Raw genomic sequence first — 72,089 nt, 5'->3', positions numbered from 1 at the left:
GTAAAATTAATTGAGACTGTACTTTGATTAAATTTACTATGGACAATCTAACAATTCTCACTTTTAATTGAGACTGTACTTTGATTAAAAGTGAGGATGCCAACAAATGAATTGAGTCTTTACATTGATTTATTTGTAAATCAACAATAATAATTAATTTAACAATAATCTCTACATAACCAATGAAGAATTTGATTTAGAAAAAGCAGTGGAATTGACCTATTTACTATTACTGTGTTTACAATCTTCCGTGTCATTTTCTTTGCATATCAAAACCCCCCTATTTTTATAGTTGCTAGTTTTAATTGCATTTTTAAGAATCAAATATTTGAGATCAATTCCGTATTCGTTGTGAGACGACTCAGGGTTATCTTAACCCTAACTATTTTGTTCACTACAAACTGGCAATACTGAAGTTGCTAAAGTAGTGGTAATTTGATCGCCTAACGACAGCGATATCAGGGGCACCTGTAAGACCCGGGAAAATTAAAGAGTTAATGAGGAATTTATTTAATAAATGCGGGTAATGGAAGCCTTTAAGGCATTTAATGCAGAAGGACATGACGTGAAAAAGTGCTAGCTCATGTGGTTGACAATACTTTGTTTGTGTGAGAGGACTTGGGTTCGAGTCCTGTGTATGCCAATTGTGTGATTTTATTGATTATTAATTTTATTAAATTGCATGGTTATGTGGGATACTAACATAATTATTTAATTAGAGGATTTAATACAAACATGCCTTGGTTGAATTGGTTGTGTCCTAACTTTGGAAATTCAAGGGTGTGTGTTCAAATCCCGTTCATAACGAAATTGCTCTCTGTTTTGATTTTTAATCTTCACGAATAAACTGTGTGAAATGTTGCTGGTGTGCCTGAATTTTCGTGCTCTATGTGTTTGGGTTTGGAATCTTGTGGTTTTTGTGCACTGTATGATTAACCCCTTGAATGGAGTATGTTTAAGGTAAGGGTTTCTTTTTAATGTATGATTGGGTATGGTCTCATCTCAGGTTTGAGAGTCGGATTGGGGAATTATAATCTGTTCTAGTGAATGAGTTGTAAATAATGTAACATTGGGTGAATTGGTAATGAGCAAATTGTGTATTGGCATGGTTTTATGGTTAGGAATTGCGTTCTGTGTGTGTAACAGTGAAAATGTCTGGTTTTCTCGCCCAAGCGAGATAGGCTCGCTCAGGCTAGAAAACCAGGGACGTGAGAATATTGGTACGTCGACCTCTCGCCCAGGCGAGGGCTTAGAGTTTTGGGTGACAGTTTATCTCGCTCAAGCGAGTGCATCTCGCCTAAGCGAGAAATCGAGCGTTGTGGTGTTCGAGTTGGTGCATCTCGCCCAGGTGAGGGGTTTCCGCCTAAGCGAGAACTCGCGTTTGTTTTTGGTGGAGTGTTTAACTCGCCGCCTAGGCGAGGGCGTTGATGTTAGGCGAATGGGGGGCGGGGGACTCGCCTAAGCGAGTAAGGTCTCGCCTAAGCGAGTAAGGTCTCGCCTAAGCGAGTTCGCGTATTCTGTTGTTGTCACAGGCTCGCCCAGGCGAGGGAGGCTAGCTTAAGCGAGTCAGGCATGATCGCTTAAGCTAGAGCTTCTTGCCTAAGCGAGATGTATGGTTTGTGTGTGTGTGTTGTTTGGATGTAATTGAGGCGAAACTTGGATCAGGGGATGCTGTGCCATGAGCGGGTAGGTTCATGGATTGATGTAACACGTGATGATATGAGTGAGGAGGTTCATATTCAGTTACTCATGTGTGAGGATATGGGCGAGGTAGGTTCATATGGTTCGGCTCACATTCGAGAGATGCTGTGTGCGGGGAGGTACGTAACTAATGGATCACGTGTGTTGGACTACGGGCAGGCAGGTCCGTAGAGTAGGACTACGAGTGGGGAGGTTCGTAGAAGTAGGACCATGAACGGGCAGGTTCGTGCGAGCATCATAAACCCTGAGTCCAAGGCTAACAATGTTAAGTGAATTGAAGGTTGTAAATCCTTAAGAAGTTAGGGAGAGGTCTAAGAATTAATTGGAATAGAATAAAAGGGTGTGCTATTGTTATTTTTGTGTTATTATATGTTATTTAATCTTTTATAAGCTCACCCTTTCTGTACGTGAGTTTCCGGTTTTGGTCGAGCAGGCCAAAAGTGTGGAACAACTAGAGATGAGGCCCAATTGGGTCAGCCGCACACAGAGGAGCAGCACTGAGGGTAGACAACAGAAGAATCCCTACAATAGACCAGCAACATCCTCATAGAAACTAAGGTGTTATAACTGTGGAGGAGAGCAGCTTAGGAGAGACTACACTAGACCAGCTAGCAGTGGAGGTAGTAGCATGAGCACTCGCAAGTTCTATGCTTGTGATCAGCCAGGACATTTTGCTAACAAATGTCCTAATAAGAAGACCACACCCGGAGCACGGTCTCAGCCACCTTTGACTGATAGGCCGAGAGTAGCAGACCGGGTTTTTGCCATGACCACCACTGAGGTCACCCGGTCAGGTAATCTTATCTTGGACTATTTGTTGTTATTTGGTAACAGTGTTTTGGTGCTTTTTGATTCAGGATCTTCACACTCCTTTATATCCCTTGAGTGTGTGAAGAGACTAGGACTGTCTCCTCATGACATGGGATGCGAGTTGATAGTTTCGACACCATCGTCTGATGGAGGTAGAGGGCAGACGCTTCAAGGTGAACCTCGTTTGCTTGCCCTTGGAGGGATTGGAAGTTATACTGGGAATTGACTGACTGTCTATTAACCATGTGGTGATTGATTGTGGACGGCGCAGAATTGTATTTCCAGAAACTGAGGGGTTAGAATTGGTGACCTCACATGAGGCCAAAAAAGAGATGAAGAAAAGATCTACTTGTTTTGTGTTAGTGGCCCAAGAGAAGAAGATAAGCACTAAAGAGCAGATCAGTCGGATACTAGTGGTAGATGAATATGCCGACGTATTTCCAGATGAGATACCTGAGTTGCCACCCAGCAGGGATGTAGACTTTTCCATTGATATAATCCCTGAAGCGGGTCTAGTGTCAACAGCTCCATACAGAATGGCACCGGCAGAATTAGCAGAGTTGAAAAAGTAAATCGAGGATTTGCTAGAGAAGAAATTCATCTGACCCAGTGCATCACCGTGGGGAGCTCCAGTATTGTTAGTGAAAAAGAAGGATGGAAGTTCTCGGCTTTGTGTGGATTACCGGCAGTTGAACAAACTAACAATAAAGAAGACGTATCCATTGTCGAGGATCGATGACTTGCTCGATCAGCTGAGAGGGGCAGGTGTGTTCTCTAAGATTGACTTAAGGTCTGGATATCATCAGATTTTGGTCAAGCCAGAGGATGTGCAGAAGACAGCTTTCCGATCGAGGTATGGGCATTATGAATATGTTGTGATGCCCTTCGGAGTGACTAATGCCCCAGCTATCTTTATGGATTATATGAATCGAATCTTTCGCCCCTATCTGGATAAATTTGTGGTGGTGTTTATAGATGACATCCTCATTACTCTCAGACTAAGGAGGAGCATGCAGGTCACTTGAGGATTGTACTGGAAGTGTTGAGGGGACATCAACTCTACGACAAACTGTCCAAATGTGAATTCTGGTTAGAAGAGGTACAGTTTTTGGGGCACGTTATCTCTTCACAGGGCATTGTAGTAGACCTGAGTAAGATCGAGGCTATGTTGAAGTGGGAGAGGCCTCACACAGTGACAGAAGTCATAAGCTTCTTGGGGCTGGCTGGGTATTACAGGAGATTTGTGGAGGGGTTTTCTAAGATGGTGAGTCCATTAACTCAGCTCACTAGAAAAGACCAACCCTTTTCTTGGACTAAAAAATGCGAAGAGTGCTTCGAAGAGATGAAGAGGAGGTTGACCACAGCCCAGTACTCGCCATACCAGATACCAGTAAAAAGTTTGAAGTATACTGCGATACATCTTATCAGGGTTTGGGTTGTGTATTGATGCAAGACAAGAGGTCAGTGGCCTATGCCTCTAGGCAATTAAAGGTGCATGAGAAGAACTACCCTACCCACGATTTGGAGTTGGCCGTTGTAGTGTTTGCTCTTAAGAAATGGAGACACTACTTGTATGGCTCCCAGTTTTAGGTTTTCAGTGATCATAAAAGCCTGAAATACCTATTTGATCAGAAGGAGCTGAATATGAGGCAGCGGCGATGGATGGAGTATCTCAAGGACTATGATTTTGAGTTGCTTTATCACCCTGGTAAAGCAAATGTGGTTGCGGACGCCTTGAGTCGGAAAAGCATGCATATCTCGGGAATGATGGTGAAGGAGCTAGAATTTATTGAGAAGCTCAGGGATATGAACCTAGGTATGCAGTTGAGTGAAGATTCTATCAGGTGTAGTGTTCTGACACTAACCAGTGATGTGTTGGAGACTATATGCGATCAGCAAAAGAATGATGCCGAGCTGCAACAGTTCGTGAGCTAGATAGGGATTGAGAAAGGGAAGGAATACAGGATGGGATCAGATGGTATCCTGAGATTTCGCGACAGAATTTGTGTACCTGGAAATTGAAGGCTGAGGAAACAAATTATGGAAGAAGGACATAAAAGCCGTCTTAGCATACACCTAGGTATGACTAAGATGTATCAAGACTTGAAGCAATCCTTTTGGTGGAATGGGATGAAAACTGATGTGGCCGATTTCGTGGCATCATGTTTGGTATGTTAGAAAGCCAAGATTGAACACCAACGACCGAGGGGTACACTAGAACCGTTAGATATTCTGCAGTGGAAGTGGGATAGTATTGTCATGGATTTTGTGACTCATTTACCGAGATCTGCGAAAGGGTATGACTCAATCTGGGTAATAGTGGACAAGTTGACGAAATGTGCCCATTTTCTCGCCATTAATCAGAAGTGGTCCTTGGATAAGCTGGCAGAGTTGTATGTTCGAGAAGTGGTCCGGTTGCATGGTGTGCCAACTAACATAGTATCAGATAGAGATCTGAGATTCACATCTCGTTTTCTGCAGTCCTTGCAGGCAGCGTTGGGGACCTAGTTGAGGATGAGTTCTGCATACCATCCACAGGCTGACGGGCAGTCAGAGCGGACGACCCAGTCATTGGAGGATTTACTGAGAGCTTGTGTGTTGGATCATATGGGGGGCCGGAGTGAAGTGCTTCCGTTGGTAGAATTCACTACAATAACAACTACCACTCTAGTATAGGTATGGCACCATATGAGGCCTTGTATGGGCGACGATGCAGTACACCGCTATGTTAGAACCAGGATGGTGAATCCCTGGTATTGGGTCCAGAATTTCTGCAACAGACTTCTGAGAAAGTCAAGACAATTCAGGAGAGAATGAGGGCTACTCAGAGCAAACAGAAGTCATACGCAGATAAAAGGAGGCGGCCACTAGAGTTTGAAGTTGGGGACCATGTATTCCTCAGAGTGACACCGATGGCAGGTATTGGTAGGGCCATCAAATCAAGGAAGTTAACTCCGAGGTTTGTTGGGCCTTATCAGATTTTGAGGAGAATTGGCGCTACAGCTAATGAGATCGCCCTGCCGCCGCACTTGGCGAATCTGCACAATATGTTTCATGTCTCTCAGCTGAGGAAATACATAGCAGATCCATCTCACGTGCTAGAGTCAAACGATATTTAGATCCGGGAAGACTTGACGGTGAACACTGCACCAGTGCGGATCCTTGACTCGCAAGTGAAAAAGCTGCTGGGGAAGGAGATCAAAATCGTAAAAGTGCTTTGGGACGAGGATACTCAGGAGATGACCTGGGAAATGGAGGATCTCATGAGGCAATCCTATCCTCACTTGTTTCCTAGTAAGTCTTATTTTCGGGGACAAAAATCTTTAAAGGTGGGGGTAATGTAAGACCCGGGAAAATTAAAGAGTTAATTAGGAAGTTATTTAATAAATGCGGGTAATGGAAGCCTTTAAGGCATTTAATGCAGAGGGACATGACGTGGAAAAGTGCTAGCTTATGTGGTTGAGAGTACTTTCTTTGTGTGACAGGACTTGGGTTCAAGTCCTATGTATGCCAATTGTGTGATTTGATTGATTATTAATTTCATTAAATTGCATGGTTATGTGGGATACTAACATAATTATATAACTAGAGGATTTAACACAAACATGCCTTGGTTGAATTGGTTGTGTCTTAACTTTGGAAATTCAAGGGTGTGTGTTCAAAAACGAAATTGCTCTCTTTATTTTTGCTAATGAAATGGTGGTCTGAAATTTAGAGACACTTAAAAGAATCAGAATTTCGTTTTTACTAATTACCATAATTGAATGACCATATAAAAGGGCAAATTCAAGCAAGTGGGAGGGTTTTTGGAGTCTAAAACCTAGAAGGTAGTGAGGAGCACGGGTTTGGGAGTGAAGAGTGCAAAAAGGGAACCAAGAGGGCTGGAATTAAAGGGCACCAAGAGAAGTCAATTTTGGGGCAAGAAGAACCATCATCCTTTCTTGTTTAAAGTCTAATGAACCAGGTTAGGGGAGCAAATTGTGATGAGTTGTAAATAATGTAACATTGGGTGAATTGGTAATGAGCAAATTGTGTATTGGCATGGTTTTATGGTTAGGAATTGCGTTCTGTGTGTGTAACAGTGAAAATGTCTGGTTTTCTCACCCAAGCGAGATAGGCTCGCTCAGGCTAGAAAACCAGGGACGTGAGAATATTGGTACGTCGACCTCTCACCCAGGCGAGGGCTCAGAGTTTTGGGCGACAATTTATCTCGCTCAAGCGAGTGCATCTCGCCTAAGCGAGAAATCGAGCGTTGTGGTGTTCGAGTTAGTGCATCTCGCCCAGGCGAGGGGTTTCCGCCTAAGCGAGAACTCGCGTTTGTTTTTGGTGGAGTGTTTAACTCGCCGCCTAGGCGAGGGAGTTGATGTTAGGCGAATGGGGGGGACTCGCCTAAGCGAGTAAGGTCTCGCCTAAGCGAGTTCGCGTATTTTGTTGCTGTCACAGGCTCGCCCAGGCGAGGGAGCCTAGCTTAAGCGAGTCAGGCCTGATCGCTTGAGCTAGAGCTTCTTGCCTAAGCGAGATGTATGGTTTGTGTGTGTGTTGTTTGGATGCAATTGAGGCAAAACTTAGATCAGGGGATGCTGTGCCTTGAGCGGGTAGGTTCATGGATGGAGGTAACACGTGATGATATGAGCGGGGAGGTTCATATTCAGTTACTGTCGTGTGAGGATACAGGCGAGGTAGGTTCGTATGGTTCGACCACTAGTGTATTTTAGAGCTTTTACAGCGCTGTATATGCCTCGGTTCATGCGGACCCGCTGCATAAAAGCACGCGGTGGCAGTTTTGTAATTAAATTGAACTTTTATGCCTCGGTTGTCATAATAACCGAGGCATATAGTGCTAAAAAAATTTGACCACTGCGTTGACCCCTAATTTGAATTTTTTATTTTTTTTTACTGAAGGAATATGCCTCGGTTCTGTAATAACCGAGGCATATAGTGCTAAAAAAATTTGACCACTGCGTTGACCCCTAATTTGAATTTTTTATTTTTTTTTTTACTTAAGGAATATGCCTCGGTTCTGTAATAACCGAGGCAGTAAGTGTAATATATGCCTCGGTTCAGCACCTACCCGAGGCAGTAAGTGTAGAATATGCCTCGGTTTCGAATAACCGAGGCAGTATCCCTTCGTAGGGTTAAAAAACCCCAATTCCTTCGTTGTTCTGCGATTTCATCTTCTCCGTTTTTCTGCGAATTCGTCTTCTCCGGCCAACCTTCAGTTCTCCGACGACCAGCACCACCTTCACGCACAGGTCCCATCGTCCGGCGCACCTCCGGCGCACCTCCGACGCTCCAGCGCAGCTCTGCGCACCGTCCCGCACACCTCCGACGTTCCAGGGCATCGTTTCGTCGCAGCACCGCACCGCCGCGGCTTCTTCTTCTTCTTCGACCCACCACCACCGTCGCTGCACCTTTGAGGAGTCGTGCACTGCGTGGAGGAAAGTGAGCGTCGTTGGAGGAAACATGAAGACGGGGAAGGGAACGGAGTGTGTGTGAAACTTCGACGAAGTTGAATTCCGTTTTCTTGAAGTAAGGTTTGGGAAAGTGGACCGCCGCCACTCTAGCTCGGCGCGTTTGTGGCAACGAGAAGGGTTTGGCGACGGAAGCAATGACGGAGGACAGCGCAGCCATGGCCGCGGACGGTGGAAGGTTTCAGTGTGTAACAGGAGGTTCTTCCGGTGCCGCTGCGTGTTTTTTTTTTGAATTTCTGATGCTCATTAGGCGTCGGTTCTGCGAGAACCGAGGCAGTAAAAATTAAATATGCCTCGGGTTGTAACCGAGGCATAAAATACTAGTTTTTTACCTCGGTCGTATATGCAGCGGTTGCGGACCCGAAGCCAAAAGCTGAAAATAACCGCTGTCATTTCCCTTCCCTGCACTAGTGGACTCACACTCGAGAGATGCTGCGTGCGGGGAGGTACGTAGCTGGTGGATCACGTGTGTTGGACTACGGGCAGGCAGGTCCGTAGAGTAGGACTACGAGCGGGGAGGTTCGTAGAAGCAGGACCACGAACGGGCAGGTTCGTGCGAGCATCATAAACCCTGAGTCCAAGGCTAACAATGTTAAGTGAATTGAAGGTTGTAAATCCTTAAGAAGTTAGGGATTGGTCTAAGAATTAATTGGAATAGAATAAAAGGGTGTGCTATTGTTATTTCTGTGTTATTATATGTTATTTAATCTTTTATAAGCTCACCCTTTCTGTTTGTGCATGGCGATGATCGTGTAATTCTTTACACGGGAGCAGATGGTATTTCAAGTGATGCCGAGAACGCTCAGGCGACGGAGTGAGGGCTAGCTGGGTTTAAGCTAGGATTTTATTTATGTTAAAACTTATGTTTTTATTTCTTTTAGAAAATTGTAAGGTTTTAAATGCTACAATTTTAATAAATGTGGCACGATGTTTAAACAATCTAATTTCCCGCGTTTTGGGAATAATAATATCATGATGTTTTTTTTATCTTTTCTTTATGTATTTATTTAAATCAGTAATATTCCTTAGGGATGTTACAACACCACCATGAACTCCCACTAAGAAGGGTCATGGAATTATGTCCCGACTACTAAAGCATGACCTTGAAATCCCACCTACAGGTTTCAAGGAATTACGTACTGACCACATACCAATCATATTCAAACAACCAAGTAATAATTACCATGCATGTACATCTCATGTCAACCTTTATAACCAACCCCTTTTTATATTCCATATCAAACTCATACCAACTCATCATTCTCCATCCATGAATTTAGAATTTTATCTCATATCAATACCATGCCACTTTCATAACCAACCATTTCATGTTCATTACATGCCAAGAATTATCCAACTTCATCATTCACAACTCATACACCCTCCCACTCATGCATATTCATTCACCTTATGCCATTATATAATAATCCAATCAAATACATGTCAAGCATCCAAGAACAGAGAAAGTATAAAACCCTGACGCACTCTCGCCTAGCTCTTTGCTCAGGCCGAAGGGTCTTGCTCAGGCAAGCTCCCTTCGCCTAAGCGAGAGCTCGACACATAGGAACAGTGGCCTCTGCGCATTCTCGCTTAGGCAAGACTCCCCTCGCCTGAGCGAGACGCTCGCTCAAAACTGAGTTGGTTGCTTGAGCGACCACTCGCGTGAAAAGGCCTAAGTGAGTCTCTGCTCATCTCGCCTAGGCGAGGTAAGCTCGCTTGGGCGAGATTATCAGCCCTCGCCATTGTTCGCACCTGCATCAGCCACACACATGCGAAACAAAATAACCAGACAAATCCAGGCATCCACACCAGTACACTACTCAAAATCATGAAACCAAGAATAGTACAAACCATAATCACACCAGATAAAAGGGTTCTAGCTTCCCTTACCTGGAAATAGCTAGCAGAAAACCCTGACCCCCAAGCTAGTGAATACGACAGACCTCGGAGCAGATTCGCGAACTAAAAATATGGCAGAATAGATTCAAATCGGGTTACTAAGGTGAACCCTAGCTAGAATCACGACAATAGAGTCAGAAATAAGGAAAGTGTGGTTAGCGAATCAACTTACGTGAGGGAAGAACAGAGTCGAACTAACTTGAACGGGACGGATGAGCAAACCCTAGCAGAGCTCTTTTGGAAAGATAGAGAGGGAGACGACTGTGTTTCTGTGAAATGAGTGAAAGTGAGAGTGTGAGGGCATATTAGGTCTGGACTCCCTTTGGGCCAACCGTAGGCCCAAATGATTTGGGGCAACCCTTTACAATTTAGGGAAACATAGAAAGTGGGCCTTACAATAATAATTGTTATTATTATTATATGTTACTATTATATATTATTATTATTAGTATTATTGACATTATTACTAGTAAAGTTATTACTCTTATTTGTAATATATAATATTATTATTATTATTATTATTATATATTTTTGTTAGTAATTATGTCTCAATTTTTATTAGATTATGATAAATTATTTTTTTGTCTTAAACTTAAAAAAAAATAGGTATATTGATAAATATATTATTAGTTTAAAATTTCACTCCAATATTTCATTGTTGATGTTCATACCCATTCAAATTTGAAGGATTTGTTGACCATTATTTAATTATGTCAATCTTTGACAAAAACAAACAAATTAATGATATTTTTACTTGATTGATTTTCTAATTCATTTTATTTAACTCTTAATGTTTCATTTTCTACAACGATGATTATCAAAACAAAATTCGGAATAAGATGAAAGATGAATTTCTTAAACACAATATGGTTATTTACATTCAAAACGAAATAACTGGAGATTTTTTATTATAAATTATTTTGGCTCCTCCAAAATTATTGGTCAAGATTCGTCATGGGTTACTATTATTAACTATAATTAATAATCATTATTACTATCAACTTTAAATATTATTATAATTATTATTAATTATAATTATTTCTATTATTATATTACCATTATTATTAATAAGAAATATAATTATTATAATAGTTATTATTATTATTATTGTTGTTGTTGTTGTTGTTTTTCTTATTATTGTTATATACACATTTTACTTTTTTTTACTAGGTAGGAATCATGTTTCAATTACTTGTCATTTTTATTTGTTTTGTTGTTCATGTATCTTTCCATTTGAACAATTATTTAAATTTAAAAAAATAGTTACTAAAATTAATAAAATAATAAAACTGAAAAATAATTTTTTTATTATAAATAATTATTTAAATTCAAAATATAATAATAAGAGGATAAAATTGATAATATAAAAGGGACACCAAAATATAATAATGTTTATCTCTTTATATATGTAGTTGTATTAATATTAATATTATTATTATTAGTAGTAGTAGTATTTTTTTATCACTACGCAATATTATTATAATAGTATTATTATTATTATTATTGTTATTATTATTCTTATTATAGTTAGACACATATTTTAATTTTATTTACTACGGGATCATATTTCAGTTACTTGTTCTTTGTATTTGTTTTGTTATTCATTTTATCTCTATATCTTGGTATTTTTTGAATTGAAAAAAATAGTTACTAAAATTAGAAGAATGATAAAACTGACAAATAATTTTTTATCATAAATAATTATTTAAGTTTAATAAATAATAATTAAGAGGATAAAATTGTAAATATAAAAAAGGTCATAAAAAAGTGTATCTCTTTATATATTTAGTTAGTGGATTATTATTGTTATTACCATTATTATTATTATTATTATTACTACAAGATATTATTATAATGGTATTATTATTATTATCACTACGAGATATTATTATTATTGTTATGAAATGTATAGATGTCCATTGAGTTGCTAACAGTTACCTATGATTGATTGCTATTGATGTTATCATTAGTGTTGTAACAATTGAGTTGTATCCATTGGGTTGTCTTCTGTATCTATAAATAGGGACTTCTCCTATTGATAATTACACACAAAAAATCAGTTTCTACTCTCTATTCTCTTTCTCTCTTTTGTTTTATAACACGTTCTCAGCACGAAGGCTATCCAACTGCGTTAGTGAAGATGTTTTCTCTTTAAGGACAATGCTCTACGTGCCTCAATCCAGGCTCTTTCTAACCCTTTACTTATTCACAATTTTGTCTTATATTCTTATATTTTTGTGATAAAAAAATTATTTGACTTTATTAGTTTTCATCTGTCTTATTATTATTATTATTATTTTTATTGTGATGTTGACTATTTTAATTATTGTCTATATTAATTTTATAGTTTCATAAATAAAATTTGATTATTATCAATATTTCATGAGGTAGTTTAAAAAAAATCAAACCTTAAAAAATTTGAATTTATGAATTTTGATATTATAAGAAAAAATTACTCATATTCTTGAGTATTAGAGACTGAAATACATCTAGATGCGATGATTCTTGATGATGCTCTAAAAGAAGGGAAGAAAGAAATAATCTAGATGCGATGAGTCTTGATGATGCTCTAAAAGAAGGGAAGAAAGAAATAAAGCATCTGAGCAATAATTTGCTCTTATAACAACAATATCGTGAAAAAATTATTTCACAAACATTCTCAAATTATTTATGCCTTTTTATGGCTAAACAAAACACTGAGTTTTTGATGAAAAATCATGAGATCAAATTGGTTATGCTTCATTCCCAGAAGTGAATGAAGCAACATCCATGAGACTAAATTGGTTATGCTTCATTCTCAAGTGAATGCAGCAACATTTGATCCATATTTTTGTGATCATAAAGGAAATTTCAAAGAGAAATTTTGTCATCAAAAGTGGAACAATAGTATGAAAATGAGAAAAGAAGAAGATTAAAACAATGATGAATAATATGAAAATATAATTTATCACTATGGTGGTAAAGACCATTTGGGTCATACTTGTCTTACATAAAAGCATCATAAAAAAACAGGGATAAGAACATAGAAACACATTGTGTCTATAAAAATATGGATGTCGCTCATCTTGATATTGTTGTTTTTCTTATCTAAACTAGATGGAAATATTAAGAACTTTATTTTATAAAATTGCAAAAGAAGTTTTTATGTGATAGTACAAAATGTAGTTTTATATATTAAATTATTTTTGTTATAATTTAATTGAAGGTGAATTCTCTATGGCATTATTACTTTATAAAATATACATATTTGATGTTGGTTATCTATAAGTAAGAATCAATATTTTCTTTTATATTATGAAATGTATATGTGAAATGAGTGTATAATGAACATTTATTATTATATATAGTAATTGTTATAAAAGTGTGGATGTATAAAATTGATAATTTCTAATATTGGATGACACATGAACAACATTATTAAACTTGAATTGGTATTATGTAGGGAATATGCATGATAATTGAAAAGTCTTTCCTAAACAAAAAATATATAATGTCCCATGATAGAAATAGAAATGTTGAATTTTATTAATTGCATATTTTTAAATGTTGAATACAAAAAGTCATCATTTGTGCATTTACGTGCACAAATTAAATGAAAAAAAAAAGATTTATGGTGCATTAATTGATTGAAATTGAATTAGAGGATGTAACTGGATTTGTACAGTAAATTGACGTAACAAGAGGCAATGAAGTAACTTTTAAATAAAAGTAAATAAAAAGGACCATGCATTTTTGGGTGCAGAAAATTTAGGTTTTGGAAGGTAAAAAATTTGAACTTGATTAGTATTAAAATATAACGGGTAAATTAAGATTGCATTAAATGATATATTAAAATAAAATACATTTTTTTTGTAAGAATGTGAAAAGTTTTGATATGGATTTGTGGTTCTAATTTTATTATACTATACATATATAAAGGTTCAAAGATTTTGGATATGATACTTTATACTTTTATTTTTATTTAATATTATTTGATAATATATGATTTGCGAAGTTGATTAATTTTGGATGGTACCTGCAACAAATTGAGGTTATTAAGTTCATTAAAATTTAAAATTTAAAATTTAATTTATATATATATATATATATATATATATATATATATATATATATATATATATATATATATATATATATATATATATATATATATATATATATATATATATATATATATATATATATATATATGATCATTTTGATATGTAGTAATATTAGATAGACTAAATATATTGTATTTTGCTGATAGTGCAAGAATTAAATTCTGAAGATTATTAATTTATTTTTCTCATGTTTGGTTATTTGAGAAGTCAATATTAGCATTATTTTTATATCATAAATAATGTTTTAAAGTCTCCAGAAGAGCTACTACACTTCTACAAAGAAGTCTAATAGAAACTTATTAAGTTCTAAAGATATTTGTCTAAATAGATATCATATTGAGACAAACAATGAAGGAGATATGAAATATCTTTATATCAATGGACTTGGGTTGAATAAAAAAAATGTGTATTGGAGAAATTATCAATCTTCTCTTATGGCCTGTATGACACATGTATTAGTACAATTGAAATGCATATCATTGTAAACCAGAAGTTTATGAATCCAAAAGGAATTCTTTGTTTGGGATGATCAATTAGGTCATCCTAGATCTATCATGATGCGAAAAAATAGTTGAAAACTCTTGTGGACACCCACTTAAGAGTCAAAAATTTCATCAATCCAATGTTTTCTCATGTAATACATGTTTACAAGGAAAGTTGATAATAAGACAATCACCAGAAAACTTTAGAAATGAGTCAATCTCATCTTTTGGAATGAATACAGGGTGATTTTGTGGTCCAATCCACCCATCATGTGGATCATTTAAATATTTCAAGGTTTAATTTATGCATCAACTAAATGGTCACATGTTTGTTTATTATCAACTTGCAATCAAGCATTTGCAAAGTATTAGCACAATTAGTTAAGTTAAGAGATCACTTCCCAGATTACCCGTTTCAGAAAATTTGTCTTGATAATGTTGGTGAATTTACATCTTATGTTTTTCATGAGTATTGTATGTCAATGGGAATTGTTGTTGAACATCCAGTAGAACATATATTCATGCTCAAAATGGACTTGTAGAATTATGAATAAAATGTCTAAAGTTAGTTGCAAGATCATTACTTATGAGAGCTAATCTTCCAATGACTACTTGGAGATATGTAATTTTACATGCTACAAGATTGATTTGCATCAAACCAACAAGTATGATAATTATTCTATTATATAGTTGGTTTTTGGTCAGTAACCTAATTGTCTCATTTAAGAATTTTTGTATATGATCGAATTTCCCCGCCAAAAGGGACTATGATGAGTCTTTAGAGACGATTCAGAATATATGTTGGATAGGAGACATATTTACAGTTTGATTTATCAACTGTTCTTTTTGATGAATAATTTTTTCCAACATTAGGGGGAGAAAGAAAACATTTGGATAAGGATATTGGTTAGAATGAATTAGCATTATCTCTCTTGATCCTCATACAAAAGAATGTGAACTCGAAATTCAAATGATAATTCATTCATAAATTAGTCAATCAATTATCAGATGTTTTTTACTGACACAAATAGGGTAATTAAATCACATATACCAATTGCTAAATGCTCCAAATATAATTGATATTTATTCATAACATGATTGAAGCGTGGTAAGCCTATTGGTTCCAAAGATAAAAATTCTCGAATGAGAAAAGGAGCTAAAAAGACAAGATGACCTAATCGAGGAGGTGTAAATCACAAAAGATTCATTTGACATAATTAATAATTTGGTTCTAGAAGAACCTTGGTTCCAGAAGAACCATATGTACATGAAATTGTTGAAAATGATGAGATCTCAATAAATTATTTCATGAATAAGACAATATGGAACCAAAGTCAACGTTGACGATGTTTTAGCATATAATATAACGATGAATGTTATGAGTAAAAATGAGGATCAAGATTGTTGACAAATAAATGATTGGCCAAATGGAAAGATGAAATAGAAGCAAAATTAGATTTGCTTGTTAAATAAAAGGTTTTCGGACCTGTAGTCTGCACACCTGAAGGTGTAAAACTCATTGAGTACAAATGAATTTTTGCGTAAAACAATATTATAAAGCATGATAATTATATGAAAATCCCTGAAGGATTTAATTTACCCAACAATGCAAATTTTAAAGTGGATTATTCAATAAAATTTAACAAGTCCCTTTTATGGATTAAAGCAATCAAGATGTATAATTGTCCTTGTAAGTACTTGTTAAAAGAAAGGTACTTATGATGAAGGATTGACCCCAACCAAGGATGGAGGCATATGCTTAAGAAGACTAAGCATGTTTAGAAAGGAAGTTCACTAATCATTCATCCCTTTCATTTGTGTTTGTTAATTTTGATTCCCAAAGTTGACTTAGTTGAATCAACTTTAGTTATCTTGTTGACCTTTGACTAGGTTTGACTTGTTGAATATAGTTGACTTGACTTAAGCCAACATGCTAATCTATGTTTATTTGCTTTATAGGTTAATTAGGAGTAAGAAAGCAATGCTAGGTGGCGCATGGTGATTGGGGAGCATAAATGATGTGGAGGAGAGAGTAAAGTAAAGGCATAAAACATAAAGTAAAAGGCATGAAGCAAGTGTACCTATGTACCTTTGGTCTCCTTTGTTTTTAGCACACTTTGGCCACTTTTTGGAGACATATGATACACATTCTTTGTCTCCTTTTGTGCTAGAACGAAATTAGCCTTGCACACACCATAGTTGGCTCTTTTGTCTCTCATTTTTGTAACCTTATTTGACCTAGTTTTTAGAAGCTAGGGTTAGGTTTTTGTAGAGACATCCTTAAGTATCTTTTATTTGCTTAGAGGCCCCTAAACTCTTCTATATAAGGGGTGCTCCTAGACATGTAAAAGGGTTGAACATTTTGAAGTAAAAACACTCTTGTGTCTCAACCATTTGTGAGAGTTTCCTCCCTTGGCAGTGAATACTTTTAAGCCTTATCTTGCATAGCAAGTGGCGGCACAAATCCACTCATCTTCAAGGTTGCCATGGCTTCTAGCCTAGCCTTGTAGTGGCGTGCTTCTCACATTTTTACCATTTCTTTCCTTTTCATTTTATGTTCTCTTCTTCCTTTAATTGTTCTTGGTTTTCTATGGTTTATGTGCCTTCCATTTCCTTTTTGTTTTGAATCAATCCATCATCTTCTTCTTTTGAGCTTTGTGAAAGGAACCTTCACATCTAGATAACATGCTATCTTAATGTCCAGTGGGGATTTCACTTAACTTTCTTAATCAACTCACACCATATTCAATAATCTTAAAAAGGAACAAGATAATCCTTCATCAACTTATGGTTGTATTTATGTGAAAATATCGAAAAATGAATTTGTCATAATTGTTGTTTATGCATATAACATAAACGTCGTTGAAACTCCTAATGAGTTCACAAAGGCAATTGATTGCTTAAAGAAATAATTTGAGATGAAAGATTTTGGATGTACAAAGTTTTGTTTAAGATTACAAATTGAGTATTTAAATACAATTGTTTTTGTACATCAAGAGGTTTATATACTGAAGGTGCTTAAAAAGTTCTATATGGACAAGTTATACATTTTCACACTTCAATTGTGAAGTTGTTAGATGTTAATAAATGTCCTTTTAGACCTAACAATGATGAAGAACTTCTTGGTTAAGAAATACCATATTTTTAATGTTATAGGAGCACTAATGTATTTTGCTTATTATACTCGATCTGATATAGTATTTGTTATAAATTTGTTAAGCAAGATATAATTATTCACCTACAATAAGACATTTAATTAGTGTAAAACATATATTTTGTTACCTTAAGGGTATTTTGAATATAACCTTATTTTATCCAAATGATTCAAAATCAAATGAGTTATGTAGATGCAGGTTATTTATCTGATCCTCACAACAATTGATCACAAACAAGATATTTTTTCATAAGTTTGGGCTCCGACATCTTAAAGATGAAAGTTTACATGAGAGGTGGAAATGAAGAAGATGTGATGAATAATATTATATCGAAGAATGAAGAATGATATACTCTTTTTCCTTAACTAGGTTTTTATCCCAAAGGGTTTTTCCTAGTAAGGTTTTAACGAGGCACATTCTCTAATCAATGGAAACCTAAGGAGGAGTGTTATGAAATGTATAGATGTCCATTGAGTTGCTAGCAGTTACCTATGATTGCTTGCTATTGATGTTATCATTAGTGTTGTAACAATTGAGTTGTATCCCTTGGGTTGTCTTCTGTATCTCTAAATAGGGACTTCTCCTATTGATAATTACACACAAAAGAATCAGTTTCTACTCTCTATTCTCTTTCTCTCTTTTGTTTTATAACAATAATAATATTATCATTACTATTATAGTAAGACACACATCTTAATTTTATTTATTACAAGATCATATTTCAATTAGTTGTCATTCTTAATTGTTTTGTTGCTGATGTATATATATAATTATAGATTATTAGTATGTCAACATTAGCCTTGGTATTTGCATTGACATTAATATTTATAACATAAAAATTATTATTATTATCATTTGTTTGTTATTATTAGTACCATTATTATTTTTATTATTATTATTACTATTCACAGTGATGTTATTAGTATAAGTGTTTTTTTTAATTATAAAAAACGTTATTATACTAAATATTTTTGCTAAATAGATTTTTAATCTTTTAAAAATTTTATAATTTATAATTAATATTAATATTAATATTAATATTATTATTTTTAATGGTTAAATAAATATAATAACAATAATATTATTATTCTAAACACATTTGAAATATATAAAAAAAAATGTGCGTACACACACGTGTCATATACTATTATAATTATTTTATAAAATTAATTAACTACACCATATTGTGATATTAATTTTATTTATTATATTTCAAAACTGAATTTACAACTTCATTTTATTAATAATAAAATTTAAAACAGTATAACCTATAATTTTCATGATATTTATTATTTTATTTTTATATTATTGTTATTATTATCAATTATAACTCTAATTATTTTTATGATTATTATCCGCTCTAATAATAATAATAATAATTACTATTATTATTAACTATAATTGTTGTTATGAACTATAATTATTATGATCAGTAATACTACCAACTATAAGTATTATTATTATAATTATTAACTACAATTATTTCTATTATTATAGTAGTATTATTATTATTATTATTATTATTATTATTATTATTACTACTATTATTAGTTAGAACTATAATTATTATAATAGTTATTATTATTATTATTATTGTTTTTATTATTATGGTTACATACCCATTTTACTTTTACTTACTATCTATTTTTGTTATCAGCTACTTACTCTCTATGAATCATGTTTCAATTACTTGACCCTTTTATTTGTTTCGTTGTTTATTTATCTTTACATTTGAATAATCATTTCCATTCAAAAAAATAGTTACTAAATTAGTAAAATAATAAAACTGAAAAATATTTTTTTTATTTTAAATAATTATTTAAGTTTAAAATATAACAATTAAGAGGATAAAATTGAAAAAACAAAAAAGGACACCAAAGATGTTTATCTCTTTATATATGTAGTTGTATTATTATTATTATTATTATTATTATTATTATTATTATATTTATCACTACGCGATATTATTTTAGTGTTATTAATATTATCTATTATTATTATTATTATATTATTATTATTAGGGTTAAATATGTTTTTGATCCCTTAAGTTTTAGTGAATTTTGGAATTAGTACCTGATAATGCTGTCGCTGACGCGATCAAACTAATACTACTTATCTATAACAACTTCAATATTGTTAAGAAAGTAGTCAACAAAATAGTAAGGGTAAAGTAACCCAAAGTCGTCTCCCAACGAACACGGAATTGATTTTTAACAAGTTAGTTCTTATAAAATATATACAAAAGAGTTAGTCAAATAAAATAATACAAATATGGGAGGATTAAGATAAAGAAGAAAAAAATAGGAAAGATAAAAAGAGATAAAAACAATAGTAAAGAAAATAGATTAATTCCATTGCTTTTTCAAAATAAATTCATCATCGGTTATCTAAAGATTATTGCTGAATTAATTATTGTTGTAGATTAACAAATTAATCAATGTAAAGTCTCAATTAATTTGTTGGCGTTCTCACTTTTAACCAAAGTACAGTCTCAATTAAAAGTGAGAACTTTTAGATTATCCACAGTAAATTCAACCAAAGTACAGTCTCAATCAAATTTTACTATGCATAATCATGTCTATTCTTTTATCTGCTCACAAAATAAAAAGCTTAATTAATCAAAGTAAAGTCTCGATTAATTTTCGTTAGAGTGAATACCTTTAACCAAAGTAAAGTCTCAATTATTGGTAAAAACTCATTCAATCACATGAAAGTTTCTAAATAAAATCAAAGTAAAGTCTCAATTAAACTTAAAAACCCTTGAACTCATATGATCAACACGCATATAGATTTAAAATCATTACTTTTTACGTGATTCAAAGATAAAAGACATAGATGAATTAAAACCTCAACAATAATAAAAAGAACAAAGAAATTAATTCATTCTAACCTCAAAATCCATAATGAAAATACAATGGAATCAACCCAAGAAGTTTAGCAATCCATGGAATACAAAATAAAAATAAAAGAAGAATAAAGAGAAGAAAAGAAAGAGAAAGGAAACGAAATTAGGCACCCCTAAGGGTTCCAAAGCTCCGAAGTCCCGAGCTTGTTCTTCTTGCTTCTCCCTTGGTCTCTTTATATAGGAATTGGACTAGGCTTTTTTGTTGCTAAAATCTCTCAAATATCTTTTAAAATAAAGATAAAGATAAATATTTAAAAATATTTGGAGAGATATAGACTATTTGACAAATATAATTGGTTGATAATATCAATATCTAATATAATTAAATAAATAAATTAATTAAAGATATATGATAAATTATAACCAATTAGTATTTGTATTAATTTTCCAAATCAACCCTTTGCAATCTCCTTAAATTATCTTCTAAATAATCCAATATCTTCAAGATATATTTGTTTGTTGTGGAACTAAAAAGATTCAAGAAGATCTTATCATATTTAAAAAGATTTGGTAGTTATTATCTTTTAATATTTTATGATATAATTAAATAAGATAATTATTTGAAAATATCAAATAAAATATCTAAAGATATATTTTTCCCAAATTATCTTCTATCATAAAGATAAAGAAAACCGCAAGGTCCAATTTTCTATTCCTCTCTTCTTGGTTTAGCCAAACTTCTTCATTTTTTCAAGCTTTTCTTGTCGTCTTCATGCAATGTTTGGCTTGGATTTTTGTGCTTTTGATAATTTCTTATTCTTGGATTTATCTTTAAGGTGTCATGAAGCTTTAATCAATTTATTTCCACACCTCCATGAGTTCAACTTAGCTGCAACTGCACTAACACACCTCAAAATATCCAACGGACATTTATGCAACTAAAAAACTATTTTTAACATGTTTTTGTATCTCAAGCTCAATAAACCCAATTTTAGGAAATCCCAATTAAATTCATCTTTAAGCACACAAATTCAATTAAATACCCATAATTAAACATTAAATGAGGGCAAAAATACGCACTCATCATACCCACACACTTATCCTTTTGCACTCCTGGGCAAAATCAAGCAATTTCAAAACTTCTTCTGAGGTATTTTATTTCACATCAACACTGGATTAAAGGAATGAACCTTACTTAAGACAAATCAATATTCTTGAAATCAAGTTATCATGCATACACAAACGGAAAAGTTCTATTTTTCACACTTGAGTTAATCTTTTGAATTCACAAGACAATTAATTATGAAAGAAAGCACTCAAGTTAAATGTGTATTTTCTCACCAAAATTCTCACAAGTGTTTTGGCTTGTGTTTTCACTTAAAATACTCATGCAAGTAAACACTCCTAATACTTAACAAAACTCTAATATTCACAAACTTTTAGAAAACATGCATTCAAAGATCATGAGGACTTTTCACATGTTATAATGCGGCAAAGGCAAAGGTAGAAAAAATTTTAGGATTTTTGGGTTTTTGAAATAGTAATGTAGGAAGAATAATGGAACATAATTTCAATAACAACTCTTTTTCGTTGATTGCTTTATTGCTCTCTCTTTTTTTTAGAAAGCAATTATGTTTTCTCATTTCAACATTTTTTCATCAACAATTTTTTCTTTTGCCATTTTTATTAATTTGTGGGTGAGGTACTCACCCACACACTTTATTCCTCACCCATTCCTGAACATAATCCATTAGCTCCTTCTTTCTTCCTAAGGTAGAGTATGGTCTTTTTCTTTTCAAGGTTATGCAATAGGCTTAAAACAAGAAAAAGAGGTTTAAAGCTCAAAGGGGCTACCAATGGATTAATATTAAGGTGGGCCTACTTGGCCAAGTAGCTAGAAACAAGAATTGCCTCAATCATATCAAATCATGCATATTCACCTAAGATGCAAAACAAAAGAGTCAAGCTAAACATTTGAGTATAAACAAACATGAGCAAGTCACTCAAGAAAAAAAAAAGGAATGGCATATGGCAGTTCATTCCGTACATTAAGGCTCAAGACTCACAAGGTCAAATTCTTTCACAAAAGATTTAATAAAAAAATTCTCAAATCAACTCAATTAGCAAATCATAGAAACAATCCACTCATATCAACATGACTTTTATTTTTCCAGAATTATGATAATCCCAATTACTGAATCAAATCCTAAAAATCCAATGTCAATATGTTTTATTGAAAACAGGGAAATATTTTTGGTGGATTCCTTATGAGACATATTGTTTAAAAGTTTCACTTAGTAAAAAGTTAATACTTTCACAATTTTCTCAAAAAAGAAATCACAATTTTTTTTAAATGAAAACAAAAACTCCTATCTACAGTTTGTCTCCCCCTCACTTATTTCAAAAAAAAATGTCCTTGATGGACTTATTTTGGGGAAGAAAAGAAAAAATTTATGACTTCTGGCTCAATCTGGCCATATGTCAAAATTTATTTTCTTTAATTTTACAAAGTACAAATCAGCTTGTACCATTTTTTTATTTTTTACTTTTTGAAGTTGATGAAAACTAAAAACAAAAAAACATATTTTTGAAATTGTTTTATATTTTTTATTAAAATCAAAAACAAAAAACAAATATGCATGCAATTTAACTTTTCTATCAACAATGATTTCAAAAGAATTTGAATCTAAGTTTTTTACCTGTTGCAGCAACCTTTCTTCTTTTTCTGCAGCCATGTCAACAAAGATAACCACTGAAAACTTATTTGCATCATTCACATCAACAAACTTTATGTGTGGAGTGTGTGGCTTCAACTCAACTTGAGCATCATCAGGTGCATTCGGATGGTTAAGCGGATCATCAGTAATCCTCATAATCTCATCTTTTGAGTAAAAATTTTCACCTGGTGTTGTTGACTTTGCTGCGTCATCATTAACCAAGTCAGTTGCAATAGTAGATGCTTCAGCTACATCTTCGAATATTGTTGGCTCTTCAACTGCACTTGGTTCCTCCATTGTATTGTTCTCACAACTTTGCTCTTGAAAATTATCATTTGTACTCATATCCTCATCAACGGGTAAAACTTTATATTCACATTGAGCATCGTCAACATATCCATCACTAGATATGTTTGTGTGAGAATCTTTAATTTCTTCATCAGCAACATCTTTAGCAAAATTGATATGTGCATCAGTAGACATATTACTATGAGCATCATTATATCCATCAGTAGATATATCAATGTGATGTGATTTCGCTATTGTTTTTTCAAACTGACTCTGCAAGCTTTGTGTGGCGGCATTCATCATCTCTTTTTGATCTATCTGATTCAACTTCATCATTTTAGTCATCATTTTCATCATATCTTCCAAAGTGACCTTTCTCACTACATCATTCATTAGCTGACTCAAATCTTCAGACATTTGTTCAGCTTTGATGGCCAACTTCAGAAGCACATCTTTGATTTCATGACGAAGTTCGCTAAAATCTGGATTTTCAAGAAATCTCTGATGGGGTTGAGGGGTGGTATTAATAGTTACAAGTAATTCTATGAAGTTGTTCTTACTTGCATCCCTCAACATATCATACAATATTTTCTTATTTTCATACCACTCTTGCTCAATATTTCTGCATCGTTCATCAACTCGCAACCTTTCATCCATGGACTCTAATTTCTCTATAACTTCACCCATTAATATCATAACTTCCCTGTAGGATGGTCCATTGGTTGCTTCAAATTGTTATGGTGGTACATATTGTTGTTGAAAACTATTTGGAACATATGGTTGCTGAGGTGGACACTCAGAATATGGTTGTTGCTCATATCCCAAAAAAGATGATCTAGGATATAGATCATTAAATTGTCGTAAAGTTAACCCACTTATATCAGGTGCAGAAGTAGGTGTGACAATTTGTTGCTAAAAATCACGTGGTTGCCGCGGATAGCAATTGTAATCCACTTGAAAACTATAATGTTGATTATTTTCGTATGAAAAATTATTTTGCATTTTTGAAAGAGGTTTTCTGAAAAGAAATAAGTTTAAAGCTTGTTGAGTAGACTTCCAGAAAAGAGAGGTGCGTCTCAATGAAACACTTAAGTACCTTGTCTTTCCTTAGCCAAAGTGTTTCCCAACTAGTTTCACAAATTTCCTAACAAAAATCCTCAAACAAAAATTATGCTTAAAAAAAGTAAAAATAAAATAAAATAAAGTAACTAAAAAAAATAACTAAAGAAAATAAAATAAATGTAAGAAAAAAAAATGTTAGTGATAAACAAAAAAAATAAAAAAAATAAAATCAAAAGATAAAAAATAAAATAAAATAAATAAAATAAGAAGTAAAATGATAAAAATTCTAACCGTGTTCCCCAGAAACGGCGCCAAATTTGATAACGTTGTCGCTGACGCGATCAAATTAATACTACTTATCTATAACAACTTCAGTATTGTTAAGAAAGTAGTCAACAAAATAGTAAGGGTAAAGTAACCCAAAGTCGTCTCCCAACGAACACGGAATTGATTTTTAACAAGTTAGTTCTGATAAAATTTATACAAAAGAGTTAGTCAAATAAAATAATAAAAATATGGGAGGATTAAGATAAAGAAGAAAGAAATAGGAAAGATAAAAAGAGATAAAAACAATAGTAAAGAAAATAGATTGATTCCATTGCTTTTTCAAAATAGATTCATCATCGGTTATCTAAAGATTATTGCTCAATTAATTATTATTGTAGATTTACAAATTAATTAATATAAAGTCCCAATTAATTTGTTGGCGTTCTCACTTTTAACCAAAGTACAGTCTCAATTAAAAGTGAGAACTTTCAGATTATCCACAGTAAATTCAACCAACGTACAGTCTCAATCAAATTTTACTATGCCTAATCATGTCAATTCTTTTATCTCCTCACAAAATAAAAAAACTTAATTAATCAAAGTAAAGTCTCGATTAATTTTCGTTAGAGTAAATACCTTTAACCAAAGTAAAGTCTCAATTATTGGTAAAAACTTATTCAATCACATGAAAGTTTCTAAATAAAATCAAAGTAAAGTCTCAATTAAATTTAAAAACCCTTGAACTCATATGATCAACATGCATATAGATTTAAAATCATTACTTTTTACGTGATTCAAAGATAAAAGAAATAGATGAATTAAAACCTCAACAATAATAAAAAGAACAAAGAAATTAATTCATTCTAACCTCAAAATCCATAATGGAGTCAACCCAAGAAGTTTAGAATTCCACGGAATACAAAATAAAAATAAAAGAAGAATAGAGAGAAGAAAAGAAAGAGAAAGGAAACGAAACTAGGCACCCCTAAGGGTTCCAAAACTCCGAAGTCCCGAGCTTGTTCTTCTTGCTTCTCCCTTGATCTCTTTATATAGGAATTGGACTAGGCTTTTTTGTTCTTAAAATCTCTCAAATATCTTTTAAGATAAAGATAAATATAAATATTTAAAAATATTTGGAGAGATATAGACTATTTGACAAATATAATTGGTTGATAATATCAATATCTAATATAATTAAATAAATTAATTAATTAAAGGTATATGATAAATTATCACCAATTAGTATTTGTATTAATTTTCCAAATCAACCCTTTGCAATGTCCTTAAATTATCTTCTAAATAATCCAATATCTTCAAGATATATTTGTTTGTTGTGGAACTAAAAAGATTCAAGAAGATCTTGTCATATTTAAAAAGATTTGGTAGTTATTATCTTTTAATATTTTATGATATAATTAAATGAGATAATTATTTAAAAATATCAAATAAAATATCTAAAGATATATTTTTCCCAAATTATCTTCTATCATAAAGATAAAGAAAACCGCAAGGTCCAATTTTCTGTTCCTCTTTTCTTGGTTTAGCCAAACTTCTTCACTTTTTCAAGCTTTTCTTGTCGTCTTCATGCAATGCTTGGCTTGGATTTTTGTGCTTTTGATAATTTCTTATTCTTCGATTTATCTTTAAGGTGTCATAAAGCTTTAATCAATTTATTTCCACACCTCCATGAGTTCAACTTAGCTGCAGCTGCACTAACACACCTCAAAATATCCAACGAACATTTATGCAACTAAAAAACTATTTTTAACATGTTTTTGTATCTCAAGCTCAATAAACCCAATTATAGGAAATCCCAATTAAATCAATCTTTAAGCACACAAATTTAATTAAATACTCATAATTAAACATTAAATGAGGGCAAAAATACGCACTCATCAGTCCCTCTTCAAAACTTTTGACCAATTTAGTCCTTCATTTTTAAAAATGCGTGGATTTAGTCCTTTTAATCAAATTTTGTTAACTTTATCTGACTTTTTAAGCCCATTTCATCACAATATTTGAATTGTTTACACCGTTGAACACATTTAGTCCTTCATGTTAACTCAAATATTATCATAAAATGCGTTTAAAATGTCAAATAAACTTAACAAAATTTGGTAAGAATGACTAAATGCACGCATTTCTAGAAATGAAGGACTAAATTTGTATAAAAATTTGAAAAGGAATTAATTTCAAAATTCACTGAAACTTGAGGGACCAAAAACATATTAAACCCTTATTATTATTATTATTATATTTACACACACATTTTACATTTATTTACTTTGGAATCATATATCAATTACTTGCACTTTTTATTTGTTTTGTTGTTCATTTTATGTTTATATTTGTGTAATTATTTGAATTAAAAAAATAGTTACTAAGATTATTAAAATGATAAAATGGACAAATAATTTTTATTATGAATAATTATTTTAATTTAAAAAATAATAATTAAGAGGATAAAATTGTATAAACAAAAGAGGACACAACAAATGTATATCACTTTATATATGTAGTTATTGTATTATTATTATTTTTATCACTACGAGATATTATTATTATTATTATTATTATTATTATTATTATTATTATTATTATTATTATTATTATTATTATAGTTAGACACAAATATTAAATTAATTTACTATGGGATAGTATTTCAATTACTTGTCATTTTTATTTGTTTTGTTGTTAATGTATATCTTTATATATAATTATAAATTATTATAGTTGACATTAGCCTTAGTGTTAGCATTAATATTAATATTTATAGCATAATTATTTTTATTATTATTATTATTGGTATCATTATTTTTTTTTTACTATTCATAATGGTGTTATTATTATAAGTGTTTTTTTTAATTATAAAAAATGTTGTTATACTAAATACTTTTGCTAAATAGAGTTTTAATCTTTTAAAATTTTTATAATTTATAATTTATATTAATATTATTATTTGTATTTTTAATTGTTAAATAAAGATAATAATAATTATAGTATTATTCTAAAAAAATTAAAATAAAAAAAACAGAAAAAAATGTTTGCACGAATCATAGGTTATTATAATTATTTTTTAAAATTAGTTAATTGTATTATATTGTGATATCAATATTATTTATTGTATTTAAAATTGAAATAATTATTGCATCACTTAGATTTACTAATTACTTTAAGAATAACATTTACAACAATATAAATTAATTTTCATAATATTTCATTACATCATACTTTACTATTTTATTATTTTAAAATACAAAATAAAACAAATACGCCCCGTGCGTATGCACGGTCAATATACTAGTATGATATAAAGTAAATAAAAAATTAAAATCACCTAAATGGACGCTAAACGGATCTTAAGATAACATCTCTTACGAGAAAACAAAAATAAAAATGCTAATATAATATTAGGAATCGAATAATATTCATGAGCGACTACAGAATCGAAACAAGTGAATGGTAATCATTAATGAAATTCAAAATAATTTTGCATGGGTTTAAACGATACAAACAATTAATTTTTTATTAAAAATTAAAAATTGTGTTTGTTTGACAGTTATGATATTATTAAAAGAAATAAACACGAATAACTTTAACAAATTGTGTCTAAAATTTATTTTCCCTTTGCAAAATTTAATTTTCTCTCTTTTTTTAATATTTTTCATGTTTTAAACTTATTTTCCCTTTTTTGAGGCTCTTCGATCCCAGCTGCCTTTCAATCCTTAGTTGTTGTTCAAAGAAATTTTAGAACTGGTGTTCACCCCCACCGCCAGATCACCTCGGTGGTGCATGACTGCCACACTCATGTTCCTTCACAAAGAGAAAAAAAATGATAACTTAGGGCCATAAATTTCGGTCTACACATTTTCTTCAAGCCAGGTTAGTTTCTTTTGTGTTGGTGGTAGTGTGTGGTATGGGTTCTCGATAATTTTGAGAACTTGAAATGTGTTTAAAGATGTTATAATCTTTCCTATTCTTCTGAAGTTCTGCTCATAGTCTCATTTTATAACACCAATGTACCACCGTTTCAAGTCCATGCTCTACCACTTTTCCACTGCACCGTTCTTGCATACAACCACCGCTTCAAGTCTCTACTGTTGGCATAAGCAAGCTTTGAAGCAAAGAATTGATAAAACCAAGTTCATGAAGATCATATGTGTTTGATAAAGATTGATGAGAATCCACTTGAAAATTAAGTTTTTAGTGTGTTAAATATGAAAATAATATGTTAAATGTAATGTTTTAGTGTTATATAATATTGGTAGGCTATATGACATGAGTTAGATTTCTTGTTAGCCTTAGTGTGTCTCTTTTAATCTGTTAAAAATGGGTTTTAACAAGTTAAAAAGCTTGCAGTATATAGTTTTTGGTATGACTGCATTCAGTTAGCTGAATTATTTTTCAATCGACTGATTTCACTTAAGTCAAGTGAAATCAGTTGACTGTAAGGAAAATTCAATTATATGTTGTGTTTTCAATCTGTAAGTGTGATTCTTGTAGGGTAGTTTCTAGATTTTTGTGTGAGTCAAAAATCTTGTATGGTTCTTTGTTCAAAAGTCTAATCTTGGTGTTTGATTTGTAAATTTTTTGAATATAGTGGTGTCAACACCCAATTTCGTCCAGGTGAATAAATTTATTTTCGAAAAAATAAAAAAGAAATAAAAAATAAAAAGTAAAAAAAAAAAGTTTTTTAATGGAAAATAAAAGAAAATGTGAAACAAAATTTTCTTCAAAGATTTTCAAACTTTAATTTTAGAAAGAAAAAAAAAAGAAAAAAAGAGATGAAAAAAAAAGGAATAAAGAGGGAAGAGTCCAATTTGTTATTAATTATTGCACTTCTTCTCATGAGCCCAACAACTCAACCTGCTTTCTACCCTTGTTCCTGGAAGAGAAATTAGTGATATGATTCTAATAATTAGAAGAAATATTTCTTCAAATGGTTATAATCAATATTACTAATTGGGATTGATTTTTGTGCTCTGATTTGTTAATCGTTAGAATTAATATTACTAATTTGGGATTGATTTTGTACTCTGATTTATTATGATTTGATTCCCATAATGTGTTGCTATCATAACCAATTCCTTCCTTATATTATTTATTACAATTAAGGCTGAGATTGCATTGAGATTGAAATATGTGAATATAATTACGTACTCTGTCATATGAAAAAGGGATCGAAAAAAAAAGATTCTCTACACTTCTCTAATTCTTTCCCATCATCACTCCCACATACACATCTCCTCTCTCATCTCTCTTTAAAAAAAAAAATATTGAAGGAGGTAAAAAAAAAGAGAGAGAAGAAGATTCTCTATACTCCCTCTTTCTCTCTTATTGCCACTCACACAAACGCATCTCATTCTTATCTCTCTTGGAAAAAATACAAAAATATTATAAAAGGAGGCCAGAAAAAAAAAAAAGAAAAGGCAAAAGGAACGTCATTCTTAGTTTCTTTTTCTTTTGATTTATTTATTTTTTTTTAATTTTCATTATTTTTTTTAAATCATAGAAAAAACATTCCTATTTCTTTGGTGTCTGCTCGACCGCATTAGACTTTCGTTCTTTTTCTTTTTTCTAAAAAATATATAATATATACAAATCTAAGAATAAAAAAAAGCTTTCTTTGTTTACTTTATAATATCTATCTAGTTGCTCATGTCGCAGTGACATCCACCTCCACTTTTAAATAACTTTAAAAAAATATGAATAATTATAAAAGATTAAAAAGATAAAAAAATCAAAGATAAAAAACATATTTTTATTGTCGGTCCGGCCGCTCACGTCGCATGACACCAATAATAAAATAATACGAAAAATTTGAATGGAAAATTTTCAAAATTATTAAAAAAAATTAATTTCATTTTTCAAATATTTGTTCAAATAGCTTTTTCAAAAAGAACTACGTAACCCTGATTCTCCATTCACATGGAGATACGTAGGAGCGAGGATTAATCCTCGTCGGGCCCAAAAAATCAAAAAAATAGTTTTGTTATTTTTTGTACATTCTTTTATTAATATTTTTGGGGAAAATTAAATATTTTGAAAAAACCACACAACTTTTGCACATTTAATTAAAGGTATCGTCTTAGGACGGACGTTGTGGGGTGCTAATACCTTCCCCACACGTAACCGACTCTCGGATCCAAAATCTGGTTTTTCGCAGACCTTGCTCTTTTTTATGGTTTTCCATAGTTTCCTATAATAACTACGGTGGCGACTCCAAACTCTATTTTTTGCAAATTTTATTTTTTTGGTTCGTCGTCCCGTCATGATTTCGGTTGCGACAAGTGGAAACCAAGCTCAGGTTGTCCTGGAAAACTGGATGTAGCTCTGTGATTGAGTGAACTAGTATAAAAACAACTGTGCAATTCTCTTTCCCTTTTCTTACTCACTTTGAATCACTTAAAATCTCAAGAAAATCAAGTAATCCACTCTTTGTTGTGTTTTAATGCGTTCTTGTGTGATTTGAGACTGTATAAGAGATAAATATATTAATTGTAACAAGTCTTGTATGTAAAGGATTATTGTTTGATTTGAATCAGTGAATTCTGTATTCTGCATAAATTCCTAGAATTTTAGCCGATTGGTTTGTCTTTTTAATCGACTATTTTATAGCTCAAGAACAAATTAGTCTGCTGTTTTTATTTTTCAACCGATTAAAAGTGTACTGGTCTATTGCTTTTACATCCTAACTTTCCAGTCTAATTGATTCAATTGAAAAGAGTTTTAAGCTTTCGAAAAAGTTTTAAATAGCCAATTCAACCCCCTCCCCCCTTCTTGGCTTAAATTGTCATTTCAAAACTAACAATTGGTATTTAGAGCAAGGTTCTTGAAAGATATTCAAGTTTGATAAAAAAATATTTTGAAATGACTGAAAATAAACTCTCTTTTGCTGAAGGTGCCTCTATTCATAGACCACCTATGTTTTGTGGCCTAAACTATCAATTTTAGAAAATAAAGATGCAAATTTTCATTGAATCTATAGATAAAGGGATTTGGGATTCAATAGTTAATGGACCATATACTCCTAAATGTCTTGTTGAAAATAAGCAGGTGGACAAGCCTTGGACTGAATGGACGAATGAAGAAAGGAGAAAAGCTCAATATGATTGCAATGCCAAGAATATCATCACTTAATCTTTGATGAATTTTTTAGTGTCTCCTAATGTAAGAGTGCAAAGGAAATGTGGGATGTCCTAGAAGTTACACATGAGGGGACGAATGAAGTGAAGATGGCAAGGAAGCATGCCTTGATTCAAAAGTATGAGCTTTTCAAGATGCAAAAAGGAGAGTTCATAGGTGAAGTTCAAAAGAGGTTCACTCACATAGTCAACCATCTCATGGATCTAGGCAAATAATTTGACAAAGAGGAGCTAAAAATCAAAGTGCTAAAGTGTCTTGATAGAAATTGGAAACCAAAGGTAACTGCCATATCTGAATCTAAGGATTTATGCATTATCACTATAATTGCATTGTTTGACAAACTAAGAGAGCATGAGATTGAAATGCAAAGGCTAAGTGAGCTTGAGTTAAGTGAGAAAAAGGTAAAAACCATAGCCTTGAAGGCTAGCTCCAAGAAGAATGGTGAAACCAAAGAAGAGGCTGCTGAATCAAGTGATAATGAGAACTTGAATCTACTAGTCAAGAGGTTTGGGAAGTATCTCAAGAGGAAAGACAACAAAGGTAATCAAAGGAGGTACATTTCTAAACATAATGATTCAAGTAGTACTTCTAAATTCTCATGTTATAATTGTGGAAAGTAAGGACATATCAAGATTGAATGTCCTAATCTTAACAAAGAGAAGGAGAAGTTTGGTGACAAGAAAAAGGAGAAAAAGGCCAAGGAAAGACGTGCCTACATAGCTTGGGAGGACAATGATGATTTAACAAGTACTTCATCTCAAGAAGGAAGTGAGGAAGCAAATATATGTCTCAAGGCCGTATATAAATCATCCTCATCAAGCCAAGTGAGTTCCTTGTCATCTAAAGATAAAAATGATTATTACCAATTGTTGCATGACTTTGAAGAATTGCATAGTGAGGCTAACAAAATTGTTGTCATGAACAATCGGCTAAAAAGATTAAATAGCTAGCTAGAAAATAGAATTAGCCAACTAGAATCAGAAACAACCGACTTAAAAAATGATTTTGAACATTTAGAAATGATTTACAGTAATTCAGTCGATTGTTATGAAAAACAACTGGCTGTAAAACCTTGTGAAAACTGCACTATTTTTAAAAATCAAGTGAAATATCTTTTGAAAACATATGCAAAGTTCACAAGAGGAAAAGCAAACCTAGAAGTTGCTCTTGGCTCTCCAAATTGTGTTTTTTGGAAGGCTGGACTTGGTTATACACCTATCCATGAAAAGAAAGCCAAGAAGTTATCTAGTTTCTTTTCCAAGAGTGAGCCAAATATTATGCCATTCATTTCTTGCAACTATTGTATGAAGAAAGGTCATGTTCTTAAGAATTGCTATGCTAAAAAATATGATGTACCTAAAGGATTTATGAAATGGATCCCAAAAGAATCTAGAAAGGCATAACCATGTTGGACCCAAACTATCAAAGGGTACCATCTAATGCTATGTTGTTTTGCAGATCATAAAACAGGAAAAGAAACACCTATGGTACCTTGGTAGTGGCTGCTCGAGGTACATGATTGGTGATAAGTCCAAGTTTGCAAAGTTGGAACTAAAGGAAGAAGGCTTTGTGACTTATAGTGACAATAACAAAGGAAGGATACTTAGAAGTGGTGTCATAAGCAATGAAGCCTCATTCAACATCCACAATGTGATTCTAGTTGAAGGGCTAAAGCACAATTCGATAAGTATAAGCCAATTGTGTGACAAAGGTTTTAAAGTTGTGTTTGAACCAAACCATTGCCTTATATATGATGTATATGGTAGCATTGTGTTGGTAGGAAAGAGAGTTAACAATATATACTTGCTTAATCTGCATCATGCATCATTTAGCATTCATTGTTTGCTTACAAAAGAGGATGATACTTGGTTATGGTATAGAGGGCTTTGTCTCATACATATGCACCATTTAAATCGGCTAAATAGAAAACAATTGGTTGAAGGGTTACCAAAACTTAAGTTTGAGAAGGATAAGATATGTGAAGCATGCCAAAAGGGAAAGCAAATCAAGATTTCCTTTAAACCCAAAATTGTATTTCAATTGAAAGACCCTTAGAATTGCTTCACATGGATCTATTTGGTCCTTCTAGAACTGAGTATTGGTGGAAACTATTATGCATTGGTTATTGTTGATGATTTCTCTATATTTACATGGACTTTATTTCTAGTTGCCAAGAATGAAACCTTTTATGCTCTTAAGAAACTTGCATATGTTTTAGAAAATGAAAAGGATTCTAAAATAGTCTCTCTAAGGAGTGATCATGGTGGAGAGTTTCAAAATGAAAATTTGAGCACTTTTGTGAAAAACATGCTATTAAGCATAACGTTTCAGCTCCTAGAACTCCACAACAAAATGGAGTGGTTGAGAAAAAGAACAGATCATTAGAAGAACTAGCTAGAACCATGCTTAATGAAACCTGATTGCCTAAGTACTTTTGGGTTGATGCAATCAACATATCTTCATATATTTTAAACTGTGTTGATAAGACCAATTTTAAAGAAAATACCTTATGAGCTATTCAAAGGTAGAAGGCCTGCCCTAAATCACCTAAAAGTATTTGGTTGCAAGTGTTTTGTTTTAAATAATGGAAAAGAGCAACTTGGCAAAGTTGACTCAAAAGCGGATGAAGGTATGTTTCTAGGCTATGCTATAAATAGCCATGCATATAGGGTTTACAACAAAAGATTAATTATTGTTGAAGAATATGTACATGTTGTATTTGATGAAACTAACCAGTGCAACGAGATCAAAGGTCTAAGATTGCAGATGAAGAAGACATATTGCAGGAAAAGCAAACTATTGTAGAATTGGAATCTGCTACAGGAAATCAGCCAGTTGAAAAGAAAATTTAGTCGATTGAACAAGCTGCAGACAACAACTTACCCAAGGAGTGGATTGAACCTAGGGGATTATCATAGGACAACATAATTGGTGATATAAAATAGGGAGTATCCACTAGACGCAAGCTTGTATTCTTTGAACATGTTGCATTTGTGTCTCAAATTGAACCTAAGAATGTGAATGATGCATTAGGTGATAATAATTGGGTTATTGCTATGCAAGATGAGCTTAATCAATTCAATAGAAATTATGTGTGGTCTCTTGTTCCTGAAACTGATGCAATGAATATGATTGGTACTAAATGGGTGTTTCGAAATAAAATTGATGAAAATAATAACATTCTTAAGAATAAGGCTAGGTTAGTTGCTAAATGTTATAATCAAGAAGAAGGCATTGATTTTGATGAAACATATGCACCTATAGCTAGGCTAGAAGCTGTGAGGTTATTGTTACCATATGCTTGCATGTGTAATTTCAAACTTTCTCAAATGGATCTGAAAAGTGCATTCGTGAATGGTTTCTTAAATGAAGAAGTGTATGTATCACAACCCCCTGACTTTGAAGATCACCTCTATGCTAGTTAGTTCTTGGCCAAGACCTTAATACCCCAAGGCTTTTCAACCTTCATTTCACACAAATAGTTAGTCTTGGACTCAGGATTTATGATGCTCACACGAACCTAACCGCTCGTGGTCTTGCCTCTAGAACCTCCCCGCTCGTAGTCCTGCTCTACGAACCTCCCCGCTCGTAGTCCAACACACGTGATCCACCAGCTACGAACCTCCCCTCTCGCAGCAACTCTAGTCTGAGTGTAACGTCCTAGCTGGAAATTTCTTAATAAAATAAAACAAAAATAAAATATAATAAAACAACCTCATTTATTATTCAACAATTTCCCAAAACGCGGGAAATATTTAAAACCTTAAGCTCAACGCGCCAAAACAGATAAAATAATTCGCGTTAATATTGTAATACAACTAAATTGGTCTATAAAATTATTACAATAACACCATAGTCCAATAAAATAAACTAGTGAGAAAATCCCCAAGAGTTCCCCACTCCGTCTCTATGCATCCGTCCGCTCACCTGCATCAACATTTGCTCCCATGTAACAAGTTACATGATCATCGCCACACACACACAGATAGGGTGAGCTCATTTAAATAAACCAACCAATAAAATATTAAATGCAACAACAAAACAATTAAACCCGGCTTAGTATTCTTCTCCCTTTTTCCTTACTTCTCTACTTCCAATACTTTCATTAGACGTCTAACATTTCTATACCCTTTAGGTGAGAACAATGATCGATCTTCACCCCTTCGACTAAAGGCCACCACCTGATAGTCCACACGTGGGAATAACCTTGCCACAGCATCTCACCGTGACACCAAGTGGAGCTCCCCGAAACATACATAAAGTTTGGAGTTGTTCCAGACTACCAAAACTCTATCAAAATACTTTGAAGAGGGCAATCACCTAAACCTCGCCGTACGAGCCACAACTCGCACACTCCACTGGACTTCCTAAACCACCAGGCTACAACCTAAAGTGGTCACGCATTATTCCAATACGGGTTACACTCGTAACTGGACCCCCCAGCCAAAGCCTTGCATCATAAACATCACCTAAAGCTGTGCAGAAACGTTTCCTCGCGCACCATCACTGAACCAAAACCGCCTAGCGCGCATCCCACATCGCTAGGTGGACACTGGGTCTAAACTGCCTGGCGGGCATCACACATCGCCAAGCTCTACGCGCCTGCAGCATCATCACTACACCGTCACCGCTGGGCGGACTCCACCATGTCGTCGGGAGCCACTCGCCGCCACCGCCTGGCGCATCCGCCTGGCGTCGCCAGGCGCCACTGCCCTTCAGAGTCTCTGTTGTACCATTCCGCCTGGCGAAACCCTCCCTACTGCCAGGCGCCCTGCTCGCACTGTGACCCCTATCACAGATTTGTGTCCTGTGCGCCTAGCGGCTCGCTCGCACCGCCAAGCACCATACCAGTAGCGCAATCCTACTGGTTTTTGGCACTCAAACAGATCCTATTGGACCTCAAATCACACATTAACCAAACTCCAATCACATTCACAATTATTCATTTATACTACGTAGCTCAATTACAATACACACATTTAAGTCACATCAACAAGACAATTCTTTTCATTTATACGCACCATGTTGTTTTTCAGGTACTGAATTGAAACCTATCTCATCCCACTCAATATGGTCCAAATCTTATACTCATACTAATCAATATTCATACACATCATGCTATCAAGATTTTCAATAATATACATTTAATTTTGAACTACACATACATGGATGCGTACAAACTCAATCATTCTTGGCATTACACACCTTTATTCATTTATGAATATAATTACAGTAAGCACTCCTACTCACCCTGTACCTACCATCTTACTCAGTTATTAGCATATATTTTTATTAACTATAATGCACATTCTTGTACACAAGTTACTTCACAACTTCTAGCACCCAAAGTTCATCATCTCACATGTAAGGTTTTATTCTCACAATTCGGTCCCTTACATAAATTTTACATGCCAAGGTTTCATTCCCTTCCACTCTCGAACCCAACATGAGACAAATCAGGTGCCGCCAGGCAGTGTATAAAAATTCGAGATCTTGCCCAGATTGCTCTCGCCCAGCCATGACTCAAACATCCCACTTACAGCACACCATCATATTGACATAAATTCTAGTGCACACATCATACCAGATTAGACATCATCCATATTATTCTCAAATCTGTAAAATCTGTGTACTAATTATTGAGATAGTTTATGTTCATTGTCCCCAATCCCAGCATAAACCTTAACCCCCAATTCCCTTCGCGAGTTCATGCAACTTCCATCAATTTAGGAACTGTAGACCACAATTCATCATACAATTCATATATGTGCAATAAGAATACCACCTACTACCACAACATCACTGACAATACATCAAAATGAGAGAGAAATAACAACAACGACAGCAGCGTCTGGCGGGTCACTCCCGGCCGCCAGGCGGATCATACGAAAACCCAGAAACTGGGTGCAACCACATGTGCCGCCTGACAGTTCATGCGCCGCCAGGCGGTTTCTGGAAAATTCCAGAAAAATGCAAACATAACCAAGATTCAAAGCTTTCACAATTCAAACATGATCCAGGACACATCATTATAAGATAGCAAAAATTAAAACACGGAATAAGAACTCCCCTAACTTGTATTCCTTGCTTAATTTGATAAATTCTCTATTTCCTCCTTGATCGCCAATAGCCTTCTTGCCATTCTTCCAACTCACCCCCCAACCTCACTCAACACTCACCAAAACTCACAATTTCGTGCTCTCTTCTGCAACCAGAATTACAGCCCAACCAAAACCTTCTCTCCTACCTCAAAATACCCTTTTAAAATGGTCTTAAAGTGGGTTTAATCTGAGAAAACGAAAATGGCATTAATCCTAAGTTAATTACTATTCAGTATCCTAATTAACTTCTGTTTTTCAGCCACTCTTGGCTGCCATGTCCATTAGAGTTTTCCTTTAACCCTTCAAATTCCAATCCAAAGCCAAAATAGCCAAAAATGAAGTTCAATTTGGGTTCCCCAAGGCTTCTTGAACCCACAACCCTGAAATGCCAAGTCAATACCAAACCATCATGTCAAATCATGTTTCATGCTAACTAATATAATTTAATTACTATATCATTCCCCAACATGATTATATATATATATATATATATATATATATATATATATATATATATATATATATATAAATATATATATATATATATATATATATATATATATATAAATATTAAATCACAAAAATAATACATAATTGGCATACATAGGACTCGAACCCAAGTCCTCTCACCCAATCAAAGTACTCTCATCCACATGAGCTAGTACTTTTTCACGTCATGAGGGTTAACATTTAATACCATAAAGGCTTCTCCTACCCGCATTTATTAAATAATTATTTATTTAATTATTTAAATTTAGTGGGTCTTACATTCCCCCCACCTTATAAAATTTTCGTCCTCGAAAATTTGTGCTTACCGGAATTAATTGCGGGTAAGACTATCTCATTAAGTCCTCCATCTCCATGGCCAGATCCTCCTGAACCTAGATCTCGTCAACTTCCAACACATGCGAAGGATCTGCAATGTATTTTCGTAATACTTGACCCCTGGGAACACATGTCCTTCCTCTAAATTACAGAATGTCGTCTTCACCCATCTGCTTCATGAAATACTACACTACGTCGTTTACAATCAATAATGACGTGATTGTCCGACATCCAGTCCATACCAAGTATTACGTCCAGGCCCTTCAACGGCAAAACAAATGAGATTCAGTTTGAACCTGTGTCCTGCCACTTCAATAGAACATCCAGCACAGACTAAGTTGATCAAGACTTGTCCCGAGGCAGGTGTCGAGACTGCCAGTTCGTACCCCAAATCCCGGACTACTAGTCCCAGTCTACTCACACATTCTTGTGAGATGAATGAGTGAGTAGCTCTAGAGTCAAACAACACCAAAACATTGTTATCAAACAATAAACATCGGTCAAGTATGAGATTACCTGCCTGAGTGGCCTCAGTACTGGTTAATCCAAACACTTTCCCCGTTGCTCGAGGTCGATCAACTATCACCCTCTACTGCTTCTGCGGTGATGGTGTTTCTCTGGTCACCTTCTTGTCTGGACATTGACTTGCATAATGTCCCATCTTCTCGCACTTATAGCACTTCACATGTTCAGTACTAGCACCTGAACTGCCCGCAGCTTTAGTACAGTTCCTGCGAAGGTGCGGCCCACTGCAATTATAGCATCTCAGGCCTGAAGATGGCGATGAAGACCTTTTGTATGGCGCCTTCTGATGTCTAGTCTTAGAGGTATTCTTCTGTGTCCTCGCGACCCGACTGGATCCAAACTCTAACTCCTCCACGGTCCTGGCCTGCTCCACCCGAATTGGAAACTCTCTGATCCGTAGTGGCACTAGGAATCTGCCCAGCTCGTGCCTTAAGCCTCCCTCAAAGTTGCGACAGCGCCATTCCTTTGTGATCTCCTACGAGTAGAATCTCGCTAAGTACTCGAACCGGTCGATGTAAGTATGCACTGGTTTACTACCTTGTTGTAGTGTCAGAAACTCCGCCTCTAGTGCATGTTTCGCCGAGTCTGGAAAATACTTCTCCAGGAACCTCTTCCTGAAGTTTACCCAGTTCACCTCTTCTTGACGGGTCTGCATTTGTTGCTGCATTCCTGTCCACCAATACTCAGCATCGCCAACAAGCAAGAAAGTGGCAAAATTCAACCGTTGTGCCTCTGTGCACTGCAATACTCGGAATATCTTCTCACACTCCCTAAGCCAAGCATCGGCCTCATCAGGGGTAGCTTTGCCGTTGAACTTGGAGGGCTTGTGTTTCAGAACATCCTCCGTAGTCACCGCTCTAGTGGGTGGTACTATGGCTCTAGGCTGTGCCGCAACAGGCTGCATGGCATCAACCATCCTATGGATCGCTTGTGCAATCTCATCGGCACTTGCATTGTTTCTTCTTCTCCTATTTGCCATAGCCTGAATGTGCCACATATTACTGATAAATCAAACAATTCATATTTCAATTTCATAACAAGGCAAAACAACACATACACACGTTAATCAGGATAGGCTCACTCCCCAAAGACCCCATGAAATCATTGAAATCACGGCTCTGATACCAAATGTAACGTCCTAGCCGGAAATTACTTAATAAAATAAAACAAAAATAAAATTTAATAAAACAACCTCATTTATTATTCAACAATTTCCCAAAACGCGGGAAATATTTAAAACCTTAAGCTCAACGCGCCAAAATAGATAAAATAATTCGCGTTAATACTGTAATACAATTAAAATGGTCTATAAAATTATTACAATAACACCATAGTCCAATAAAATAAACTAGTGAGAAAATCCCCAAGAGTTCCCCACTCCGTCTCTATGCATCCGTCCGCTCACCTGCATCAACATCTGCTCCCATTTAACAAGTTACATGATCATCGCCACACACACACAGATAGGGTGAACTCATTTAAATAAACCAACCAATAAAATATTAAATGCAACAACAAAACAATTAAACCCGGGTTAGTATTCTTCTCCCTTTTTCCTTACTTCTCTACTTCCAATACTTTCATTAGATGTCTAACATTTCTATACCCTTTAGGTGAGAACATTGATCGATCTTCGCTGCACGAGTGTCTACTCGCCCCTCCGACTAAAGGCCACCACCTGATAGTCCACACGTGGGAATAACCTTGCCACAGCATCTCACCGTGACACCAAGTGGAGCTCCCTAAAACAAACATAAAGTTTGTAGTTGTTCCAAACTACCAATACTCTATCAGCATACTCTGAAGAGCGCAATCACCCGAACCTCGCCGTACGAGCCACAACTCGCACACTCCACTGGACTTCCTAAACCACCAGGCTACAACCTAAAGTGGTCACGCGTTATTCCAATATGGGTTACACTCGTAACTGGACCCCCAGCCAAAGCCTCGCATCATAAACATCACCTAAAGCTGTGTAGAAACGTTTCCTCGCGCACCATCACTGAACCAAAACCGCCTAGCATGCATCCCACATCGCTAGGTGGACACTGGGTCCAAACCGCCTGGCGGGCATCACACACCGCCAAGCGCCACACGCTTGCAGCATCATCACTGCACCGTCACCGCTGGGCGGACTCCACCATGCCATCAGGCGCCACTCGCCACCACCGCCTGGCTTATCCGCCTGGCGCCACCAGGCGCCACTGCCTTTCAGGGTCTCTGCTGTACCATTCCGCTTGGCGAAACCCTCCCTATTGCTAGGCGCCCTGCTCGCACTATGACCCCTATCACAGATTTGTGTCCTATGCGCCTGGCGGCTCGCTCGCACCGCCAGGCGTCATACCAACAGCGCAATGCTACTGGTTTTTGGCACTCAAACAAATCCTATTGGACCTCAAATCACACATTAACCAAATTCCAATCACATTCACAGTTATTCATTTATACTACGCAGCTCAATTACAATACACACATTTAAGTCACATCAACAAGACAATTCTTTTCATTTATACGCACCATGTTGTTTTTCAGGTACTGAATTGAAACCTATCTCTTCCCACTCAATATGGTCCAAATCTTATACTCATACTAATCAATATTCATACACATCATGCTATCAAGATTTTCAATAATATACATTTAATTTTGAACTACACATACATGGTGGTGTACAAACTCAATCATTCTTGGCATTACACACCTTTATTCATTTATGAATATAATTACAGTAAGCACTCCTACTCACCCTGTACCTACCATCTTACTCAGTTATTAGCATATATTTTAATTAACTATAACGCACATTCTTGTACACAATTCACTTCACAACTTCTAGCACCCAAATTTCATCATCTCACATGTAAGGTTTTATTCTCACACTTCGGTCCCTTACATAAATTATACATGCCAAGGTTTCATTCCCTTCCACTCCCGAACACATCACTGCGTTGTTGCCTGGCGTTAACCCAGATGCCGCCAGGCGGTGTATAAAAATTCTGGATCTTGCCCAGATTGCTCTTGCCCAACCATGACTCAAACATCCCACTTACAGCACACCATCATATTGACATAAATTCTAGTGCACACATCATACCAGATCAGACATCATCCATATTATTCTCAAATCTGTAAAATCTGTGTACTAATTATTGAGATAGTTTATGTTCATTGTCCCCAATCCCAGCATAAACCCTAACCCCCAATTTCCTTCGCGAGTTTATGCAACTTCCATCAATTTAGGAACTGTAGACCACAATTCGTCATACAATTCATATATGTGTAATAAGAATACCACTTACTACCACAACATCACTGACAACACATCAAAACGAGAGAGAAATAACAACAACGACAGCAGCGTCTGGCGGGTCACTCCCGGCCGCCAGGTGGATCATACGAAAACCCAGAAACTGGGTGCAACCACATGTGCCGCCTGACAGTTCATGTGCCGCTAGGCGGTTTCTGGAAAATTCCAGAAAAACGCAAAGAGAACCAGGATTCAAAGCTTTCACAATTCAAACATGGTCCAGGACACATCATTATAAGATAGCAAAAATTAAAACATGGAATAGGAACTCCCCTAACTTGCTCTTCTTCATGCTAACTAATATAATTTAATTACTATATCATTCCCCAACATGATTATATATATATATATATATATATATATATTAAATCACAAAAATAACACATAATTGGCATACATAGGAATCAAACCCAAGTCCTCTCACCCAATGAAAGTACTCTCAACCACATGAGCTAGTACTTTTTCACGTCATGAGGGTTAACATTTAATACTATAAAGGCTTCTCCTACCCGCATTTATTAAATAATTATTTATTTAATTATTTAAATTTAGTGGGTCTTACAGTGAGCATGGAACATACGAACCTACCCGCTCGTATCTCCACACGAGAGTAACAGGATATGAACCTCCTCGCTCAGATCATCATGTGTTCACCACCATCCATGAACCTACCCACTTATGGCACAACATCTCCTGATCCAAGTCTCGCATCATTGCGTACAAGCAACACACGCAACCCATTACTTGTAGCGTTATTGCCTGGCGTAGCCTAAGCACCGCCTGGCAAAATTACTATGCAAACCGCCTAGCGGGACACCATTGCCGCTAGGTGCCAACCCTCTCCCAAACCCACTACTTAGGGTCTATCGCCTGGCGGAGCACACCTAGCCGCCAGGCGCAACTCGTTGCAGGGAACATCCTTGATAGCCTATCGCCTAGCGACCGTTCACGTGCCGCCAGGTGCTATATCAGTAGCGCACCAGCTAATTTTTAGCACCTATAACAAACCATAATTGATACAATTCATCCCAATATCTTGTCACATATCCTCAAAGGATTGCCTAACTCCTGACACATAAACACCTCTATTGTCCTTCAATCTTACTCACCTACACCTCACTTTCATCCAATTACTTCCAAAATGCCAAAGTAACCTCACCAAGTCCTCTCCACACACAACACTCAACAACACCAGTTTTGTTCACAATTCCTAATGACAATTCAGCGCATTTAAGCAATATATATCTATCCTCTCTATCTAACCTTTTTATCCATCCTTCTACTTATAGGCCAAAAGTCACCAATTTCCACATTAAGGTATCTAAGTTCTCAACCCCTCTTAGTATGTACTCTATATCTTTTCTTCTTATCTCCCAACTAATTAAACCACCAAGACAAATTTCCACACTCATCACCAAACCACTTATAACATAACATATCATCCAACTTCTCCTCTTGCATTAATCACAATAAATTCTTGTGCACCAATTCTTCCAATTTTATTGACCAATTTTTCTATTCAATTCGCTCCAATAACATCTCTCGCAACCATCTAATTCAAGGCACATAAACTGCCTCTGTACCAGTCATTGCCTGGCGGCAAGCAAGGTACTGCCAGGCGGTACATCAGTACCTCGCCACAAACCTAGGTTTCTGCACCTACGAGGAATCCAAATTCCCCATAATTTGACACGGTCCGATTACACCAAACCACACCAATTCTCATAAAATTTGTCAAAACAACACACCTCAATATTATTCCTTACGCGTCATATGATCATTGATCCATGGAAAATCAATTCATCACTTTTTCCCTTCCAAGAATCCAAACTCTACTCATGATTAATCTTACATGACTTCCTCCAAGCACCATCATACCCTAATTCTATATGTATTATAATATTTATCACACCGTATTATTCACAAAGTCACACTGAGAAGTCGCAATGACTCCTGCACCAAACAACATGCCAAAATAAACACAGACAGTGTCGCCCCGCTTGGTAGATATTCATCGTCACCAAGGGGTTCATGCCAGAATCCAGAAAAAATAGGCAAAGTCTGATGCGTCACCTGGCGGCTTGGTCCTTACCATCAGGCGGTTTCTGGGCAAAAACTTAGAAACTACAAAAATCAACGTAAAAGGGATGGGGATTTCATGCAATGGTACATAATAAAGCCTAATCATTCATACACGAATAAAAACACAAGGAACAACTCCCCTTACCTGGAAATCCTTGCTCCAAATGGTCTTCTAACCCTTTCTTTATGATGCCCAAGAGCCTACCTTTCTTGCTCCACAAATTTCAGCTCTCACTCTTCCTTGTCACGTGCAAAAACCACTTCCTCACTCACTCTCAATTTTCTCTGCTCAATGACTATTCTAGAACCCTCCTAACCAAACTTTTTCCAGCTTAAATTCGTGGGATAAATACAAAAACGAAATTATTAAGAATGGGAGTTAATGAGCATCAATTCTCATTAACATGGTGGTTTCTCAACCCTTCTGATTTCTCCCACTAATGGCTAGGGTTTTCTAACTCTTCTCATTCATGCCAAAAAGAAAATTTGACAAAAAAAAAAGTTTAATTCGTTCTTAGCAAGGTTTGAACCCACAACCATTTAATCACAAATCAAGTGCACAACGAATTCAACCAATTCATGTGTCGTGATAATTCCTAAAATTTTAGGATTACATTATCACTAATCACATTCAAATATAATATTAAAATAATACACATATTAAAATAATACACAATTGGCATACATAAGATTCAAACCCAAGTCCTCTCACATAACCAAGTACTCTCAACCTCTTGAGCTAATACTTTTCCACATATAATAATCCACATTAAATGTCATAAAAGATCTTACTACTTGCATTTATTAAATAATTATTTATTTAATTATTTAAATTTCTCGGGTTTTACACAACTATGCAGGGAGAATTTGAGATATCTATCATGGGTGAGCTAACCTACTTCCTAGGGCTGCAAGTGAAGCAACTCAAGCATGGGACATATTTAAGCCAATCAAAATACTATTTTGACCTATTGAAAAAGTTCAAAATGGAGGATTGCAAAGAAGCTGCCACTCCAATTGCTACAAACTGCCTTATGGATGTAGAGGAAGCTGGACAACAAGTTGATTCAACGAAATATAGAGGGTTAATTGGTTCTTTGCTATATCTAATCACTAGTAGGCTGGATATCCAATTTGGTGTTTTATTGTGTGCAAGGTTTCAATCCAATCCAAAGGAATCACACTTCAAAGCTGCAAAAAGAATTCTCAAGTATCTGAAAGGGACAACTAATGTTAGATTATGGTATCTTAATGAGCCTAACATTGTTCTTAGTGGTTTTTCAGATTCGGACTTTGCAGAGTGCAAATTAGATAGGAAAAGCACAAGTGGTACATGCCATCTACTTGGATCAAGCCTAATCTCATGGAATAGCAAAAAGCAAGCATGATTTATATAATATTAAAAAAATAAGTGACAAGAATGATTTGATGTTAGATAGTAATTTATATTTTTGTGATGTTGATTTGTATTTGGAGTTTAACATAATTTGAGATTTTATTTGGATTGTATTGAAGTTTATTTAGATTTTAATCAGAATTAGAATTTAGTTTTCTTGAGATTGAAGAAAAAAAATTGTGTTTTTTTTAATTAAGTGAGCCAGTAAGCCAACCCGTTTAACCCGCCAACCCGTGGTGGGTCAGGTCAAGTTCTAATTTTGTTGGCTCGCTAATAAGTGAGCCAGGTTGAGTTAACCCACTAAGTGGCCAACCCATCGCGGGCCGAGCCGGGTTGGGTCGGGTGACCCGTTTTGACAGTTCTAATTTAAAGTGGTAAAACTTTGCATAATTTGTGAATTGCAAGGATTTCTGTAACATCCTGGCCGGATATTACTAATTTAAATAAATTTATTAATAAATAATTGAAAAGATAACATTTATACAACACATTTCTAAAAACACAGGAAATAAAACCAAATTTAATTCAACCTTACATAAAATTTAATTCAACCTTACATAAAAATGTTCAAAACATAAAATTTAATTCAACCTTACATATCCAAATTCAAATCCAATTTCAAATCTAGATTACAACATAATAAAAATAAATGTAGAAATAAAATCCTGAAGATGCCTCGCTCCAACACTAAGTCTCTTAAATAACTTTTTTTAATAAAAAAATTGATGATATTCGATTCAGATTCTGTCATAAAAATCATTTTAGAAAACAACAAACGTAATGGGTATTTGATGGAGATTTTAAAGGAAAACAGTAGATATTATGCAGAATTCATAGTTTTTCTATTCCTTTGGCTTATTCCTTTGGTTTATTAATAATTAAAGTGCTTAGCTAAAGAAAAATATATTTCCATAAGACATCAGGTTTTTATTGCAAGGTCCATCTCAGTTAGGTCCTTTTTCGTATATTTTTTAATTATGTTTCTTGTAACGCAATGACAAGGAGTTTATCATTTCTTCAATTACGTGAAGAACTACATCTTTTAGATGAAATTATGGTACACCAAAATCCACCAGTTCTGCATCTTTAAGCATGATTACAAATAATGAATAGTTAAAGATAGAGAAATCTAATGATAAACAATAAATGTAAAATGTAAGCAGCATAATACAACACATATTAGCACGAGTAAGAGAAGCTAAAATTTTTGATAAAATCCTTCCATTTGTTCAAATTATTACTTCTTGATTGATCTTTACACATGGAAGATGGGAAACATTAGGCCAATTCGTCCCTCCATTCCTTTGATAGCTGTCTTGTAACAGAGGACATTCACTGATACTAAGTACAGAAAGAGAAAGAGGGAGCAATTCCTTTTGGGGCAACAACTTAAGGTTCATACAGTTTGCAATATGCAGATATTCAAGAGAGATGAGATGCTTAAGACCCACACCATTCAAGAAAGAAATGTCTCTGATGCACAGTGACACAAGAGAAGTTGGAAGCAGTTGCTTTTCCATCAAGGCATCTACAAGATCATCTCCTCCAATTGTTACTTCTAAAAGAAAATTAAGAAACTGAGTACCCCACTGAGTGATGGATGCTACTGTGAGTGCCCAACAATGAAAGACCTCAAGTTTTCGTAAATTGAAAGGCAAACCCTGTTCTGCTAATGACTGAAGCATTGGAAGCTCTTGAACGCTCAATTCTTGAAGGCCAGTGAGGGTGTTAATCTGTTCTGGCAAACACTTGAGGTTCTTACATTTGTGAACATAAAATTTCTGAAGATTGGGTGTGGGCAACCCACCTAAAGGGAAAGATTCCAACCTAGGACAATTTGTTACATGAAAGATTTTGAGATGTGACAGGTTCTGAGATGAATCGTCATCTGAGATGGAGAAGAATTTAAGGTTTGGACAATTGTCAATAAAGAGACTCTCCAGGACAGGGAAACTGCCTAAGGGAAAGGATTCCAGTGAATGACAACTGTCACTTAAAGTTAGGTACACAAGTGATGAAAAATTAGGTATCAATGCAGGACTTAGAAATTCTAACTTCTCACAATTTTGGAGATGAAGGTGCATCAATGAAAACGGAAGAGCATCGTTTTGAAAGTACATGAGATTTGAAAATCTTTTGATATCCAAAAATTGAAGACAATTATTGTTGGTCCGAATCCTAGGAAATAGCTTAAGAGAATGTTGATTCCCAAAAATAAAGTAGTTAAGCAATGACAATACACCTGGCGACCCAAAAATGTGTATGGAGTGAAGAGAAGAGAGCCACTTAATATCAGATGAACTTTTCCGAGGAATCTTAGTGTCTTCCAGAGGAGTGGTGTTATCCACGACATTTGAATTTTGTAACTCGAGCACATCACATTCAACTACCCAAAGTCTTCTTAATGATGGAAGATTACTAGGTAATTTTCCTCCTAGTTTGGGACAGTGTAATATATGCAACTCTTCAAGAGAAGGAAATTCGGTATTTTTATCACTTGCAGAAGACCATTCCTCCCAGCATGACAGTTCCATAAATTTTAGATACTTCAGACTTGCAAATGGTTGAAAAGAAGAAGAGCCTGTGCCATAGAAATCAACTCCAACATGCTTTAATGATTTGAGCCTAGCAATCGAGAGTAGCTTCAAAGAAGGTAATTGTCCAAGTGGTGGAAGTGACCAACAATGATCACAATCACTTATTCTAAGGGATACCATGTTGCAAAAGGAAGAATTCCCCAACCAATTTGGGAATGTGGTGCCACCATAAAATTTGATGATTAGTTGTTTTAAGTGTGATGATGGTTCCAACTGCTCAAGTACCTCTCTCTCCATACGTGAATCTTCAGTGTTGCAGGCCCATTCCAATTCTAACTCCTCAATTAGCTCCTTCTTTTTCAAATTAGCTTGAAAAGCATCATTGGCATTGACAACATGTTGTAGGTTTAATATGGAAAGTTTTCCTTGTAGATGTGGAAAATTTTTCAATGCTCCAACCTTTAATCCATCCTCCTGTTTGCTGACAGCAAAGGAAGTCAAAGTTTGGAGACACTTTAGCTTACTCAAATTTGTGGGCATTTCCTTCAACTTGGTTCCACTTAGATCCATATGGCGCAGACTGATCAATTTGTCTATGTCTTGAGGCAATTCAAGTAGATATGAACAACATGACAGCAACAAGGTTTGCAAATTGTACAGTTTGCAAGTCCCATCTGGTAACCTATTGATTTTAGTGTGAGAGACATCCAAATATCTCAAATGAATAAACTTTTCAAGAGAATCAGGCAACTGGTTGATATTGTCGTAGTGTGACAAAGATAGAACTCGTAAGTACCTTAGCTTCAGCAAATTATCATGGAGCAAACCTTTAGCTAAGTAGCAATCTATATTAGCTTGATATGGACTCTTTCTGAATGGTAATGCTATGAATGTTCGTAAACCCTGCATTCTTGGAATCGCATCAAATTTATGACCAAAATCATACTCTCCCCTGCTGTAAGACACATGGCGAACTTTATCAAGACACTCACTTGGTTTTGGATCTTCATACCAATAAATAACAATACTTGCCTGATACAACTGTGGCCAAATCATTGATGAGATCATGCATTTTGAACTTGTATTGGTAATATGTAGTGCTTTTTTGAATCAATGACCTTGATACCAGTTCATCAAAGTATTCGTCACCTGTCTCTTCCAAACTTTTATTTCTGTTGAACTGAATTAATCCTTCTGCCATCCACAGTCTAACTACCGTCTCCTTATGTAATTCATAATTCTTAGGAAAAATTGAACAAAAGGCAAAGCATCCTTTCAACGGAACAGGCAAATAGTGATAGCTCAATAGTAAGGGTGGAAGTACCTTATTGCCAGGCAAATCCCAGATGTTGCTTTTTAAAATTTTATTCCAATCTTTGTGGGATAATTTGATTCGAAGAAGACCTCCAAGAGCCTCAGCAGCTAGGGATAATCCATTACATTTGGCTGCGATTTCCCTGCCAATCTTTTCAAGTTTTGGATCTTTGTTGGATTGGTTGGATCCAAAAGCATGTTTAGCAGCTATATCCCAACAATCTTGGTTTGAAAGTGGCATCATATTGTGAATGGGAAAGGTATGCATGGCCAAGGCAACATTTTCCTGACGAGTAGTGATGATTACCTTACTTCCCACATCCCCACACTTAAGAATGGCTTTTAGTCTATTCCAATCATTATAGGTTTCCCACAAATCATCTAATACAAACAAGAACTTCCTTCCATGTAAACTTTGTTGCAGTTCAACTTGTAGAGCATCAAGATTATTAGTGGTAACTGCTTTTGAATTAACAGATTCAAGTAGCGTTTTAGTCGTCTTGATCACATCAAAATCCTTCGTTACACAGCTCCAAGCATTCAAATTAAAGTGCTCCTTCACTTCTATGTCATTGTAAAGGAGTTGAGCAAGTGTCGTTTTCCCTAGCCCTCCCATGCCCACAATAGTAATCACTTCCACATGATCGTTACAAACATCATCCGACAGCAAATACTTCTTAAGTTTTTCAACGTCACCATCTCTACCATATATTGTAGATTGATCAACTACTGATGTTGTAGTTTTTCCAATCCATAAAGCCCCAGAAACACCTTCTTTCAGACCAAGAATATCCTTTTCCTTAACAAATTGTTCTAGTCTTTGAAGCAAGTTTTGTACTTCAGAATTTATACCCCCACTGAATGGTATGAAAGAGGAAGAAAGGAAGTTCATCATGTGGTAACTAAAAGTTTGTGAGTCAGCTTCTACCTTTTGTTGCAAGACCCTTGTGTTGATTACATCCACCAAGTTGTCCGCATCATAAACAACATCTCTGAGTTCATGAAGCCAGTCTTGGACTGCAGGATTCGTGATTTGCTTCTCCTCAGCATCATTTAACACAGCTTGGAGGGTCAACAGTGTTGTTTTTAGCTTATTCATAATTAAAGGATCGAGTTCCTTGCTGCAGAACAAATGTCTAAATTCTGGGGACATAATCTTCTCGACCAGAATATGCACTGAAGCAGAAATCAATGCTTCTCCAACCAAAGCCATCAGTTCTTTCTCTTCTTTCTCTCTTGAGTTGGAACCTATGATCTGTGGTATGAATGAAATACTTGTGATGGTTGACTTGAATCTTATCTTTATCATACATTGCCACGTACGTGGCACACTCCTCAGAAATGGTCACCTCTTACGTAATTACTAATAGGATTTTGATATGTTGTCAAAGTTTTTCTTAACAAACTTTGAAAAAGTGTTCACAAAATCTTTCTCTTCTCTTTCTAAATCATTATAAATTATTTTAAAAGAAAATATTGATTTAAGTGAGTGGTGACATGTGGATTGTTAAAATTTTGTCAAAGTTTGCTGAAAAAATCTTTTTCCTTACTAATACTATATACGGAGCAGTGAATTACTTAGACATTCATGATTGGAGAAACATATGCGTACAACAAAAGAAAATTAAAAAGAAAATGAAATAAATATTTTCATAAATTAATGATGATCTTTTAAGCATAAATTAAAAATTATGGGAGAATGTTACGTATTAGCTTATTTATAAGCTAATTTCAATTTCTGGTGAAACTAATGTAATATTTAGTTTAAATAAATTGCAAATTCTTAATTCATGATTTATTTTTTGAAGACCTCAATTGTAAGGCCCATTAAAAATGTTCCATTTCTTCTGGCCCAAAAATGTAAGGGGCTGCCCTTGCGAATGGGCCTAAGAGTTGGCCCAGTAGATAAAACTACCCTTGGTTGCCCTAAGTCTCACTTTTCACTCTTTTTTAGAAAACCTAAGATTGCAGTCGTCAACCCCTCTGCTAGGGTTTCTGCCTCCGCTGTTACATTGAGCTAGGAAGTTCCGTTACTCCATGTAAGTGACCTTCGAGTTCATGCTAGTTCCCTTTTTATGACCTTTTCGTAATCTGTCGTAAGAGCCTTGGTTAACCCCGTTTTTCTAGTTATGTTCCACTCTCATCTCAGCCCTGTAGTTCATCCTTAGAGTTGTCGTGCTCGTGGTCGTGTAGTCAGGGTCTTCGCTAAGCTTTTTCCAGGTAAGGGGAAGTTAAAGTCTGAGTCCTGATTATTTTATGGCTAAGTTATAGTTTGTTAGACGTTGCATGCACTATATGATTGTGTTGAATGCGTGAACTGCCATGTACTGTCTTTTGGGTGCGAACAGGTGAATGCTGCAAGTGAAACGGTGGCGAGACCTGTTAATCTCGCCCAAGCGAGCCAGTCTCGCCTAGGCGAGACAAACAGAGATTCGCCCAAACCAGTCTGCGCAAAAGGTCGCCCAGTTGACCAGCTCGACTTTTTGAGCGAGCGAGCATCTCGCCCAGGCGAGAGGGGTCTCGCCTAAGCGAGATCCCGCGTGTGCTCTTGCTTCCTTTTTCGAGCCCTCGCCTAGGCGAAGGGGGCTAGCCTGGGCGAGAACGTCTCGCCTGAGCAAGGTGCTGGGCGAGGCAGTGCGAGGTGTGATTGTTTTCTTGGCTTTGTATGGATAATGCTTGCTTGATTTTAAGTATTATGCTGAAAGTTTGAGATGAATGAGTATGAATGAGTGGTGCAAGTCATAAATTGTGAATATTGGGTTGTTATGAGTTTAGCATGTGATTCTAATGACATGGTTGGTATCAAAGAGGCATGATAATGAGATGAGACGGAAATCCTTTATGCATGGATGGTTTATGATAAGTTGAAATGGGTTGGGCCTGAAACATGAAAAGGGCATTGGCTTTAAAGGTTGGTACGATTAATGTATATCTATGCATGGTGAATATTCTTTGGCTGTGTGAATATGGTTGATCTGTGTCAGTGCATAATTCCTTGGAGTCTCTAGGTGAGACTTTCAGGGTCGCGCTTCAGTGGTCGGGACGTAATTTCATGGCCCCTGTTAGTGGGTGTCCATGGTGGTGCCCCATTTGTATAACTAGGTAAGGATTCAAGGTAAGGTTGCATCCTGACGCTCTAAGGAGTTAGTTAGTCTCTCCTAGAGCGGACTGACTCCTGTGGTGAGAGTAGCAGGAGGCCTGAAATTCATTAAGGGCTAACCTTGTGGTGAGGGAAATGGATTCATCGTAACACTTGTAACACATAGCTCGGGGGTGAGCAGAGGTATCCACCACAAATGCGGGCATCCGCTAAATTCGACCAAGTTATACGTATCTGGATGAGTCGAGTCGAGTCGTAGTGTATCGATTGAAAGTCATAACATGCTTGGTTGTTGTATGGACATTGAATGGTGAAAATATATTTGACTGTATGATGAGAATGTTGTTGGCTCTAGCTTACCCTGTTTGTTGTATGATTGTCTTGTATGTGGCTATTCTTTCTTGCGATGATCACGAATTTAATTGATGGGAGCAGATGGGCGAGGTTTCCGCGGTCAGCAAGGAAATGGCGATTTCGCTGCTTAGCTATCGGGGCGAGACTTTATGTTTTCTTTTCTTCATGGGTCTTCTTTAGGGCTACGGCCCATGTATTGCTCTATGCCTTACGATTCCACTCTCTTTTTGTTAGACCTTTATCTGGTTTCCGTTGGCATCGTGGTGTGCCCAGTTTGTAGGGGTTGTGTTAGGACCCCAGGACTACTCTACATTGCTATTTTATGTGACGTTTCTTTTAATTTCGCTTAATATTTAAATGGGACATTACATCAATATCTTATTTCAATTAAGTTCCCAATAAATTATAAAATTTCGATTTAAGATTCTAAAGAAAATATTTATTTCTAATTTGTATCTTCTATTATGTTGACTCTTAAATACTTTTAAATTTTAATTTTGATATCTTAACTTATTTAATAATATCTATTAAATAGTTTTTAAATAATAATAATTAAAAATATAATATAAAAAATAAAAAATATTAAAAGGATAAAAAAAGTAAAAATAAAAAAATTAATTAAAAAAAGTAAAAATATAAGAATTTAAAAATAAAGAAAGAGAACAAATTGGAAAAAGAATATAAAACGCTTTTTATCGAGTTTGGCCCATTTTAATTTTTTTGTGTCAGCCCAAGGCATTTTTTATGCACCCTATACATATGGCCATTGCTTCCTACATTTACATAATTTCTTCTTGCCCCTTTACTTCATATATTTTAAAACTTCAATTTAACCTTCTTTTCATTTTAAATTCTGGAACACATAATTTAGATATTTTGGAATATAAAATTTGGAATAAAAATTTATATTCTAAATTTCACACTCCAGAATGTAAAATAAGAAATGAAATCTAAAATTCGAAATATAAATTTTATATATATAATCTGAATTATACGGTAAGAATGTGCTTTTTTAAATTAAGATGGTATAATTTAAAATATAAAATTTTGGGTTCTAAATTATATAATATGAAATATAAAAATAAAAAATGTATTCATGATTATATAATTTAAAATATATCTTTCATTTTGTATTTCGAATCGTAGAATTTGTTTCAGATGTTTAAATCCGGAATAATTTCAGATATTTTAAAATTTCAATTTTATCTTATTTTCATTTTTACTTTTGAAACATATTGATCAGGATGTTTTTAGCTCTTTGCATATCTTAATTACCTTCCAAAATCCTCTCCAATCCCTTTTTTGATGTGGCATACACATTTTCCATATCCATCCAACAAAATCTAATACTCACCATTCACGTTTTCGCGCCATCATGCAATTAATTGAAATTATGTTAAAAAGAAGAGTAAGACGTGGGTGGCACCTCGAAGGACAAATGAGTTTCTTACTAGTTTTTGGAGTTTTTTAGATTTTTTTTTTTAAATGGCAATGAACAATGAGTGCTATGCAATAATCTATATGAAAATATGATATCTTAAAAAAATTGTGAAGTGTAGAAATGAATTAAACACATAATAAAAAACATATTGTTGTTGCTTTGAGAAACATTGTTGTTGTATTTTATTTTGTCTTTGGTTGCCTATTTTTTTATCTGCAACAACAAACACAAAAAAGATAAAAATGTTAAGTTATGCTGAAAATATGATTTCTTTAAAAGATAATGATTTTCCTCCAATAGACAACAGAACATGCAATACTTTGAAAGATAACAATTGAAGAAGAAGCAAAAACATAAATAAGTTCATATATGTTTTTACAAACTAATAAGTTAAATTCGAAATGAAAAATACTAAATTACATACCTTAATCTCTTATTTGTCAAAGAGTTTCAAAAAACATTTTGTACACAATGTTTTTTGTTGTGTTCGTGACATTTCCATCTTCATCCAGTATAAGTATTTTCAATCCTCTTTTGGTTTTTACTCTAGAAATAGCAACATATAGCTAGCCATGTGTGAATACAAGACGTGGAAGATAAACTCCGACTCTAGAAAGCGTTTGTCCTTGACTTTTGTTAATCGTCATGGCAAAGCATAAGGATTTCGGAAATTGTCTTCTTTAAAATTTGAAAGGCAATCTTGAATCAGATGGAACTAAATCCACTCTTGGTATAAAATCTTTGTCACCAATATTTTGTCCAATAATTACAGTTGCAGAGATTACTTTTTTTCCTAAATGGTTAACTTGCAATCTTGTGCCATTGCAAAGACCTTTCGCTTGATCAATATTTCTCAAGAGCATGATTGGGACACCTGTTTTCAACTTCAGTTCATGATTTGGTATCCTTGAACATTTGATATCATTTAAGAATTCAGATGTAAACCATTCAGATTGAACTTCATCTTGTACATCAGATTGGCAAGGTTTATCAGAACTTAAATAAGTGACATCTTCACCACCTAATAAAGGCAACATGAATTCATTGACTTCCTCTACAGAATCATTTGTTGGACATAAGATTGCTCCATCATCAAAATAACCAAGCTTCATCATGTTAACCACAAATTTAGGATAGACAAATTCAGCCAATGACATTAAAGGTAACTCAGAATAATTGATTGCTGCTTTGATGATATCAAACCTAGATCCTTTATTGATAACAGGTAAAATTTGCCTGAAGTCACCTCCCAACACCACGGCTTTACCACCAAAGGGTTTTGTATTATTGGCATCATCAACATTTTTCATAATATCTCTTAGTGTTCTATCAAATGCCTCAAAGCACATTTTATTCATCATTGGTGCTTCATCCCAGATAATAAGATTGGTTGCCATCAAAAGTTTAGCATGTAGACTACCTTGAGGTATGTTGCAAGTTGAATCATCATTAATTAACAGTGGGATGCAGAAGGTTGAGTGTGTTGTTTCTCCACCAGGAAGTTGTCAAGAAGCAATTCCACTTGATGCTACGTTCAAAACAATCATGCTCTTGCTTCTTAGAGTAGCTGACAATGTCTTCCATATAAATGTTTTCCCTGTACCACCATAGCCATATAAAAAGAAGAATCCTCCCTTTTTCAAAAGAATTGTTGTCATGATATCCTTATACACCTATACTTGTTCATCATTGAGTTCTTTAAAGAAAATGTCATGTTCTTTGGCCATGTCTTCTTTATTATATTGCAGCTCATCAACAATAAATCTATTCTGAAATGTATTTAGATCTGAAATATCAAGTTGCAGTAATGAAGGATAATCTTTCAAATATCTACCATTTGACATTAGCATTTCTTTTATTTCAAGCAGACAAATTTTCTGTAATTCAGCATCTGCAATTTGAAGACCTGCATGAAAAAGTTTATGGAATCAGAAATTATATTTCTATTCATTTTAAGAAATTACAATATACAATAGCTGATAAGTTCATTTCCTTTCTTTTTTGGTACAAAATTCCATTACATAAGAGTCTCCAAGTAGAATTCCAAACTACATCAGGTTTAGAAATTGTATTCATGGACAACAAAGTGACAAATAATCTTCTAAGTTGATAGGCAGAAGCAAATTCGCTCGCTTCTTTGATTGCATCAATATATTCTTTGTCGTCAGCCAACAATCCCAACGCATAGCAAGCTTCTTGGTAGGTTTCATAAAATTTACCATCAATGGTCTTTATGCTGTCATAATCAATACAACCTTTTGAATGGTCAATACGATCCTCAAATAATAAAGGTCTCCAGACCCAGGAGGAATATTAGTAAGTCTACCAATGTTGTAGCCTTTCTTCCTTGGTTTCCATTTTTTTTCTTTAGCAAACCACACAAATTTGCTTGGAAATTTAGAATAAGTCAATTCTTTTCCTTCTGTATAAATTTTGTTAGCCTCAAACCAAGCTAGAAACATTGTGTTAGCATTTTCGTATCTGTTGAACACCACATTAATATCATCATCATCTTTAAACAAAGCAGATTGTTGGCCAGGAAGATGGAATGTCAATCTTTGAACAGGAGGCCATCTGTGATGGATGTCAAAAGCAAATATTCGCCAAGCTGCTTCACATGGTGATAAATACCTACAATCGTAATACCTCTTAATCTCATCAATAATGATTGATTTGTCAGATTCTGCAGAGTTGTTGTTTATTTTAAGGGTAGCTTTGTCAGGACCTTTGCTGACATATTTGAAGAAATACTTGATTGAATTGGTCTTGTTGCAATACTCTGTATTTACATGAGCTTGATACCTCATTAGAAGAGGTGGATTGTAAGGAACAACACTTCTATTGTCAAGCTTAATTCCATTCTTCTCAACAAATCTACCATTATCAAGTCTTTTGTGGGAAGGATATCCTTCTTCATCAATTGAAGTTGAAGATGTGAAATTTTTTGGATAAAATTTAGAAAAATCTACCTTCTTTCATGCACGGAGAATTATATCTTGCAGGTCCGCATGGCCCATGAATCATGTAACTTGAAACAACTTTTTCCAATTTGGAGTACAAATTCGCATTGGGCAATTCAGCTGATATTACTTTATCAATATCAGCTACATTTTTCAATTTGCATTCTCCATCCAACCACAAAAGTATATGGGCATTAGGTAATCCTCTTTTTTGGAATTCTACTGTGTACATCCCTAGATATATAAAAAAGTGAATTTAGTTGTAACAATTTCATTTAATCAATATGTATATAATGTATATTATTTGATACAAAGCATACCTGCAGTGGTTTTTCCAAAGAAATCCTTCTTCTTAAAATCTGTCATCATTTAATCAAGCTTCATTTTGAAGACTCTACATACAATATCAGGTATGTCTGAAGCAGATAACCCTTTGGCCAAAACAAACTCTCTGATTTCACTCCAATTCACATTGCATATTATAGTAATGAACAAATCAAGATATCCAATTTTTTTACAAATGGTCATAGCATTTTTCCACCAATAGAAGTAAATGAGAACATACTATTGTATATTCTTGTATTTTGTAAAAATATTTTGCTTCTATGATCTTCACCATTTAACAAAGCTTCAAGCAGATCAGGTGGTTTTTTTAATAGTGGAAGTTTCACTTTTCCCTTTTGGCAACACAATGAGAATTGAACTTCCTTTGAAGTGTTACATTTTTCTGCTCTTTCTTCATACCAAAGTTGAGCTTTACAGTATTGGCATTCCATAAAATGCATATATTTACTGTCAAATTATGTACAATTGGTGTTTGTTTACCTTGAAAATCTGCTTTGCAATATAATTCGTTTGTACTTGTAGTATTTGGTTCAACTTTACTCCAATGACATACATTAAATTAATGCTTCAAATTATCTGGTTCAGACTAAGTTGGGCATTAATTTTACCTTCATGTGTTATTGTTGATGAAGAATCATTGTTTGTGTCTAAACAATTTTGTTCTGTTGCTGTTTCATCATCAAGACAGAATCTGTTTTGAAGTGATTGTATGACTTCAAAAAGATATTTGACTACCTTATTCTTAGAGACAAAATAGGAATCATTTACAACTTCAGATGTGCCACCTATGGAAAATAATTATTAAAATAGGAACTGTTGTGTTTACTTACATGCACTACCATTGTCATTATGAAGAATGTTTTATATCAATCAAACCAACTTACCTGAACTGCCAATGTAATTATTCCGTCCATTATTTCTCTGTATGTTATTGTTAATAATTGTACTCACTAAAAAAAACAATTTCATATCAATTTTAAAATGTTCATACAATAAAAATAGGTAAATAAAAGAATAGGATGAATGCAGGAATATACAGAAAGTACGGTTGTATGTTATAGTAGAAGCTGGAGATTGTGAAGTGATTAAGTTGTATTTGCTTTGATTGTGAAATACAGTACTGCAAGAACTTGATATATTGTTTCCAAGCACTACATTGAAATGAATGTGATGTTATTATTTATTAAAATGAGACTTCAACATATTATCGAACAACAAAAACAAATATCATTGACCATATGTTGTCTGAAATATTGCATTCAGATTTTGAAGGTCGTTCATGTTGTTCTGTACATCTGTAATATGATTATTGTAAAAGAATTGAATGTAACAGAATAAACAAAAAAACTTCATTCATTGATATAAGAAGAATTGTAAAAAATAAAGTTATAAACAAAACACGTACTAAGATCCAACTATTGTAATGGTTTCCTCTATATAGCATTTTTCACAAATAGTTTACTCTAAGGCTGCAAAAGTGTATACTATTTTATTACTATATTGATGAATGTATTTGTTAAACTTTTTTGCTGCATTGTACCTCTAATCACTATTGTGGAAAGACAAATATTTGTAATTGTAATAGAAAGCAGTTGTAAGAGTACAAAAAGTTGTTTTCAGTCGACAATAATTAAAAATAGAAAGAACATGCAGTGTGGAATGTTAATATATCAGAAACAATGATAGAAATAGGAATTCTTTCATAGTTTTTTTTTTATTTTTGTAGCTAAAAACACATTTCTTTTTTTGTAGGTACAACAACACATGTATTTTTTATGCAAGTACTATCTATAGTACACCAATGAGAATAGGTGAATAGAAAATTAGTTAAAAAATCTGTGGTCAAACATTAAGAAATTTTAATTTGATGAATTCTGTGATTTGCAATCTGAGTACATATTATTTGTATACACATCTTAAAACAATATACTTGTATGCATATGAGACATAAGTATGAAAAATATGATTGCAGACTACGGCAACATAAATGGCAGACGAATTCAAATGTTGGATTACAAAAAGTTAAATTGAAATGACTTTGTTGATACTATATGAATGAAACAAATTTGCAAAAAAATCATACAATAATTCTATAAAGCACACCAAAAAACATTCTCTGAATACAACAAATGTGTTATTAATACATTTTTTATTTCCATTAACAAAATAAGCTGTCAAATTTTAATTAAACTTCCATCCTAATTTCAAACTAATTTCATTAATAGAAAATAAAACTATACATAAGCATTGCTGCAAATATAAAAAAGTTTGTCTTCATGAACTACCTAAGTAGCATATATAAAAACTAAACTATTGCTACTCAGCAATTAAAAAAAGAAAAGAAAACTAACTATGAATTAAAAATTACAATATGTCAGCACTTTGACATTCTGATTGTTTGTCATCTCGTCAACTTTAAACACCAGGTCTGTAGTTGCATCAAATCCATGAGCAGTACACAATTCCTTCCAGCCACTTCCAATTTTGTTAGACTTCTTTGGATGATTTCTCAACAGTAGCTTGCACTTCACTATCTTGCGCGGTCCATGAAGAATAATGTTTTTAAATCTTCCTTGACGATGATAATTGCCAAAATTAGTTGGCAAATCCTAACAAATTAAATCAAATAATAAAATAAATATAAGCTACAAAATAATAAAATATATGAAATATAGATATAAATAAAGAAAAACATAAATATAAATATCAAATTTAAATGAATTTCACTAGATGGCTAGCCTGACATTGGTATGGATTGAGAAATATGCAAAAATGCAACTTCAGTCGTCTGAAAAGGGGTTCATCTGACGCAACTCTTTTTAAAAAACGTTCAATAGACAAAGGTTTGCATTTACTGGGAAAAATAGTGATTTGGAAGCAAGAATGACCAACATATCCAAAATAAATATTGTGGTCATCTTGTAGTTCATAAAGGTCCCTTAAATCAGACCGTCCTCCAATTAGCAATAGTTTCTCTAAATTCTTGTTATAAGTCACAACATGCCTATTACCTACAACATCCGTTAAAGTCCACTGGCGCTCAAGACCATGATCATAAAGAATGGCGAATGTACGATCAACGAACCCAACGACCTCAAAATATAAACATTTGAAAAGAAAAAAAATTAATTAGTTGAAAGAAGAAAGTTGTTATTGATATGAAAACGGTGATAGAAATAAAGACAGTAGAAGTATTTTAAAAAACGTACCTCGTCCTTAAGGTGAATAATAGAGAACTGGTACCTAGTCATTCTGAAAAAAAAAAGTTCATCTTCATTGAAGTCATTTTCCATTTGCTTGGACTTGATCAATGACAGTAGAAAGAGGGTTGGAAGAATGGAGAATTTGTTTCAACTGATGGTTGCGATGGACTGGACATGGATATGAATAGCAGAAAAAGGCACATCAAAAGACGAAACAATTGCAATTAAATTTGACAACAGTATTGTCATTATTGATCTTTTTAGAAAACGTACAAACAATTAAAATTATGAGTATAGTTACTTTAGAATATTAACTATATTAATAATCGTATAATATAATATATAATATACATAAACTCTGGTATATAATATTTATACTTATAATATAATATATAATATACGTAAACTCTGGTATATAATATATATAGTATATATATATATATTAATAACTATAGTAGTCAAATAACATATACACCTACGCATATATTATGTCATTAAAAAAATATCAATAAAAATATACGATAAAAAAGAATATAAACAAATTAATTAAGAATTTGATTGAAATTATGGTAACAATATAATTATTTAAATTGATATAATTCAATTAAATTATTTAAATTGATACATTACAAATACTGTATTTTTATATCATCATCTAAGTAATTCATAAAATATGATAAATAATAAATTATAAACTTAACAGAATGATAAATATATAGTTATTTATATTCATATCTATTTTTTGAAGGTTAAAGTGAGTACACAAAGCAAAATGAGTCAAAATTGTAAATGGCATCCAATTTTGTTGAGACAACTTCAAAAAGGTCAACAGTTATTTGGTTAGCCAATATAAATTTTTTTGGAAAATGATGAGATATTCAAAACATTTTTGCAAATTCGTTGTTCATAAAAAATATTTCATTATATTTGTAGAAATTCATGTTAACAAATATTTGAAATATATAAGTGTAAGTAATAAACAATTTGTAGAAACTTGATGTAGGTGGTAGTTTCTTTTGTTGACACAACTTCATAAATGTTAACAATTTTTGGTAAACCAGCGGAGATTAAATTGGAAATAAAAAATAATTAAACAAACATAAACGCATAAAATCATTAGCAAAAGCAGAAGTAGTTTAATACAAATTACACACAGACAGATTAGTACACATATTATAATCTCAAAATACCATCAAAAAAAATTACTTGAAATATAAAAAGCAACATTATCTATAAAATCAATAATTTCTTCTTTTTAATATTTCTCTTCAAAAGCTTCAATGGAACATTGTCTTCTTCGATGGATTCAAGTAATACAGTCTTGTTCTCAGATTTTCTCTTCAGTGAACTATTTGCATCATCATTCATGTAGCTAGCATGATTATGATGTTGAGAATATAAAATAATATCAATACAATTTGATTCTGCTAGCAATTTTTCACTGCAAAAATAACCACGAAATAATGTTGAGCAATAACTAATATAGTTCATAAACAGAAACTTAAAGTTAATGTTTTGAAAAAAAAACAAATTAAAGCCAACAAAAAATATTGGTCATCAGTACATGCAGTTAAAAGCAGCAAATGTTTTCCAAAAAAATAACATCACCAAATAAAAACACAAAGAAAGTCTGGTACAGTTTTGAGATTGAAATAACACAAATCACTTTTCAATCTTGATGTTCTTCTTCAACATCTTCACTGGGATCTTCTTTTTTCTTGAACCAAAGATCGATTCTGCCTTTTAGTTGTCCGGAGACGTGCTTGGGTAGCCAAGTCAAAGCTAAGATTGTCCAGATGTGCTGACTCTTTGCACGTTAACTCATCAATTTCAACATCAATTACTGATTTACTGATCAACGCCTCCTTTGTAGAAACATTTTTTGATGTTATAGTGTTCAAATCATCAGTTAGAGTATCCACATCATTTGATTCTTCAGTGAATTTGATCAGCAAATCCTATAAATAAACTTGAAAAAGTAAGAATATACCAAGTTTTACAGAAAAAAAAGTATAGTTCTAATAGTTCTAATCTTCACATACCTCTACAATGGTATCAGATGAGATCTCATTTGTAATCTGCTTAAGTTTGCTTTCTTCTTCATTTGCAGAGTATAGATCATAACAAAGATATTGAAGTACAAAAAGAGAAAAATTAAAATTATATATATGATAAGACGTTAAAAGAAATAAATCAGATCTTACCAAAGACTTAACTTCAAAATCACTAAAGCTTTCAATGACTTTTTCATCCATGCATACTTTTTTAACTCTGAATGATTGATCAAATTTGCTATTATAATCATTCTTGCACTCAACTTTGAACATATAGGTCTTATCAATGAGGACTTTAAACTCTTTAGGCAAGTTCCCATAAGCAGTGTTCTATTAAAATAAGTACAAATATAAATGATTTAAATAATTTGAAAAGAAGTCAACAATATAGAATGATTAAGAATTTGTTTCACTACATAGGAAACTTAACCTTGTCTTGTAAGTCAAGAATATCAGAGCATGTTTTCTTCAACATTGCACTTGCATCACGATCAAATACAACAAAAGTTGTAGAATCAGTAGCATCAATTACACGAAGTCTAAGTTTGTACCTAAAAATAAATATTAGGAAAATTATTCATTTATTGATATTTGTATATTATTTAAATTTAAATTAAATTAAAGTTAAGTATAAAATAAATTTAAAATCACAATTTTGAAGATTAATAATATTACCTAGGTGTAACCTTAATGACATGCTTGTTACATTTTTCACAAAAAACATTTTGGAATGAGGATAGACAGCTTTGTTGCAAATACATGCTATGTACCACCAATCATCATGATCTAGAACATGTTTAATAGTAGCTTTAACTACAAAAGTACTTTCCTGGGTAGAGCAAAAAAAAATTAAATTAAAGCATATGCACGATATTCAACCAAAACAATTTAACTGCAAGATAGAGTAAATAATTCAACCTGTTTAAAATCTTTAAGACCTTCAATTGAGCATCTAGGATGCAGCTTAATGAAATCTTCTTTTAAGCTAACTTTTGAAGCTTGACACAGTTGGGTAAGAGGTTGAGAAGGAGATTCAGTATTATCCCACATCCTACAAAAAAAAGAAAAAAAAAATAAAATATATATATATATATATATATATATTAGTATGTATATATATATATATATATATATATATATATATATATATATATATATATATATATGTATGTATATATAAACCAAAATAAATAGCATGTAAAATGTACTTACAATTTTTTCAACTTTGTAGCATCTTCACCATCATAGTTAAAGATTATCCTCGTACAGTTCATACAGTTTTGAATAGAAACTTTATCTATAAAATATGAGAACATATTTGACTACAACAATTCTACAGAAAAATAGAACATTATTTATAAAATTACTATAACTTTATAAATGAACCAAATTGGTTACCTTGGAAGGTCTTCACTTTGCAATAATGTAAAGCAATGACAAGATATTGATCCTCTCCAGAGGCAAGAAATGCATTTAACATATCAACATATTGACCAAATAAAGTACATTCCAGTCGATAACTATTGAATGATGTAAAAATTCGTTAGATAAGACTAATATTAAACATCATATAAAAGAAGAACAATTCTCTTACCCATAGATTCAATAAGGATGACATTCATCTTGGTCTTCTTACCACCTTTCTCTAACTCTCTTTCTGTTCCAACACTAGTAAACATTCCAATGACATCTACAGAAAAATAAAATAATAACAAAATAAAGCATTAATGAAAAGTTAAACAAAAAGAAGAAGAAAAAGAAAAGAAGATACTTACTAACTAAGTAATATGTGTCAAAACCAGGAGCAGTGATGGTTGAAAAAGGGGTGTATGCAGTACTACTTTTCGGAACTAAGTTACATTCGACCAAATTGACCTTGGTTCCAATTTGGAAGTTGATCTTATAGGTGTGATTTGTAGTTCTATAAGAACCACCATTACATGAAACACTAAAAGATTGAATGGCGTAAACCTTATCCTCTTTGATTTCATATTGGAATTTGTATATCAATGTGCGTCTAACAGATGCATGAATTAGGACACCCTGCAGAAACAGTTCCATATATCACATAACAATATGATATTGTAACTAAAACAATAAGGAAAAGTAAGAAAATAACGTGCATTGGATAGTACCTCTTTGTCTTGAAGAACAATCTCCATGGAAAATAGAAATTTTCCTTTTGTGTAATCTTCAACAAACCATAACCTTACAACTCTTGCAACGATATTTCAGCTTTCTTTCTCTGGGTTCAGTTCTTGTAATGACTGGGTTTGTTTTTGCAAAGCAGACATGGTGTAAGGAAAACAGGAAATTACACAATAATGAAAAAAGGAAGGTGTGGATAGATGTATTTGTAAAGAACTTAAAAACATAATAATGGTCTCACGTATTTGTAGAGATCATACATCAAAACTAAAACTAGATGCATGTTGTGGTTTTGGTTTCACAAATTAAGTCAAAATAGGGAAAAGAAAAAACACCTTTTTTCACATGCCTAAACATTCAGCTTTTTCTTTTGGTCAAACAATGCATACAAAATTGTAAGATAACATGGATTTGGCAATTCTCGAAAAACTTAACGCTCATATCTTTGTTGGGTATTAATTTTCAATGGTAGAAGAATCAATAAAGAACAAATGCAGATTTCATTGACTTGTAAGCTATTGAAAAAGTCATAGGCATATGATGTTAATAGAAATATATACTTTTCATCTAGAAATGCAGATTTCATACTAACATGTTTTGGTGAAAACTCGAAATATCAGGTATTCATGTCAGAACCAGTGCAGATCTGTAATTCGCCAAAAGTAATACAAAAAAATAATGCTGAATAGAAAGCATGTAATAGATTATTTAAAAGTATATACATCATTTCAAGTCAATCTATTCCATAGACAAACATTAATTGTAACACTAATGGGAAACAATGCATATCTGCAAATACATATTGACGAGAGAAGATGTTATCTCATAATTGAACAAAAGAAGGACAAACCCTAATAATGAACAACAGATGAAGTCAATACCTTAGCTAGTGATAAGTAATCTGGCTGAAAACTTGTGCACATACGATTTGACGTCAAAAAAGAAAATAAGATTTCAATACTGATACAAACTTGCTGGAGAAGCAAACTACAAATGTGCTCCAATTCATTTAATTTATTAGAATAATAACACGAGTTTCGAAATTTGTTTTGTCAAACAATGCATAACATGGATTTCGAAATTTTTGACAAACTTAAGGCTCATATGTAGATGAAGTCATAGGAAGATGAAGTGCGTACCTTGCGAGTGTTAAGAAATTTGGTAGAAAACTTGTACATACAAAGATTAGGGTCAACAAAACATATTAGATTTCAATTTCAATACTGATAAAAACTTCATGGAGAAGTAAAGTAAATATCTGATGGAATAAATTTAATACTTTATTTTATTATAATTATATGACGTGTTGATATGCATTAATTATGAGCAGTGAAAAATCTGGTCGAATATATACAAAATATATTGAGAAGTACAAACAATAATAACATTACACAGTTTCAAAACCAGAGTTTACAAATTATTAAAATTGAAAACACATGAGAGAGTTTTGACGGTTGAGTATGGCATTAAGTAATAGAAAAAGTGTCTTGAATAGCGCAAAATATGAAAAAAATCTTAAAAGTCATTTTAATCAACAGTTAAAAAATCAAATTTTAAATTACAAAATCTTAAAATACTGACTGATAAGACATTTTGGTGTCTGACATTAAATAAATGGCAAAGATATTTAATTGTGCAAAAAGATATGGAGCAATGTTGAATTAAATGACAACTTTTTAAAATGGCAATAATATAGTTGAAAATGAACAAACTTAAACATATATATATATATATATATATATATATAATATCATCAAATAAAATAAAAATTCATACGAACATTAAACGATTATTCAGTCGCAATGATCATATTCATCTATATTAAACAAAACATTGACATCCTGGTTTCTGTTTTCACCGTCAACCTCGAAGATAACTATGTCTCTTTCCTCTAGTCCATGAACATGACAAAATTTTTTCCATCCACTGCCTATCTTGACAGACTTAGCCCTTATCAACAGCTTGCATTGAACTTGTGCTTTTGGACCATAAAGCACAATATCTGACAATTGACTATTGCAAAAATATTTACATAAGTCTGAATTCAAATCCTGCAGAAAAAAATAAGAAGAATTAATATGAAATCAAAATAAGGTATTAATAGAGAATAATAGAAGAGAAAACAACAAGTTTGGTCATGAAACCTTACCAAAAAACTTGATTTGCAGTTTGTTTTAGATAGCCTGAACTCAAAATGAATTAACTTGGACCTTGTCAGAGGAGCATTTGTTCAAACATGACTTAAAAATTTTTGAACATTTGACTCTGAATAATGTTCGTAATGGTATATTTCAAAAGCCAAATTTCCAGTGTGCCTTAAATGACAAAGTTTGGGTGGTTGTAAATGATAAAAATTTCTTAGATCAGACCACCCTTCAATAATCCTTGGATTATAAATATCCATGTTGAAGGTAACATGGTGAACATTACCCTTGTTATCGAAAATAGTCCAACGTGGACCGAGTTCATGGTGTAATCTTATGAAAAGCAAACGGTTCACGAACCCAAAATCCTTTTCAAAACAGGAAGACCATAAAAACAATAAAAGAAAATCATATAAGAATGGTAGTCAAGATTTGAATGTGTGAAATATTAGACAAACCTGTTCTTCGAGGAAAATAGAAAAGAATCCACCCTTCCACTTTGTAGAAAGAATGGAACTTTGACCAAGTATGCATTGTTTAGTGGTCATCTATTAAAACAAAAATGAAATGGAGAAGAAGATTGTAGATGATAATGTATTCTTATATTTGGTGATTAGAACATGCGTACCTTTCTGTAATGGTGAAGAAGTTGAAAAAAGACTTAGTGTAAAGTGAAATGTTGAATATGATGATGAGAAACGATGATCATGAAACAGAGAAGATAAAAAGAGTGTTGGTGAAAGAAATCTTGAATAAGAACATACATACCTTTCTAAAATGTAGAAGATAAAATCTTGTTGTAGATGATGATCAAAGAAGATGATGTAGAAACGGAGAAGATAAGAGCCAGATGAGAGAAGTGAATGTCTTTTGAAATCTAAAAAGACGTAATGGTGATCAAAGAGTTTTCTGATTAAAAATGAAAGAGAGCAGTTGAGAAATCTTGACATTAGAATGATGATTTTATTGAGAAGTAAAACCTGCACAATGATCAAGAATCAGAATTATTATTCATTAGTAGATAATTTAAAGGTTGTAATAGATGATGATCAGAGAAGAGAAGAGGATGCAGAAATGGAGAAGATAAGAGGTAGATGAGATAAGTAAATGTCTTTTGAAATGTGAAAAGACGTAATGGTGATCAAAGAGTGTGCTGATTAAAATATGAAAGAGAGTAGTTGAGAAGTCTTGACATTGCAATCATGATTTTCTTGAGAATTGAACACCATAATGAAAGAAAACCTGCACCGTGATCAAGAATCTGAATCAGTTCAATAATGAAAACGTGTGGAAGATGAAGCAGCAGTTTAAATACATAAAGCACTGATTTAATAATCATTATTTCGAACAGTGCAAATATTAATGACTCTGAATATTGATTGACACTAATATTATTTAAATTGATAGATTAACAGATACTGGATTTTTATTTGATCATTTAAGTAAATCTTTATGTAATATTTATATAAAAATAATTAAATATTAAATGATTAGGTTAAATTTGAATGATCTAGGCCACCGAATGTTCTCAAAATTAATTAATGTTTACGTTAAACTCTTTTTAAAAAAATAATAAATAATATTTAATGTTTGGTCTGCCGTTTTAATTTTGAATTTAGATGAAATGATAATTAAATTGATTAATTCAAAATATAATTATCATTTATTTAGAGTTATTTCGAAAATGTGATTTTCATATTTTTATCAAAGAACTTCCAAATTAAAATAATTACAGTAACATAACTATATAACGACAAAAAGAAAAAACACATAACTTGATATATCAAGTTTAAATTACAAAATAGACATTCCCATACATAAACATAATAATAACCAAATCAAATATTAAAGTTCAGTTTAAATTTAACAACACATAACTGCAAAATATATATAAGAAGTTCCAAAAAAAATAACATAGTAAATGTTCAACTTTTAAACCAAATTAAAGGATAATGAACTTTGATATGAATGCTTGGTTTTTCGCTTTCAACTTCAAAAAGGAGTTCACTGTGATCCTCTGCAAATAGTTCATGAAGAGCACAAACATTCTTCCAGCCAGCTCCTAACTTTACAAACCGGCGTCTTATGATCAATTTACATTCAACTTCGCCCCTAGGCCCGTGTAGAACAACAGATGAAAGTCCACTGTTTTGAAAATAACTCGCAAATTCTTTTTTCAAATACTGGAAACATAATGTGAAGTCATATTACTTATTAAGAAGGCATGTAAAAAAATAATTAACCCAAAAAAAAGAACTATCTGCAAAACCAATTTGTCAGACTTATCTGCATAGAAAGATATTAAATCACTCCAGCCTTCGGTAATCATTGGACTGTGAATATCCATGTTGTAGGTAACATTGTGAACATTACTTTCATAATCAATAATGATCCACTATGAAACGATGTCCTTCCCATATCGTATTATGAACAATCGGTCGACATCCAAAAGCCTTCACAGATTAGCAAGGTCAAAATAAGGAAATCAAAATAAAGATAAAAAATAAATGTGAAGGAATAAAAAAGAAACCTGGTCCTTTAGAAACATGGTAAGGAATCTGCCAATAAGTTTTGCAGAAAGTATAGATTGTGGGGTGGCGATGAATGCCATTGCACGATAATAGATTGGTGAGGAAGAAGATTAGTAAGAGAAGATAATAATTAAGAGAAGAAAAAGAAGATTTGTCACTCGGTAGTTGGTAGTGCATAACACAGGTTGGGAATATATATATATATATATATATATATATATATATATATATATATATATATATATATATATATATATATATATATATATATATATATATATATATATATATATATATATATATATATATATATATATATATATATATATATAAAGAGAATAGGATAAGTCATACATGTTCGAAGCGTCCGTACTTACTGGACATACTGCTTCATAATTAATGCAGTCGCTTGGGAATAAAAAAGTTAAAATGAAGTACGAATTAAAAAAATGTTAAAAAGAATTTAAAATATAACAAAATATTAATTATAAAATGATAATTATAAAATGATAATTCGTAAAATCATAATTAACTTTTAAGAGGTTAATAAGAATAAGAAGAAATAAAATTCCACCTCTTGAATAAAAAAATTTAAACCAAAAAAAAATCAAAGCTTTAACAAAAATAAATTTGGATAATGAAGATAGAAGAAGAAGATAAACAAAATAAAAATTTGGGTAAAGATAGAAGAATAAGATGAAACACATTGAGAAACATCAACTGTTTGCTTCGAAAAACTGAAATCTGGCAGTGACTAATGTTATACGCAGTTCATTCATGAAGAAAAAATTAAAGAACACACATTGACATGAAGACTGACGGTTTTTTGGTCTTCAAGAGGCTTGAATAAAAACATTTAAAACACAAAAAAAAGAGAATCAAAGATTTAAAAAGAAGAAATCTAGGTAAAGGTAGAAGAAGAAGATAATATGATCAAAAAATTTGAGCAAGATTAACTATTTCCTTCGAAAATCTGAAATCTGGTCGTGACCAATGTTATACTCAGTTCATTGATCACCAAAAAATTCAAGAACACACATAAAACAAAAAAATAACAAATGCGAAGATGTTAGAGAAACACAGTGAGATGAAGAATAGAAAAAAAGCAAAACTCCAAAGAGATTTGTAGAGAAAAAGACTAACCGTTTTTTGGTCTTTAAGACTCTTGCATGTTTTGGAACTCTTCATTTCAAGCCTCTAAGTTCTAAAAAATAGCATCAACGAAATCTAGGTTAAAATATAAGAAGAATGAAGAGTCAGTTCATTGATCACCAAAAAATTCAAGAACACATAAAACAAAAAAAATAACATATGCGAAGATGTTAGAGAAACACAGTGAGATGAAGAATCGGAAAAAAAGCAAAAATCCAAAGAGATCTACAGAAAAGACTGACCACTTTTTGGTCTTTAAGACTCTTGCATGTTTTGGAACTCTTCATTTCAAGCCTGTAAGTTCTAAAAAATAGCATCAACGAAATCTTGGTTAAAATATAAGAAGAATATGACGCTGAACCAAAAACAAAATCTAGGTAATCACACGAAACTTTGCCGCGAAGAAAAATCGGATGATAGAGAAGAAGTTGAAACCGTACAACGAAACCTGGGTAAAAATAAAAGAAAACATCAAATGTTTAGTTCAATCAATTGAAATCTGGCCGTGAACAATATTCTACTTCGTTCATGCATCTGAAAAAAATTCCAAAAAAGATAAAAGGTTAGAAAAATAGGAAGACAAAGAAGAAGCTGAAACAATACAACGAAACATGCGTAAAAAAA

At 33.4% G+C, this 72,089-nt stretch overlaps 4 protein-coding genes and 1 pseudogene across 4 annotated transcripts; all 5 read right to left on the bottom strand.

Moving 5' to 3' along the window:
• Positions 1 to 38,288: 38,288 nt before the first annotated feature.
• LOC114165307 (uncharacterized) lies at positions 38,289 to 40,376 on the bottom strand. Its single transcript, XM_028049958.1, has 4 exons — positions 39,898 to 40,376; positions 39,466 to 39,786; positions 39,115 to 39,324; positions 38,289 to 38,427 (listed from the first exon to the last, which is right to left on the bottom strand). The coding sequence occupies exons 1-4, from the start codon at positions 40,374 to 40,376 to the stop codon at positions 38,289 to 38,291; spliced, it is 1,149 nt and encodes a 382-aa protein (XP_027905759.1).
• Positions 40,377 to 47,312: 6,936 nt separating this feature from the next.
• Positions 47,313 to 51,287, bottom strand: LOC114166579 (putative disease resistance RPP13-like protein 1 pseudogene; annotated as a pseudogene).
• Positions 51,288 to 55,608: 4,321 nt separating this feature from the next.
• On the bottom strand, positions 55,609 to 56,325 carry LOC114165305 (ATP-dependent DNA helicase PIF1-like). Its single transcript, XM_028049956.1, has one exon. It carries the CDS (start codon positions 56,323 to 56,325, stop codon positions 55,609 to 55,611), a length of 717 nt encoding a protein of 238 aa, XP_027905757.1.
• A 276-nt stretch (positions 56,326 to 56,601) lies between these two features.
• On the bottom strand, positions 56,602 to 58,254 carry LOC114165304 (uncharacterized). Its single transcript, XM_028049955.1, has 5 exons — positions 58,209 to 58,254; positions 57,898 to 58,122; positions 57,305 to 57,836; positions 56,950 to 57,164; positions 56,602 to 56,834 (listed from the first exon to the last, which is right to left on the bottom strand). Exons 1-5 carry the CDS (start codon positions 58,252 to 58,254, stop codon positions 56,602 to 56,604), a joined length of 1,251 nt encoding a protein of 416 aa, XP_027905756.1.
• A 4,879-nt stretch (positions 58,255 to 63,133) lies between these two features.
• LOC146882302 (uncharacterized) lies at positions 63,134 to 65,652 on the bottom strand. Its single transcript, XM_085667345.1, has 7 exons — positions 65,626 to 65,652; positions 65,266 to 65,533; positions 65,085 to 65,180; positions 64,703 to 64,787; positions 63,921 to 64,041; positions 63,641 to 63,820; positions 63,134 to 63,394 (listed from the first exon to the last, which is right to left on the bottom strand). The coding sequence occupies exons 1-7, from the start codon at positions 65,650 to 65,652 to the stop codon at positions 63,134 to 63,136; spliced, it is 1,038 nt and encodes a 345-aa protein (XP_085523471.1).
• Positions 65,653 to 72,089: the final 6,437 nt, after the last annotated feature.

The sequence above is a fragment of the Vigna unguiculata genome, chromosome 10 (assembly GCF_037176805.1).
Source record: "Vigna unguiculata cultivar grain cowpea cultivar isolate G323 ecotype 2 chromosome 10, ASM3717680v1, whole genome shotgun sequence".
Lineage (NCBI taxonomy): Eukaryota > Viridiplantae > Streptophyta > Magnoliopsida > Fabales > Fabaceae > Vigna > Vigna unguiculata.
This window is presented reverse-complemented; position numbering and strand designations above follow the sequence as displayed.

Excerpts from the sequence above, each read along its gene's own strand:
- LOC114165307 (XM_028049958.1), bottom strand. The coding sequence starts at position 40,376 with ATGGCAAATAGGAGAAGAAGAAACAATGCAAGTGCCGATGAGATTGCA. Across the intron at positions 39,787-39,897 it reads ACTTACATCGACCGGTTCGA|AGAGTTTCCAATTCGGGTGG; the intron begins GTACTTAGCGAG and ends ACTACGGATCAG. Across the intron at positions 39,325-39,465 it reads ACACCATCACCGCAGAAGCA|AGCTACTCACTCATTCATCT; the intron begins GTAGAGGGTGAT and ends GTTTGACTCTAG.
- LOC114165305 (XM_028049956.1), bottom strand. The coding sequence starts at position 56,325 with ATGGCAACCAATCTTATTATCTGGGATGAAGCACCAATGATGAATAAA.
- LOC114165304 (XM_028049955.1), bottom strand. The coding sequence starts at position 58,254 with ATGACAGATTTTAAGAAGAAGGATTTCTTTGGAAAAACCACTGCAG. Across the intron at positions 58,123-58,208 it reads CTTTGGAAAAACCACTGCAG|GGATGTACACAGTAGAATTC; the intron begins GTATGCTTTGTA and ends TTATATATCTAG. Across the intron at positions 56,835-56,949 it reads TTCTACTTGGAGACTCTTAT|GTCTTCAAATTGCAGATGCT; the intron begins GTAATGGAATTT and ends TTTTTCATGCAG.
- LOC146882302 (XM_085667345.1), bottom strand. The coding sequence starts at position 65,652 with ATGGAGATTGTTCTTCAAGACAAAGAG. Across the intron at positions 64,788-65,084 it reads CATCCTTATTGAATCTATGG|ATAAAGTTTCTATTCAAAAC; the intron begins GTAAGAGAATTG and ends CATATTTTATAG. Across the intron at positions 63,395-63,640 it reads ATTTTGAAGTTAAGTCTTTG|GATTTGCTGATCAAATTCAC; the intron begins GTAAGATCTGAT and ends GTTTATTTATAG.